Source organism: Microtus pennsylvanicus, chromosome X, assembly GCF_037038515.1.
Source record: "Microtus pennsylvanicus isolate mMicPen1 chromosome X, mMicPen1.hap1, whole genome shotgun sequence".
Taxonomy (NCBI): domain Eukaryota; kingdom Metazoa; phylum Chordata; class Mammalia; order Rodentia; family Cricetidae; genus Microtus; species Microtus pennsylvanicus.
Genome location: NC_134601.1, coordinates 109,628,679 through 109,700,767, shown reverse-complemented (window position 1 = coordinate 109,700,767; position 72,089 = coordinate 109,628,679). Strand labels below are relative to the sequence as shown.

The 72,089-nt window shown below is 40.2% G+C and overlaps 1 protein-coding gene across 2 annotated transcripts; it reads right to left on the bottom strand.

Annotated features, from left to right (window-relative positions):
• Positions 1-30,027: 30,027 nt before the first annotated feature.
• LOC142841103 (probasin-like) lies at positions 30,028-44,368 on the bottom strand. Of its 2 annotated transcripts, none has more exons than XM_075957852.1 (7): positions 44,253-44,368; positions 42,463-42,602; positions 39,659-39,726; positions 37,493-37,603; positions 35,575-35,676; positions 34,765-34,792; positions 30,028-30,389 (listed from the first exon to the last, which is right to left on the bottom strand). In XM_075957852.1, exons 1-7 carry the CDS (start codon positions 44,331-44,333, stop codon positions 30,386-30,388), a joined length of 534 nt encoding a protein of 177 aa, XP_075813967.1. In that variant the 5' UTR covers positions 44,334-44,368; the 3' UTR covers positions 30,028-30,385. The 2 variants fall into 2 exon arrangements, with proteins under 2 accessions (XP_075813967.1, XP_075813969.1); XM_075957854.1 differs by lacking the exon at positions 44,253-44,368 and adding an exon at positions 40,027-40,147 and having other exon boundaries at positions 42,463-42,598.
• Positions 44,369-72,089: the final 27,721 nt, after the last annotated feature.

Here is a 72,089-nt window from a genome sequence, read left to right as displayed (position 1 = left end):
CAATTTAGCTTTGCGGTAGAGGGGAAAGAGGGCTCAGGGGAGGGAGGGTGAGTGGGTGGCTCCTTCTTTTACAGTGGTTAGTCACAGGGCTATGGTGTGCAGGTGATGACCGAGGCCCACACTCAGGTGAGAACTAAATTCTTTCTTTATAGGTATCTGTTGTATGCACACATGTGTGCATGAATGAAAAGGCAGAGGAGGGTGTGGCATAATTCCCTTCTACCACTATCCTCCTGAACCTGAAACTCACTTTTCTGCCTAGACTGGCAGCCAGTTGTCCAACCCTACCCCCTCAGCTCCCTCTAACCTCCTCACTCCCCCTGCACCCCCCCCTCGGTTCCTGGGAACCAAATTCTCTCCTGTCAGTGCTTCTGAGAGTGTAACAGGAACTGAAATCCATTATGTAGATCAGGCCAGCCAGGAACTCACAGAAATTTCCCTGCCTCTGCTTCTTAAGTGCTGGGTGGGATGAAAGGTGTGTGCCGCGGAGCCCTGCTGCAAGCATGCCCTCATCAAGCGAGTGAGAGAGTGTGTTTCTACTGATGTAAGCTCTCCAAGGGTATTAGTTAACTTACACATCGCTGTGACAAAATCCCCACATACAGCAATTTAAAGGAAGGAAGGGTTTGTTTGAATTCGTAGTTCAAGGCTTCGGTGCATCAGCCTGGGAAAGACACGGGGCCCGGGGCATGAGGCAGAGGAAAAAAATTGCATCCAAAGTTCCATGTTGAAACACAGTCTCACGAAGTTTTATACGAATAAGTCATCCATCAAAGTTCTTTTCAAAATACATGGGTGGGAATATTAAACAGGCAGGAAGCAGCAGAGCACGAAGTGCTTGCTCTTACTAGGTCTCCGATGACTTGGCCTCTTGCTTTGATAAAAGGACAATTTGGTCAAGTTAGAAAAAAAAAGAGGGTTCTGTTAGTCACAGGATGTCAGGTCTGATACAAAGGTGGCTTAGGAACGGCTATTCAGAATGCTAAAGATGGTCCAACATAAATAATAACTAGACTCTGGACCAGCCACATTCCTACTCTGCACAGCTACAGACATTCTAAACCGTTAATCAACCTGCCAGAAAGGTTTCCTTTCTGCTAATTTTGGGAAACTTTGCTCCCGGCTACAGCAACAGCACCACCTGCTGGGGACAAATAGTTCACACCTCAGAGCACATGGAAAATCTCAAGGAAAGTGTTTTCAGAGGGCTTTTCCCAAGAGCAGGAAAGTCTGAGTGCAGGACCCTGTGGGGAAGGTACAGGAGAGATGGGGCAGAAGAATAGCAGAGAGAAGTGGGTAGAAGGACGGGAAAAAACATTAGAGGGTTCCCACCATCCTCTGCGCACACTACACTGCTCCAGTTTCCGTCTCTGTGGGTTCCTGACACTGGAATTCATTCCTTTCCTCGTCCCCATTACACTGTGGCACTATAGGTCCCCAGTCTGACATAAATACAACCGGGATTCAGACTTTAATCACGAATTGTGGATTTTATCTGTCTACCAGCTTTTTTTTTCCTTTTCTTTTCCAGGCGTGTAGAGGAAAGCAATAATAAGAAGCCCGAAGTTGCTTTTATTTCCCTTGGAGCCTTTTATGAAAGCCCTGGAGCTTGTTTTTATGCTTCTGGGGAGTAGAAAGTAAAGGCTAATTTTGGTCTGGAGACAGGGCTCTGAGAGTAAGAGGGCCTGGGTTCACTTGCTCAGCAAACACTGATGATTGCCTTTTTTAAATTATTTAGTTTTTTTTTTATTTCTTAGCATTATTTTTTTTTTTAGATTTTTACTTTTTTTTATACATGTGTGAAGAGCATTGCTTCATTTCTACCTTCATATTAACCCTCTTTATAACACTGAGTATATTCCAAGGGGACTCTTGTGACCCTTCAGCTATCAGGGCTTTGCAACAAATGGACTCAAGAAATCAGAACTTTTCCTAGGAGAAAGCATGAAAGCCCAGGGTAAGCAGCAGGAAGATATCGAAGGAAGACACTGCACACTGAATAAAATGAGAACATGATCCCTCCAAGGTATGGATGAGCGTTTTTTTTTAATTGTAGATATAAGGGAGAGAGAACAGCTAGAGGCATCTGGAAGGGTCCAGATCAGGGAGAGAAAGTAGTGGACTAAATGTGAGAAGTAGACTGATCCAGGCCCAGAGGGGGCCGGAGGGTGAGGAGAGCAAGAGAAGAAAAGAAGAGAGAAAGGGAGTAAAGAAGACCCAGAGGACCTAGAGGGCGCATGTCAGGGTTATATAGAAAAGAGAAACTAGGGGGAGGGAAGCAAAGTCCCCTGGGCTGGAGAGGTTTAAGTTGGGGGACTTGGTGAGAAGAGATGAGTCACAGGTGCTGAATCTAGAGGCCAGCATCCGCTGTGGTAGGCTAATACAGACACCTCAGTAGCCTTTGGTCCTGACTTTCCTTTAGACCTGACACTCACATACACTTCTGCTAACTTCTCAGGCATCCCTGAAGCCCAGACAGTGCAGCCTTGCCTAGGCCTGCTTCTGGTGTGCACATCTTTCATTAAACCCAACAACCCTCATCTCCCTAGAGCTCCAAAGTCTATGACCTTATTTATTTTTGCATCTCAGTGTCGCATAAAATTTGCATATAATTTGTGACTCCTCCCTGCAGTACCGACAGCGCCCAGAGGAGGGCGACTGACCTCTTGTGCTGCAAAAAAGGACTACATAATCCAGCATACTTTGCGCTTAGAAAGACACTTCCGGAAGAAGGCAACAGGGTGGAAGTCGGTCAGTCATGTAAGGGCTGCACCCCATCTTACTTTGCACCCCACTCCCACACACTTGTGACAACTTGCCCATCGCGTGAATGAACAGGGTTCCTTGTGAGGCATATCATGCCTTTCTTTACAGGATGGTCCATTGCCACCCGGAAGCCTCTCTTCGCAGTAGTGCTTAACAGGGCCGCAAGGGAACCTGGGAAGTTTCTTTTAACGGGAAACTACCAGCTGATAGATCTTTGTCACACTTGTTGCTTTAGGACTAATAGATTGCTGATTAATAATTTTTTTATTAACAATGGCTACAACTTAATAATCCATACAGAGATGCAATGCATAACGCTAAAATTAAGATAATAGGATTTCTATTGCGATGAATACTTTTTTTTTCCCCAGACAGGGTTTTTCTGTAGCCTTGGCTGTCCTAGAACTTGCTCTGTAGTCCAGGCTGGCCTCGAACTCACAGCTACCTCTGCCTCCAGAATACTGGTATCAAAGGCATGTGCTACCACTTCCCGGTTAATCCCATATAAAAAAAGATTTAGTTTATGTGTCTGTGAACAAGGGATTCCCTCCCTCACAACCTTTGCAGGTTTTCAATATTGCCTCACTTAGGTCAGTGTTCCCTTAAAAAGATAGCTTCAAAAAGTCAAAACAGAAAATCTGAAAGACTTTCATATCCCTCTAACTTTAAATCTGCGAACACCAAATCTTAATTATATTGTAATTATCCTCATCTGAATAACCTGGGACAGCTTTCCTGATTAATTCTTTTTTTTTTTGAGACAGGTTTTTGTGGGGGCCAGCCACAATAAGCTAAATATGGACAGGTCACCCAAAGAAAGTTCTTTGCCAGAGTAGAACTTGGCCGTTGATAAATTTAACAAGAGGCCGGAGTTTCAGTAGTTTACCCTGAGGCAATGCCTGGCCGCAGGAGGAACCACAAGCTGAGATTACCTGACCCCCACCCAAGAACAGACCATTCAAAGGAAATACCTGGCATTCCAACCTTTGCACATAGCACGACCTGCCGGTGCACTTTCACCAGGACACCCCTAGACAGATGTCAACCAATCAGAGGTCCTGAACCTCAGAAACCCCTCACCCCCACCTTTACTACTATAAAAACCCAATTCTAATTGAGCTTGAGGCTCTTCAGTTATTCCAATACGTTGGAAATGGAGAGACCGAGTTTGCAAACTTGTTTAAAATAAAGGCTCTTTGCTTTCACATATGGGACTCGGTCTCTTTGTTGGCTTTTGTGGGGACTCCGCGGATTTGGGCGTAACAGTTTTCTCTGAGGAGCTTTGGAGCCTGTCCTGGAACTTTCAGGCCAGCCTCAAAATCACAGAGATCCTCCTTCCTCGGCCTCTTGAGGGCTGGGATTAAAAGCATGTGCCACCACCGCCTGGCTACCAGTTAAATCTTATTTCTGAGAAATAAGTAAATTAAAGAGTTTAGGTCTGGGTTTTTTGTTTTGTTTTTGATGCTCCTTGTTAGGAATGTATAGCACAACAGCGCCCTCCAGATGTTGGAACTAAATGCCGAAAACCCTAAGTTCCATCTATCCTTAGCATCACATAAAACTTGACAAGATTTCAACTGGTAAAATTTATATTACAAAATGTCTAGACATTTTAATATATATATTTAAAGGTGTTTTGCTTAAACAAAACAAAAAACAAGTGTTTTGAGATGACTGCAGTTGCGAGGCGAGACCGATAGGTGGCGATGCTGGACTGCCTCTGCGATTGAATACTTCTGGAAAATAGTTTTGGCAAATCCTTCGACCTGGCTTGAAGGCTAACCTTCCTGAGAGGTTTTTGCCTGCCAGCCTCCTCCAGACTCAAGTATGGATAATACGTATTCACAGCTGATGTGGCAACCTGCAACATTGTCCCAGTGTTTTCTTCTAAATCCAAAGTATAGAAATACCTGTTTCACTTGCATACATTCTCTGTTTTATTAAAACAGTGATTTATGCAGTTTTTCCTTCTAGGCAGAAACTTGGTTATGAATATTTGTTGTAGATAAAAATTAAAAAAGAATGAGCTTGCCTAGTGCAGTGGTGCATTAACCCCAGCTCTCTGGAGGCAGAGACAGTCAGAATCTCTCCAAATTCAAGGCCAGTCTGTTCTACATAGTGAGTTCCAGTTCAGCCAGAGCTACTTAGTGAGACCCTGTCTCAACAACAACAACCAACAACCAACAAACAATCTCACCAAACAATAACAAAAAGAAAACACACCCAAAAATTTCAGATGCCCGACAGGGGTGACATTTTCTACTGTGTTTTCTGACTCATCCCCTGTGGTGAGGCCAGGTTTGTGGCTGATGTTGTTGCCACCGACTTCCTCCTGTCGTTTGAACATTTGACCAAAACCCAATCAACTGTATGTCTTGATGGAGGGCAGCCTTGTGAAGATGATGCTACTCATTAATATTAGTATTTACAGGCGTGAAATGGCAGGGATTGAAATTTTCTGTCTGAGAAGGCAGACACACACCCTCCTGTAAGTCAACCCAGCAAGACTCGTGTGGAATTTTCCCTTTGCCTCTCATTGGTGTCTCTCTTCTGTCAATATACATTTGTACCTGTCTTCCCAGGAAAAGTCACTCAGCAAACATCCCTTGGCAGACAGAAGAGGAAGGCATGTCTGTTTGCTGCTTGATCTACTCAGATAATCACAACTTGGGCTTCCTCATCCTTCTCAGACACCCTACCTCCACCCCTCAGGGCCAGGATCCAGGCAACCAGTGATCTGCTCCTGTGGAGTTTGAAAGAAAGCCGTCTTTAAACACTCAGTACTGGTTTCCTTGTTACCGGACCTGTTGAGTTCCTGGTTGGCATCCAGGGCCCTCAAGACTTGGCTTATTCTTTTAGTGTGTGTGTGTGTGTGTGTGTGTGTGTGTGTGAAGGACTTCCTTAGCATATGCATTCAAAGATTTAGTATTAAAAATGCATTATTGGTATTTTTAAACTGTTGTCCAACTCAATAATCTCTCTGTGACCATGTGACCGTATTTTTTGATTCTCCGAAGAATCAATTGTTCCCTGAAGGAGCAGTGTGGTGTACTTCTTAATCCCCAGCAGTCCTATCAAGCAGTCATTTTTGGATTGTCTTTGCAGGGGATTTCACTTCAGGCTTATTTTTGGTAGAGTATCCACCTGTAAATAGCAGTATTAAGAAAAAAGGATTGTTCAGGGGATAAGAGCACTGACTGCTCTTCCAGAGGTCATGAATTCAGTTCACATCACCCACATTGTGGCTCACAACCATCACTAATGGCATCTAATGCCCTCTTCTGACATGCAGGCATACATGCAGATAGAACATTCATATGTACACACACACACACACACACACACACATTTCACAAAGCATAAATGGAAAAGGCACCTTTTCCATGAGAACTGGATGATGAAAATTATGACATCATCAAGTTTTGTGAGCTTAATTACCCATTTATCATTTCCCTTACATGAAACAAATAAACGATCACATAGTGAGAGTAGATAACAAAAAGGAGAATATGTTCCAATATACTGAGCATATAAACCTGTGTGAGTTTCTTTGTGCATAAGCACAATCAAATAGAAAATGAGATAAAGCTGAGACATTATTCTGCCTGGTGTTTTAAATGTGCTGATAACAGAAATTGACTCGAATTCAGAGAGAAAGACTGTGGACAGCATGGATGAAAGAGAGGTAGCACAGTGAACTCTGGAGAGGTAGCACAGTGTTAGGAGTGTATATTACAGATAATCAATGAGACAAAGAGTTGGTTCTTTGAGAAAATCAACAAAATAGACAAACCTTTATCCAAACTAACCAAAAGGCAGAAAGAGAATATCCAAATTAACAAAATGAAAAGGGGGACATAACAATAGACACAAAGGAAATCCAGAGAATCATCAGGTCATACTTCAAACACCTGTACTCCACAAAATTGGAAAACGTAAAGGAAATGGACAATTTTCTGCTTAAATATCGCTTATCAAAATTAATTCAAGACAAATTAAACAGACCTATAACTGCTAAAGAAATAGAAATAGTCATCAAAATCTCCCAACCAAAAAAAAAAAAAGCCCTGGACCAGAAGTAGCTTTCATTTCCGAGTTTCAGGGATGGTTTAACATATGAAGATCTACCAATGTAATCCACCATATGAACAAATTGAAAAAAAAACATGAACATCTCATTAGATGAAGTAAAAGCTTTTGACAAAATTCAACAACCCTTCATGATAAAAATCTTGGTGAGAGAAGCCTAAACATAATAAAGGCAATATAGAGCAAGTCATCAGTCAACATCAAACTAAATGAAGAGAAACTCAAAGCAATCCCACTGAAATCAGGAACAAGACAAGGTTTTCCACTCTCTCCATATATATTCAATATAGTACTTGAGGTTCTAGTTAGAACGATAAGACACCAAAAGGAGATCAAGGGGACACAAATCAGAAAAGAAGAAGTCAAACTCTCCCTATTTGCTGATGATATGATAGTGTACATAAGTGACCCCAAAAATTCTACCAGAGAATTTCTACAACTCATAAATACCTTCAGTAATGTATCAGGATACAAGATTAACTAAAAAAAAATCAGTAGCCCTCCTTTATACAGATCATAAATGGGCTGAGAAAGAAGTCGGGGAAACATGACCCTTCACAATAGCCAAAAATAACATAAAGTAACTTGGGGTAACTCTAACCAAACAAGTGAAAGACTTGTATGACAAGAACTTTAAAACTTTCAAGAAAGAAATTAAAGAAGACACCAGAAAGTGAAAAGATCTCCCATGCTCTTGGGTAGATGGAATTAACATAGTAAAAATGGAAATCTTACAAAAGCAATCTATAGATTCAATGCAATCCTCATCAAACTCTCAGTAAAATTCTTCAGAGATCTTGAAAGAATGGTACTCAACTTCATATGGAAAAGCAAAATAACCCATGATAACCAAAACAATCCAGTACAAAGGAATTTCTGGAAGCATCAGCATCCTTGACTTCAAACTCTACTATAAAGCTACAGTAATGAAAACAGCCTGGTATTGACATAAATATAGACAAGCAGACCAAATGGAATCAAATTAAAGACCCGGATGTCAATCCATACAACTATGAACACCTACTTTTTGACAAAGAAGTTAAAAATATGAAATGGAAAAAAGAAAGCATATTTAACAATGGTGCTGATATAACTGGATATTGACATGTAGAAGAATGAAAATAGATCCAAATCTATCACCATGCACAAAACTTTAGCCCAAATGGATCAAAGACCTCAACATAAAACCAACCACACTGACCCTCATAGAAGAGAAATTGGGAAGTACACTTGAATGCATTAGCACTGGTGACTACTTCCTAAATTTAACCCCAGTAGCATAGACACTGAGAGAAACAAAAGGGACCTCCTGAAACTGAGAAGCTTCTGTAAGGCAAAGGACACAGTCAACAAGACAAAACAGCAGCCTATAGAATGGGAAAAGATCTTCACCAACCCCATATCAAACAGAGAGCTGATCTCCAAAATATACAAAGAACTCAACAAACTTGACATCAAAAGAACAAACAATCCAATGAAAAATAAGGTACAGACCTAAAGAGAAAACTCTCAATAGATGAATCTCAAATGGCTGAAAGACACTTAAGGAAGTGCTCAATATCCTTAGGCATCAGAGAACTGCAAATCAAAACACCTCTGAGTTTACATCTAACATCTGTCAGAATGGCCAAGATCAAAAACACTTATGCTGAAGAGGATGTGGTGTAAGGTGAACACTCCTCCATTGCTTGTGGGAGTGCAAACTGGTACATCCACTATGGAAATCAGTATGGCTATTTGTCAGAAAATTAAGAAACAATCTATCTCAAGACCCAACAACACCACTCTTTGGCATATACCCAAAGGATGCTCTATCATACCACAAGGGCATGTGCTCAACTATGTTCATAGCAACATTATTCATAATAGCCAGAACCTCGAAACAACCTAGATGTCCCTAAACATAAGAACTGATAAAGAGACAGGTGTTGGTGGTACATGCCTTTAATCCCAGGACTCTGGAGTCAGAGGCAGGTGGATCTCTGTGAGTTTAAGGCCAGTCTGTTCTGCAAGAGCTAGTTCCAGGACAGGCTCTAAATCTACAGAGAAGCACTGTCTCGAAACCCCCCCCCCCAAAAAAAATGCATAAAGAAAATGTGGTACATTTGCATAATGAAGTTCTACACAGTGGCAAAAAATGACATCTTGAAATTTGCAGGCAAATGGATGGATCTAGATAAAACCATCTTGAGTGAGGTAATCCAGACCCAGAAAGACAAATATCATATACTCACTCATAAGTGGCCTTTAGCCATAAAGCAAAGAAAAATCAGCTTACTATCCACAACCCTAGAAACCTAGACAACAAAGAGAATGCTAAGCGAGACATGCATGGTTCTAATCTACATGGGAAGTAGAAAAAGACAAGATCTCCTGAGTAAATTGGGAGCCGTGGGGGGTCACAGGGGAGAAGGAGGAAGGGTGGGGTGAGGAGGAAAATGTATAGCTCAATAAAAGAAATAAATATATAAAGAGTGTGTATTAGTCAGTTTTCTCCTGCTGGGACCAAACACCACAACAAAAACAATGTATAGGCTGCCCAACCAGCACGGAGGCCTGATCTCTCGGCCCCAGGAGAACCAGCGTTGGGCTTCCGTCCAGAGCCCTCCCCACTTGGGCCCCCGCCCTCTTTTGGCGCGAGGCATTGGGAGCTGGGTCCCAATCCTCGGGGCGCCCTGGTGGGCTCCACTGCCTTTGTTTCTGTGGCCTGCCTGCACCAAGGAGGGTAGGTGCTTTGTTTGCGAGCTGCCCAACCAGCACGGAGGCCTGATCTCTCGGCCCCAGGAGAACCAGCATTGGGGTGAGTTTCTGGCCCGCGGCGCCAGCCAGGGACGGGGATCTCGGGGGTCCCTTGGCCTCCTGTCTTTCTTGGGCTCTCTGCAGGACCTCTATTCCCTGGTTACTGCCTCTTTCTTCCTGGCCCACCCAGCTTCCGTCCAGAGCCCTCCCCACTTGGGTCCCCCACCCTCTTTTGGCGCGAGGCATTGGGAGCTGGGTCCCAATCCTCGGGGCGCCTGGGCGGGCTCCACTGCCTTTGTTTCTGTGGCCTGCCTGCACCAAGGAGGGTAGGCGCTTTGTTTGCGAGCTGCCCAACCAGCACGGATGCCTGATCTCTCGGCCCCAGGAGAACCAGCATTGGGGTGAGTTTCTGGCCCGCGGCACCAGCCAGAGACGGGGATCTCGGGGGTCCCTTGGCCTCCTGTCTTTCTTGGGCTCTCTGCAGGACCTCTATTCCCTGGTTACTGCCTCTTTCTTCCTGGCCCACCCAGCTTCCGTCCAGAGCCCTCCCCACTTGGGCCCCCCGCCCTCTTTTGGCGCGAGGCATTGGGAGCTGGGTCCCAGTCCTCGGGGCGCCCGGGCGGGCTCCACTGCCTTTGTTTCTGTGGCCTGCCTGCACCAAGGAGGGTAGGTGCTTTGTTTGTGAGCTGCCCAACCAGCACGGAGGCCTGATCTCTCGGCCCCAGGAGAATCAGCGTTGGGGAGAACCAGCATTGGGGAGAACCAGCGTTGGGACGAGCCAGGGTTGGGCACGGAGACCTGATCCCTTGGTGCCAGGAGAGCCAACATTGGGGAGGCCGCGTTGGGTAGGCAAGGAGACCTGATCTGGTAAAAGAAGACCCATAAGGGAGTATTTGGAAGAAGAGATGGGCAGACGCCAAGGCAAGAATTCGCCCAACAAACTGAAAAGCAACATGAAGCCACCAGAATCCAGCGACCTCACAACGGAAGGACATGAACACCTTAATCAAGAAGGAGAAAAGATTGACTTCATGAAAGTGATTGACACCCTTAAACAGCATGTAAAAAACGCCCTTATAGAAATGGATGAGAAATATAACAGAAAGTTTGAAGAATTGAATAAATCAGTGAATGATACCCAAGAAAACCAAGGAAAAACAATCAAACAGATAATGGAAACAGTTCAAGACTTGAAAACTGAAATAGAGGCAAAGAAGAAAACACAAACAGAGGGCCGGCTGGACATGGAAAATCTAGGTAAACGAATAGAGACTACAGAAACAAGCATAACCAGCAGAATACAAGAGATAGAAGAGAGACTTTCAGATTCTGAAGATACCATAGAGAAAATAAACACTATGATCAAAGAAAACAGCAAGTCCAACAAACTCTCATCACAAAACATTCAGGAAATATGGGACACAATAAAAAGACCAAACCTAAGAATAATAGGAGTAGAAGAAGGAGAAGAAGTGCAGCTCAATGGTCCAGAAAATATATTTAATAAAATTATAGAAGAAAACTTTCCCAACCTAAAGAAAGATATACCTATGAAGGTGCAAGAAGCATACAGAACACCTAATAGGCTGGATCAAAAAAAAACATCCCCTCGCCATATAATTATCAAAACACAAAGCATTCAGAATAAGGAAAAAATATTAAGAGTGGCAAAGGAAAAAGGCCAAATTACTTACAAAGGTAAACCTATCAGACTTACACCTGACTTTTCCATGGAAACCATGAAAGCCAGAAGGTCCTGGATAGATGTACTGCAGAAACTGAGAGACCATGGATGCAAGCCCAGATTACTATACCCAGCCAAACTTTCGTTCACTATAAATGGAGAAAATAAAATTTTCCAGGATAAAAACAAATTCAAACAATATGCAGCCACAAATCCAGCCTTACAGAAAGTAATAGAAGGAAAATCACTAACCAAGGAATCCAATAATGACCACAATAACTCAGACATCTAGAGACCCTTCATCAACACAAACCAAAGAAGGGATACACACAAACTCTACGACTAAAAAAAAATGACCGGAGTTAACAACCACTGGTCATTAATATCACTTAATGTCAATGGTCTCAACTCACCTATAAAAAGGCACAGGCTAAGAGATTGGATAAGAAAACAGGATCCAACATTCTGCTGTTTACAAGAAACACACCTCAACCACAAAGACAGGCACCTACTCAGAGTAAAGGGTTGGGAAAAGGTCTATCAAGCAAATTGACCTAAGAAACAAGCAGATGTGGCCATACTAATCTCTAACAAAGTTGACTTCAAAATTAAATCAATCAGAAGAGATGGAGAGGGGCATTTTATATTCATAACAGGAACAGTTCATCAGGATGAAGTCTCAATCCTGAACATCTATGCCCCTAATATAAAAGCACCCACGTACGTAAAAGAAACATTGCTAAAATTCAAGGCAGCCATCAAACTGCACACACTAATAGAAGGAGACTTCAACACTCCTCTCTCACCAATGGACAGGTCAATCAGACAGAAACCTAACAGAGAAATAAGACAATTAATGGAGGTAATGAAACAAATGGACTTAACAGACATCTATAGAACATTCCACCCAAATAGGAAAGAATACACCTTCTTCTCTGCAGCTCATGGAACCTTCTCGAAAATCGACCACATAGTTGGTAACAAAGCAAACATCCACAGTTACAAAAAAGTATTACTAACCACCTGTGTCTTATCAGATCACCATGGATTAAAGTTAGAATTCAACAACAATGCTACCCCCGGAAAGCCCACAAAGTCATGGAAACTGAACAGCCAACTACTGAACCATACCTGGATTAAGGAAGAAATAAAGAAAGAAATTAAAGTATTCCTGGAATTCAATGAAAATAAAGAAACAACATACTCAAACGTATGGGACACTATGAAAGCAGTCCTAAGAGGAAAGTTCATAGCACTAAGTGCCCACTTAAAGAAAACAGAGAAAGCTCACATTGGAGACTTAACAGCCCACCTGAAAGCTCTAGAAAAAAAAAGAAGCAGACTCACCTAGGAGGAGTAGGAGACTGGAAATAATCAAACTGAGGGCTGAAATCAACAAAATAGAAACACAAAAAACAATCCAAAGAATCAATGAACAAAAAGCTGGTTCCTGGAGAAAATCAACAAGATTGATAAACTGCTATCCAAACTAATCAAACGGCAGAGAGAGAATACACAAATTAATAAGATCAGAAATGAAAAGGGGGACATAACCACAGACACAGAGGAAATTCAGAGAATCATTAGATCTTACTACAAAAGCCTATATGCCACAAAACTGGAAAATGTAAAGGAAATGGATACTTTCTTAGATAAATATCATTTACCAAAGTTAAATCAGGACCATGTGAACCATCTAAATAGACCTGTTAGTCGCGAAGAATTAGAAGAGGTTATCAAAAACCTCCCTACCAAAAAAAGCCCAGGACCAGATGGTTTCAATGCGGAATTCTACCAGAACTTCCAAGAAGACCTAATACCTATACTCCTTAATGTATTTCACAATATAGAAACAGAAGGGTCATTACCAAATTCCTTTTATGAAGCTACAGTTACTCTGATACCAAAACCACACAAAGACTCAACCAGGAAAGAGAATTACAGGCCGATCTCACTCATGAATATCGATGCAAAAATACTCAACAAAATACTGGCAAACCGAATCCAAGAACACATCCGAAAAATTATCCATTATGATCAAGTAGGCTTCATTCCTGAGATGCAGGGCTGGTTCAACATACGAAAATCTATCAATGTAATCCAGCATATAAATAAACTGAAAGAAAAAAACCATATGATCATTTCATTAGATGCTGAAAAAGCATTCGACAAAATTCAACATCCATTTATGTTAAAAGTCTTGGAGAGATTAGGGATACAAGGGTCATACCTAAATATAATAAAAGCTATATACAGCAAGCCGACAGCTAACATCAAATTAAACGGAGAGAAACTCAAAGCCATCCCGCTTAACTCAGGAACACGACAAGGCTGTCCACTTTCGCCATACCTCTTCAATATAGTGCTGGAAGTTCTATCAATAGCAATAAGACAGCATAATGGGATCAAGGGGATTCGAATTGGAAAGGAAGAAGTTAAACTTTCGTTATTCGCAGATGATATGATAGTGTACATAAGCGACCCCCAAAACTCCACCAAAGAACTTTTACAGCTGATAAACAGCTTTAGTAATGTGGCAGGATACAAGATCAACTCCAAAAAATCAGTCGCCCTCTTATACACAAAGGATATGGAAGCAGAGAGGGAAATCAGAGAAGCTTCTCCATTCACGATAGCCACAAACAGCATAAAATATCTTGGGGTAAATCTAACCAAGGAAGTGAAAGATCTATTTGACAAGAACTTTAAGGCATTGAAGAAAGAAATTGATGAGGATACCAAAAAAATGGATGGACATCCCTTGCTCTTGGATTGGGAGGATCAACATAGTAAAAATGGCAATTCTACCTAAGGCAATTTATAGATTCAATGCAATCCCCATCAAGATCCCATCAAAATTCTTCACAGATCTGGAGAGGACAATAATCAACTTTATATGGAAAAACAAAAAACCCAGGATAGCCAAAACAATCCTATACAATAAAGGATCTTCTGGAGGCATTACCATCCCTGACTTCAAACTCTATTACAGAGCTACAGTAATGAAAACAGGGTGGTACTGGCATAAAAACAGAGAAGTTGACCAATGGAATCGTATAGAAGACCCGGATTTTACCCCACAAACCTATGAACACCTCATTTTTGATAAAGGAGGCAAAAGTATACAATGGAAGAAAGAAAGCATCTTCAACAAATGGTGCTGGCACAACTGGATGTCAACCTGTAGAAGAATGAAAATAGACCCATATCTATCACCGTGCACAAAACTCAAGTCCACATGGATTAAAGACCTCATTATCAGCCCGAAAACACTGAACCTGATAGAAGAGAAAGTGGGAAATACCCTACAACAGATGGGCACAGGTGATCGCTTCTTAGGTATAACCCCAGAAGCACAGGCATTAAGGGCAACATTGAATAAATGGGACCTACTAAAACTGAGAAGCTTCTGTAAAGCAAAGGACACTGTCACTAAGACACAAAGGCAACCTACTGACTGGGAGAAGATCTTCACCAACCCCGCAACAGACAAAGGTCTGATCTCCAAAATATATAGAGAACTCAAGAAACTAGACTTTAAAATGCTAATTAACCCAATTAAAAAATGGGGCACTGAACTGAACAGAGAATTCTCAACAGAAGAACTTCAAATGGCCAAAAGATACTTAAGGTCGTGCTCAACTTCCTTAGCAATCAGGGAAATGCAAATCAAAACAACTTTGAGATACCATCTTACACCTGTCAGAATGGCTAAAGTCAAAAACACCAAGGATAGCCTTTGCTGGAGAGGCTGTGGAGGAAGGGGTACCCTCATCCATTGCTGGTGGGAATGTAATCTTGTGCAATCACTGTGGAAGTCAGTGTTTCGGTTTCTCAGGAAATTCGGGATCAACCTACCCCTGGACCCAGCAATACCACTCTTGGGAATTTACCCAAGAGATGCTCTATCACATGTCAAAAGCATTTGTTCAACTATGTTCATAGCAGTATTATTTGTAATAGCCAGAACCTGGAAACAACCTAGATGCCCTTCAATGGAAGAATGGATGAAGAAAGTATGGAATATATACACACTAGAGTACTACGCTGCGGTAAAAAACAATGACTTCTCTAATTTTGCATGTAAATGGATGGAAATAGAAAACACTATCCTGAGTGAGGTATCCCAGACCCAAAAAGAAGAACATGGGATGTACTCACTCATAATTGGTTTCTAGCCATAAATAGGGGTCACAGAATCTACAATTGGCGAACCTAAAGAAGCTAAGTAAGAAGGTGAACACAAGGAAAAACATATAATTATCCTCTTGGATAAGGGAAGTAGACAAAATTGCCGGGGAGAAAAGTGGGATCTTGGGGGTGGGGTGGGAAGTGGGTAAGGGGAGATGGGGAGAGAAAAGGTAGAAGGGAAGGAGGGGGGACTTGGGGAAATAGGAGGATCGGGATAAAGGAAGGTTGGATAGGGGAGCACGGAACCACAATTCTTAGTTAAGGGACCCACTTTAGGGTGGGCAGGATAATTGACCCTAGAGGGGCTCCCAGGTGCCCAAGCTGAGGTCCCCAGTTAGTTCCTTGGGTAGCTGAGGATAGGGAACCTGAAATGACCCCATCCTAGCGCAATACTGACGAATATCTTGCATATCATCTTAGAACTTTCATCTGGCGATGGATGGAGATAGAGACAGAGACCCGCACTGGAGCACTGGACTGAGCTCCCAAGGTCCCAATGAGGAGCAGAAGGAGGGAGAACATGAGCAAAGAAGTTGGGACCACGAGGAGTGCACCCACCCACTGAGACAGTGGAGCTGATCTACTGGGAGCTCACCAAGGCCAGCTGGACTATTACCAAAAAAAGCATGGGATAAAACTGAACTCTCTGATCATGACGAACAATGAGGGCTGATGAGACTCCAAGGACAATGGCACGCAGTTTTGATCCTACGCAATCTGCTGGCTTGGTGGGAGCCTAGCCAGTTTGGATGTTCACCTTCCTAGATATGGACGGAGGGGGGAGGACCTAGGACTTACCACAGGGCAGGGAACCCTGACTGCTCTTTGGACTGGAGAGGGAGGGGGAGAGGAGTGGGGGGAAGGGGAGAGGGGTGGGAGGAGGGGGAGAAGAGTGGGAGGAGGGGGAGAAGAGTGGGAGGAGGGGGAGGGAAAGGGGAGGCTGGGAGGAGGTGGAAATTTGTTTTTTTTTCTTTATTCTTCTTTTATCAATAAAAAAATAAAAAAACAATGTATATAATAAAGTTGATTTTGATTGTATGCTCTAGAGGGGGAAATACCCATTGAGGTGGTGAAGCATAGTGGTGAGGGGTGGGCATGGAAGTGAGGGGAGGGCATGTAAGAAGCAGGTACAGCAGGACGGAGATGGCAGGGTGGTAGCACCAACAGGAAGTAGACAGCTTCCATCTCCAACCAGACAGACAGAAGGTGCTGGATGCTTTAGAATCTCAAATCTCCCATCCTCCCTGATGTGCTTCCTCTAGCAATGTGCAACTTGTACTCTGCCCCAAACAATGACAACAATCAGGTCCCAAGTGCAGCTTCCAGCATCCACGCAGGTCACTCCCAACACCCGTTGCTCCAGCTCCCAGGACTTGATGCCCACTACTGGCCTCTGATGTTTCTATGCTCACATGTGCACACCCCACTCCATCCCACATATATGCATAATTAAAATTAAAACAACTCTTTTAAAATAAAATTGTAATGCTTATATGTATGATACAATATGTAGTACATATACACACAAGTGTACACAACTAGAACCAAAATTAAAATTTAAAAATAAAACTAACAATGCATGATATGTGTGTATAATATAATATGTAATACATATATACATAAAGTTAAAATAAATCTTTTGAAATAAATGCAATATTCATGTGATTTGAGATTACAGTGGAATGCTATTCTGATATAAGTGACTTTGAAAGTGCCAAATTTTATTGTGATTTTAATTTTTCTTAATAAATCAATTGACATCAGTGAGTTGATTCTACCAAAATGTATTTTCTAGCTGTGTGCTACTATGGAAAACTCCAACCAGGAAACAATCCAGCAGGCACTGGGAGACACAAGGAATTTTGTAACTGTGAGTGGCCTGATGTTTTGGAAAGTTCCTACACACCCCATAATTTCTCACAGCTTTTATCAGTCACATGACAGGTGATCTTTGCTATCTAGCAGGCAGGTTGACAGGATCTGCAATTAAAGGAGGGTGCTTTTGTGGGCAGCAATAAAAGCATACAAATATTTGTTTTGAAGGCTTCCAGGTTTGGGTAGGAGGGGAACAATAAAGGAACAATTCTTTTCTGAACAAACAGAACCTTTCCAGGTAGCTGTGCCCATCAATCGTTTTGGAAGGTTCTGCCAGGTGTTTGCTTTGCCGAGATAAGGGCGAGGCAGAAGTCCATGTTCAAAGGTTAAACTTTAACCCATTCCGCTTTTTTTCCCCTGCAAAATCCGTGTCTAGGTCAAGATCTCTATGAAGCTACCATATAACAAATGGCACAAAGGTCAGACTTGGCAATAATGGTTAAAAAATATGTCAAGTTCAGGGTGTGTGGGGGGTGTTAGCAGTCATCCAAGCACATGAGTGGTGGAGGCAGGAGGATCAGGAATTTAAGGTCATATTCAGCTTCATAATGGAGGCCACGGGGAACTACAGGAGGCTCAGGCAATAAATAAAAATACAAGAATAGTTATTGCACTCTTCCAGATGTTTGGGTTTTTAATTGGGTCCCAAGGACGAGTAAAACAAATTTTAAAGAATTTTAAAGGGATTGTTGGTAAGATTGTAGGTTTGTGTGTGTGAAGGGTGGAGAAGAGAGGAGAGAGGGTGGAAAGAGGGAGGGAGGCGAGATAATGAAATAATACTGGGGTCCTAGAAACCCCTTCAAGAACTCCTGCTTAGTGTACTGACTTATTCCCACTATGGATCTCTTGCAGTGAGACTGCTGCCCAAAGCAAAGGTTGTGGTAATTTTGGACTGTGGTAACATTTAGTTTTGTTTGAACAAGTGAGATGGATGCAGACCAGCCCAATAACAACTCATTCATGTTCATTTATCTCCCAGGAACTTTTTTTTCTGGGACTTGCAATTTTTTTCTCCTGAAACATCTACTTTGATCTTTCATTTTGTTTTGCTTTCTAGAGATATAAGTAAGCATCAGGGTATTTCCTCATTTTATGACATTGATAAAATTTTTATTGATGCAGGTCTTTATTGATGAAAGTTCTTCAGTAAAACCACATAAAAACAGAGTGATTCCAGGAAAAATGTGTGTTTAAAAATTTGTAATGTGGGATTACTTTTTAAAAGATATATTAGTTTTATGTGTGGATGTGTGGACTACATGCTTGCAGATGCATGGGGAGGCCTAAAGAGTGTATAGAATCCATAGGTCCAGGAATTACAGGCACTGCTCAACAGGGTGCTAGGGACTGAGCAAGGGTTCTTTGGCTCTGCGTTGTGTCTCCACCCCCTAATACTGTACTTTTGTTTTTTGAAATTATTATGTAATCACATCATTTTTCCTTTTACTTTCTTCTTCCAAACCCCTCCTTGCTCTCTTTTTGAATTCATACCCTTTTAAAAATTGTTATTGCATGCATATATGTATGTACATGTATATTCCTAAACATAAAATGTAAAACCATCCCACAAAACCATTATGTTTTCCTCTATTGTCTTTTGAAGCACTAAAATACATTTTGTATGTATATATTGAATAAAAAAAAATGAAGAGGGAGAACATGACTGCTCCAAGGTATGGTGGAGGAGAAGGTTTACTGAGGGATAACATAGTCTGAGGCAGAGACATCTACGACAGTCCAGAGTGACCATGACCATGTGGGAATTGAGAGCCATGAGTTGAAAGGGTAGACAAAAAGACCCAGTAAACAAAATGGCTGTTATGTAGGGAAGGGCAGCCGGGGGAGGGCAGCCCAACCCCTGGGCTGGAGAGTTCAGGGTAGAGGTTGGTGTACGTCAGCCATTCCCTGTAACAAATGGTGATTGAGGAATGCTGGGAGAACCTGGAGGCCAATTCTAACTTTGATGTATTAATAGGCACCTCAGTTAGCCATTTCTCCCCGGTTTGAGACCTAATATATTCAATAAATCCTTTTTTTTGTTGTTGTTTGCTTTTTGAGACAAGTTTTTTTTCCTGGCTATCCTGGAACTCACTCTGTAGACCAGGCTGGTCTCAAACTCATAGAGATCCACCTGCCTCTGCCTCCCAAGTGCTGGGATTAAAGGTGTTTGCCACTACCACCTGATAACAATAAATGTTAAAATAGTGTTAAAGGCCGTGTTTGCTTTATATAATCACAGCTCCATCTTTAAAATAATAATGAGAAAAATATAAATGTTGAAGTGGAAAGAATTGAACAGTAGACTGAGTTTTTGCTCCAAGTTAAGCCTCCCATGATGGCTTTCTACAGAGTGATGCCATAACCAGCTTTGGGGGTGGGGGTGGATGTGTTAACAGCTTTGCGCTTTTCCCTCTGGTTTCTAGAAGATCCAAACAATAGGCCTTAAGAGTAGGGATTTATCTGAGAAATATCATCCCGAGAGAAGAGAAACCCTGAAACCTATGTCAGCTAGAAGGTAAACTCTTCTTCTTGATAGAGACTGACAGATTCCAAGCCCACACAGTGATGGGGAGGGCCTTCACTGGGACTGCTGAGGTGACAGACCTCAGGTTGGCCTTTTACTTCAATTTTAAACTTATGTCAGGTCCCTGAAGATGGATTTGCTACCAGGGGTGTTGATGCGGTGGTGTGGTGTTGCTGTCAGGGTGGCGATAGCGGTGTTGTGGTAACGGTGGAGATGGGGGTGGGGTTGGTGTTAGTGTGGGGGGGTTGGTGTGAAAGAGTGACTGTGGATATGTTGCTGGATTTCTTTGTCCATCTTCCCCATGTGGCCACATTGAATAAATGGCCCTATCTGTGTTTTTCAGTATGAATTTGGCTGCATTAAGTGACCGAGAAATGATTACAGTGGACAGGCTAAAGTCTGTTTCTTGCATGTGTTTATTTATTCATTCACAGTTCAACAGTTCAGCACATGAGGCTTCCAAACTCCACCAGTGAATCTGTTGAGAATTTGCAGCCAAAGAGTTAAGATGAATAAACCTGGGGGAAGGATCAAAAGATTGCCACTGGACAGCTTTTCGAACTCACATAAAATATTAGAATGGGGAAAATATTCCTGACTGTTAGGAGTAGGTCATTCCATTTTTTTTTTTTTTTTGGTTTTTCGAGACAGGGTTTCTCTGCGGTTTTGGAGCCTGTCCTGGAACTAGCTCTTGTAGAACAGGCTGGTCTCGAACTCACAGAGATCCGCCTGCCTCTGCCTCCCGAGTGCTGAGATTAAAGGTGTGCGCCACCAAGGTCATTCCATTTTTATTTGGAAATAGAAGACTAGTTTTGCTTTTTTAAGTTTTTGTTTTTCCAGGAATTAAAGTTCAGCATAGGCAAAGCACCAAGTCAGAGGTCAGCATTTTCAGAATTTCACTTGCCAGTCTGTTTTCCATGCCAGACATCATTATGGTTGGTTTGTTAAAATAATGAAGGGATGATGTTCTGTTCAGCCTCTTGTATCTGCAACTGGAAGCCAGCCTGATTCTTACTCCCTATGCATTTATTACCATGATTCACCCCACAAATATGATAAACTCTCTAAAAATACCCCAGATGATAATATCTACATCACCTGATGTCTTGGCCCTACCCAGCTCTGCTATGTCCCTTTCTTCCTCCCAAGCGCCCACCCATGAATCCAAGATAAAAAAATCCACCCTCTGGGGTCCTCTAATATTCTTCTTCAAGTTCAGGAGAGAAGAATCTAAAAGGCACCAATCACGGTGGCTTTGATTGATGTCAAGTTCTGGGGACCCAAGTGGGAGAAAGTTCTGCTATTCTCAATGACACCCTCATCTCCCCATGTCATCTATCCCTTTGTTTTTTCTTCCTATTTCCCACAATAAAAGCAGGAAATGATACAAATAATGAAATGCCAGTAAATAGTGCTGCCCACATTCAGGGCGGGATTCCCACCTCAGTGAACCTCGTATTCAGGGTGGGATTCCAACCTCAATGAACCCCACATTCAGGGTGGCATTTTCTACCTCAGTGAACCCCACATTCAGAGAGGGATTTCCCACCTCATTATACCAATATAGAAGTTCTCTCATAGACATGCCCAGGAGTTTATGTCATAGGTGATTCTAGATTCTGTCAACTTGACACTCAATAGTAATTATCACAGTTGTCCTGGAGATATTTAGTGCTTGCTGACAATAGAGACTTTTAATCCAGAACTATTTTGCTTTCTTACTACAAATGATATTTCAGACAGTTGTTGATATCTTTGGTTGTCAGTGCTAAAGAAGGAATTTAGAGAACCATATAAATGTCTTTTTTGGTGCTTTGACCTAATACCTGTCAGGAGCCAACTACAGGAAGGCCTTACTTTGGTCCACAGTTAGAAAGTATGGCCCATTGATGATTGATATGGATGGCTCAACCCACTGTGGGCCACACCATTCCCTAGGCAGGATTTGTGGACTGTATTAGAAAGATGGTTAAGCATGAGCTGAAGAACAAGCCAGTAGGTAGCGTCCATGGTTTCTGCTTCAAGTTTTTGTTCTAACTTCCCTCAGTGACAGATGATGACCTGTGTAAGATGAATTAACCATTTATTTCCTCTCTTTAGTTGGGTTTTAGTCAGAGTATTTTATCATAGCAATAGAAAGCAAGCTATTTTTTTTTGTGGTTGGAAGAGATTGCAACATTTCATTCTTGATGTCTTGGTAAATCAAGTAGCAAAGAGCTTGGGCCAGATAAAGGACACAATTACAACTTAGGGTTCATTTGTCTTACATTTTCAGGTAATAGTCCATCACTGAAGGAGTTGGGGCAGAAAATCAAGACAAGATCCTGGAGGCAGGAACTGATGCAGAAGCTATGGAGGGGTGCACCTTGTTGGCTTCCTCAGGCTGCTTTCTTATAGATCCCAGGACCACCATCCCAGGGATGGCACTACTCACAGTGATCCAGGGCCTTGCACATAAGCCATCAATCAATCAAAAAAAATGTCCTGCAAGCTTTCCCACAGGCCCATCTGATGGAAGAATTTTCTCAGTTGAGATTCTAGGTGTATGTAGGTTTGTGTCAAATTGACAAACGCCAGTATAAGGACTAAATTAGAAGTCATGAATAAAAGGGAAATTTGTGAATATGAGTAAATTAAACAACATGATCAGACATAATCCATTGTAAAAGGAGAAAATAATAACATTTGATTCAATGTTATCAAGAAAATGGAACACGTCCATATGGCTTCTCACATTTTATATAGAACACACGATAGTCAATGGGCAATGTACAGTTGTCAATGTTTACATGTTAGGAGCAGAATATTGCATGGTTAGAAATCTAAGCACTCATTGCAAAATGGTCTATCATTAACAACAAATTAAGCTACATATTAGAGGAAGCAATATAGGCCATAGTACAATAAAATTAGGGGAAATAAAGAAGTAGGGAGAAAATCAACAAAGTAAAAAGCTGTTTTTAAATAAAGATCAACATGAGTGAAAATTGAGCCATATTGAAAGACTAGCTAATGAGTAAATAAATGAGAAATCTAAGTTACATTAGTTTTGACATTGCTGAAATCTAAACTATAAGAGAGGGGATGAATAATCTTATGGCAGTGTTAGGCGGCAAAGCTAAAGAGAACACACTCCTGCAAGGTATATAGATGGAAAGAAAGCAAGAAAGAAATTCAAATAAATCATGCAAGAAACCAAGTTAGAAAAAAATTTCTTAAAGCAAAGTCAGGGATCAGATAATTAGTGATAGTCAATACACTGACTTCATGACCTTTAAATTTAATTTAATTAAAAAAGATTTTACTGTGTGTACATGTATGTCCATGCCATGGAGACCAGAAGATGATTTTTGAATGCCAGTCCTCTTCTTCCATGTGGGTCCCAGTGATGTAACTCAGGTCATCAGGATTGAAAGCAAGCCTTATTACCCACTAAACCATCTTATCATCCCTGCTTCACAAACGCTATCAAAAGTTAGAGGAGAAAATAAACTTCAAATTTTCCTATTAGGGAAATACTGTCCTGACACAAAACTTAAGAAAAACACCCTTATACAATGAGAATAAATTATATTATTATTATTATAAAATTTCTATTCAAACTTGTGATCAAAATTCTCAAACAGATGCTAACAAGATTCCATTAGCGTAATATAAAAATCACTGTGTGTCATGGCTTAATTTGATGTAATCCATTGATTGCTGTACAGTGGCCAAACCATAGGAGGCTATTTTGATAAAAAATTATTGATTGGTACCATGTTTTCCTTTAGAAGTTTTCAGAAAGCAAAGAACATTCTTTGGATAGGAAAAGAAAGTACATTCAAGAATAATTTAAAAAAAATGTATCTATTGTACTCAAATGCAGAAATTCTTTGAACAGCCAGAGTGGGGAAGTTTGTTTCTGTCCAGAAAATCAAAATATCCCAAGCACAGCAAATCCCAATTTTACACTTAGTAGGATGTAGTATGAATGGACATACTCAACTATGAGGCCACAATGGAGAAGACTGGGTAGCCTCTGATGGGGTAAGAGAATAATAAAAATACAATTCACCCCAAAGGATCTGAATCTGTTAGATGTGCAATAGATGTGCAATACAAATTTGATTTTTGGTCCGTGATCGCATCTCGATGTTTGCAAAGTGAAAACCGAACAAAAAGATTTATTTTGTGTAGTAGGTGACCCATAGGCATTGTTTCAAAAGTGATGACCCTTCCTCCAGCAATGAAAGAGTGACATTTAATCAGGGGGCCTTTCCATATCCATATAAGGAAGTGGATTGAGGGCAGACACATTTCTGAAAATGCTCAGGGAAGGTGCATAATTATGAGAATGGTTAGTTTAATGTCCTTGGTTTTAGAAACAAAATGGATGATGCATGTTTGGTCATAATTCCTGTAAACTTAAACATCATTTATTCAGAAGGACAGGAACATAACTGGGCATGGTCAGTTTATGTTATAAAGATAGCAAGGAGGAATGAAATATGCCTGTGAACATGATCAAATTTCATTATAAATTCTTAGCTGAAAAAATTGGTATTTGGAAGCTATGTTAATGTAGGAGTTTGTCCCTGAAGGGTCTGAAATCACAGAGCAGCCAATGTCTCCCCACAAAAATCTATTTGGAATTATTTACATAGAATAAGAATTTTCATGAGGGTAGGACAATGAGTGCTTTTCATTGTATGTCTTTCATGTTACACTATATATGCACACTGTACATGTTAATATACACTTAAAATCACTTTATCTAATTCTAGTAGAGCTGTGGAGAGAAAGTGTTATTTTTAGGAAAATCTTGAAAAACAGAAACAGTTAATACTGCCATTTTATAAGCTAATCGGCTCTTAGGGTAGATGGATGAGTTTTGTTCAAACATTTTATTTTATTTTATTTTTTGCTTTATAAATAATACCACTCAAAATTTCCACATCCTCCCCTCCTCCCATTTCTCTCCCTCTCCCCCACTCACCCTCCCTCCTCCCCCTACAGTCCTAAGAGAGGGCAGGGTACCCTGCCCTGTGGGAAGTCCAAGGCCCTCTCCCCTACATCCAGGCCTAAAAAGGTATGCATCCAAACAGACTAGGATCCTCAAAAGCCAGTACATGTAGTAGAATCAAATCCCAGTGCCATTATCATTGGCTTCTCAGTCAGCCCCCATTGTCAGCCACATTCAGAGTCTGGTTTGATCACATGCATGTTTAGTCCCAGTCCAGCTGGCCTTGGTGAGCTCCCTTTAGATCAGTCATTCTGTCTCAGTGGGTGGACGAACCATCCTGACTTCTTTGCTCATCTTCTCCCTCTTTCTGCTCTTCATCTGGACCTTGGGAGCTCAGTCCAGTGCTCCAGTGTGGGTCTCTGTCTCTATCTCCATCCATTGCCAGATGAAAGTTCTATGGTGATATTTAAGATATTCATCAGTGTGGCTATGGGACAAAGCCAGTTCAGGCACCCTCTTCTCTACTGCCCAAGGACCTAGCTGGGGACATCCCCTTGGACACCTGGAAACCCCTCTAGAGCTAAGTCTCTTGCCAACCCTAAAATAGCTCCCTTAATTAAGATATCTTCTTCTCTGCTCCCATATCCGTTCTTCCTCCATCTCAACCATCCCACTCCCCAAGCTCTTCCCAATCCTCCCCTTCTCCCTTCTCTCTCCCCATCTCCCCCACCCCCTACCCCACCCCCATGCTCCCAACTTTTGCCCAGCGATCTTGTCTGCTGATGGATGAGTTTTATACTTCAAAATGTATTTATATTCAGAATGAATTTTTTCATATAATATATTCTGATTATGGTTATCCTCTGCAACTCCTTTGAAATCATCTGTTGAGAGACTTTTCTGGTCAGAGGTTGCCATCTACCATAGCCTGGCAGCCTTCTCTAAGCTCAGCAACATGGAGGACTCCCTCCCTCCCTGGGGGCGTCCTGTTCTTATTTTGAGGATGTCCCTAGGCTCGGATGCCTGAGTTATCTCTAGTGTGACCCTTGGCACAATTTCCTGCTAGAAGCCTTCCCCCTGCTCCACATATGGTAATTAAAGGTTGCTAAAGGTTGTACTAGGAACTTTGCTATAGGACCCTGATGCCACATATGAAACCTTATGATAGGAGTGTGCCACTTAATACAGATTAGGGTTTGTCCCCAGGCTTTATATTCTGGAATAAAGTTGAGCTGATTCACCAAAGTCTTATCTTGGAGGGCTTTCTCCATCATATCCACAGATATCGGAACTTGTTCCCCACTTCAGTTTTCTCCACCCTTGTGTACCAATGCAGCAATGATCCCAAGGAAGAAGAGCCACAATCCTTCCCACATCCTCTTCCAAATGGATGGATTTTATATTTGAGAATTAAACCAACACAGAACCATAGCAAAATACTACATTGTGAATCCCAGTGTCAGGGCTGCATAGAGAAACCATATTTTGAAAAGCCAAACCAAACCAAACCCCCAAACAACAAAAAACCCAACCCAAACCAATACAATGAAAAATCAATTATCTAACCAATTTTAGAGAATTCTATGACCATGTTAAATAAAAGATGGCAGTGAACTCTGTTGCTAAAATGACTTAGTATTACTATACACATTTCCAGGATAAAATTAAAATATACGGTGTTAAGCAACTATTGGAATGGGATAAATCATGAGAGAGTACAAAAGAAATGTTCAGAGTGATGTGGGGATACTTATACTCAGATATAAGAGTAAGACTTGATTTTAGTTGTATTTGTGTGCAATTAACTGGGGCCATAATTTCTAGATAGATAAACATATATACATATATAATATAGATAGATGATAAATAAATAGTTGATAGATGATATATAGATAGACAGCTGATAAACAGGTTAACTTGACAACTATATACACAAGGTAGACATGTATACACTTCAGATATCTAAATATTTACATACATAAATATCAATATATATATTTATAAAAGTGTATGTGTTCATATATATCAGTAGAATTATTCCAGCATAACATATACTGAAACATACTTATGGACATATCTACTTATCTACCTATCCATACATCAGTCATACATCTATTATCAAGCTGTTATCTCTATGTATGTAGCATGAGCTATATGTCATAGATATAATATGCTTGACTATCATTAAATCTATCTATCACCTAGCTCTCCACTGCCTCTGGCTTCTGAGTGCTGGGATTAAAGGCATCCACCATCATGCCCAGGGTTGCCTGCACAAGGCCTGCAAGGACCACGCCAGCCAATATGCCAACATAGATGAATGAAAATTTCATAAGGTTCAATCCATGGATGAAGAACACAAGGCAGCCAATAGTGACAGAAGGAGAACCAGTTATTTTCAGAATAACATCTGTCTTATGGCAACTATTGTTGTGTTGAAATATGATGACCAAAGCAACTTGGGGAGGAAAGGGTTTATTTGGCTTACACTTCCAGATCACTGTTCATCACCAAATGAAGTCAGGATAGCAACTCTAGCAGGGCAAGAATCTGGAGGCAGGAGCTGATGCAGAGGCCTTGGAGGGGTGCTGCTTATTGACTTGCTTCATGTGGCTTGCTTATCCTGTTTTTTTATAGACTGGGCACTCTTACATTGATCACTAATTAAGAAAATGTCCTATAGTAGGATCTTATGGAGGCATTTTCCCAGTTGATGTTTCCTCCTTTCAGAAAGCTCTAACTTACGTCAAGTTGACATAAAACTACTCAGCACAAGACCCCAATCCTAAATGATTACTACTAAACACATGCAAATAATATCAATGACCATTGGACTCAGTAGAGCTTGCATATTTTTGCACATATATACATATTTGAATTTATATACTCACGTTCACATATAGCCATATATGTTTATATTTATATTCTTATATACAATTCACATATTCTAATATATTAATATATATGTTCTTATAATATAGCCATATATTTTTATTTATCATCTTTCTACATATAATTTTCTATCATCTTTTTATCAATATATCATCTATCTATGTATCTATCATCTATTTAACATTTATATATTATCTATCTCTATCTATCTATCTATCTATCTATCTATCTATCTATCTATCTATCTATCTATCATCTACCTGATAATCTATCAATTATTTACCTATCAATCACCTATCTGTTATATATGTATCTATATAGTTAATGACTGACTAAGCACATATATATGTATCCTTCTATGTATCCATGTATATATCATATATCTAGCTAAAACAAAAGTAATTACAGAAGAAATCATGAATTTGAAGAGTTGTGGAGGGACACAAGAGTTAAAGGGTAAGAGGAAGGGTAGGAATGATGCTACTACTGAATTTACAGCTCATTTTGACACTGTTTTCATTAGAACCCATTTCCTTTCCTTTGCATTTCTTTTCTTCTTTTTCTTTTTTTGTTTTTTGTTTTTCGAGACAAGGTTTCTCTGTAGCTTTGGTAGTTGTCCTGGCACTAGCTCTTGTAGACCAGGTTGGCTTTGAACTCACAGAGATCTACCTGCCTCTGCCTCCCAAGAGCTGGGATTAAAGGAAAAATGCTATTTGAATGCACAATTTCATTTTGTAAACTCTTCAACATGTCACATGAAAATCCATAGGAAAAGGGACTTCCACTGATTCTTTGATACTGTATTTTGTTTATGAACAAGTACATATATGTTTTTATTTTAGGTATTTGATAAATGGTTTCACATGAGTAAATACAGTAATTAAGAAGGACAGTAAAAGATTTTGGAAAGATATATTTTTGACAAATTCCTGGAAATGAAGATACCAAGAGAGAAGTGATGTGATCATGGTGTATTCAATAGAAAAATAAAAATCAGATGATTATGGTGTTCTGTACTAGATTACATTTTCCATATAGTTGGGTATTTGAGCATTTGGTTTCAACTTTCTTTTAAGAAATTATTTGTGGCTGGGTGGTGGTGATGCATGCTTTTAATCCCAAAACCCGGGAAGCAGAAGCAGGTGGATCTTTGAGTTCAAGGCCAGCCTGATCTACAGAGCAAGCTACAGGACAGCCAGGGCTACATAGAGAAACCCTGTCGTGAAAAACAAACAAACAAAAAAGAAAGAAAGAAAGAAAAAAAGAAAGAAAGGAGGAAGGAAGGAAAAGAAGAAAAATGTATTTTAATTTAAGATCTCCAACATCACCGAGATCAAGAGCAAGTTGGGGAAGAATGGGTTTATTTTATCTTACAGCTTGTTGCCCATCACCTTGGAAAGTCAAGGCAGGAACTTGGAAGCAGGATCTGATTCAGAGGCCATGTAGGAGTGCTGCTTACTGGCTGGCTCAGCAGTGTTTTCCACAGTGAGCTGGGCCCTCTCATATCAACCATGTATCAAAAAAATATCCCAGAACGTTTTCAACAGTCCAACCATATGGAAACGTTTTCTCAATTGAGTATCTCCCTTCCGAAGTGACTATAGCTTGTGCCAAGTTGATATAAAACTAATAGCAAACAAACCTTTTAATGTTCATCTTTAGCAGCCAATATGATAATTTACCTTCCTTTCTAAAAGTCAAAACAATAGTAGCAGAGTCTTTAACATGCAGGAATGATGAAATTCTTGTGTGTGTGTGTGTGTGTGTGTGTGTGTGTGTGTGTGTGTATAGTTGAACACCTGTGCTTGTGGATGCACGTGTGTGCATCTGAACATCGATGGACAAAGAACAAAGTCAGATGTCATCTTTCATTCTTTAATGCACATCCATCTTATTTTTTTGTTATGGTGTCTCACTGGCCTGTGATTTTTTTAAGTAGTCTAGGCTCACTCCTGGTGACATCAGAGAATTCATCTGTTTCAACCTCCCTCCTTGGTGCTGAATTTACAGACATGGCCCACCATAGAGCTTTTCACATGTATTCTAAGAATTGAACACAGGGCTTTACCCTTGCATGGTAGACACTTTAACAAATGAGCTACACCCTGATCCCTGAAATTGTTCTTAATACAAAATTATCTGATATTATTAATCCATACTTGAATAAGATTTCTGTTCTCTCTCTGTGTCTGTCTCTCTCTCTGTCTCTCTCTGTCTCTCTCTCTCTCTCTGTGTGTGTGTGTGTGTAATCTGTGTGCAGTGCTCAAGGACTCCAGAAGAGGGTACCAGGTTCCCCGAAACTACAGTTGTGAGCTGCTCAATGTGGGCACTAATAATAGAACATATTTCCTCTGGAAGAGCAGCAAGCACTCTTAACCTTCAATCAATCTATCCAACCCTCCTCTCCTTTTAAAAAAGTCCAATAGATACTTATGTGCATTGTGCTTTAGCTTTCTTTCTTCAAAGAAGTGTATGCAAGTGAAAAAATTTATTTAAATATTCAAAGATGCACTAACCCTGATTAGAACACAGGAAAGGACAGATGAAAGAGAAAATATGAAGACAGGAATTGTAATATACAGTAAATAGGGAGATGTGATCTTCTAAGAGAAAAGAAGCTCCATCTTCATATTGATGTTTCAGGCTTCAGGAAGGATTTATTGGAAAATTCCTGATGCTGTCATCTGTAAGGTTGGAACAGAATTATTTAATATATTTAAGATAGTAATGCATGATATTTGATGAGAGTGGAAAATACAAGAAATACAAGATATTAAAGAGACAAGATGTATCATGCAAAAACATTTTACAGGACTTTGTATGTTTGATAATATACATGAATTTTTAATTGAAATGTCCTATATATGGAAAAGTTTAATATGATAAATGATCTTACATCAAGACCTAAATTGGGATTTCTTAGAACTTATATAGTTATGTACTTATTTGAGTCCATAGTTTCTATGAATCTAAACTAATATAATTGCTTGTTTCACGGTTCTTTCACATTGAGGTTTACCCCATGTACCCTACAGCAGGAATCTCACTCAAAGTCCCAGACTGACTCTCAGAGGAAGACTAGAGGTAGAACTTGCATTCCCCAACACTGGGCCCATAGACGAGAATTCCATTTCAACACTAGTAAGAATTAGTCACCTTCTGGATATTGTCAATGTCTCCACTGAAAGAAGGAAAATGACCTAAACTAAGTATATATAACTCAATAAAGAGACAGAATTGCTAAAGAATAAACAAACTGGGAAAAGTGGATCTTAAGATGTGGAGAAATGGCCCTGGAGCCTTCCCTCTCATCCTGCAAAAACCTCAACTCCAAATGAATTGAGAACTGTGATGTAAGACCTGGTAGTCTGAAACTGATAGAGGAGAAAGCAAGAAGTGTACTTTGATCATAGGCACAGATGTGAACTTTCTGAATTGGCGTGGGATAATTGTCTGTATTCTGTCAATTATATTTTAATAAATGCTGATTGGCCAGGCAGGAAGTATAGGTGGGAAAACCAGACAGGAAGTAGAGGTAGAGCAAAGAGAACAGGAGTATTCTGGGAAGAAGGGAGCTCTTCCGCCACTCCTGCCCAAATCACCAAAGAAGCAGGATGTGACCTGCCCCACTGAAAAATGTACTGAGCCATGTGGCTAACATAGATAAGGTTAATGGGTTAATATAAGTTACAAGAGCTAATAAAAATCCTGAGCCAATGGGCCAATCAGTTTATAATCTTATGAAGACCTCTGAGTGATTTTCTTTTTTTCATTTTTATTTATTTTTATATTAATTAATTAATTAAAGATTTCTGTCTCTTTCCTGCCACTGCCTCCCATTTCCCTCCCCCTCCCCAGGTCAAGTCCCCCTCCCTCGTCAGCCCAAAGAGCAATCAGGGTTCCCTGCCCTGTGGGAAGTCCAAGGACCACCCACCTCCATCCAGGTCTAGTAAGGTGAGCATCCAAACTGCCTAGGCTCCCCTAAAGCCAGTACGTGCAGTGGGATCAAAAATCTATTGCCATTGATCTTGAGTTCTCAGTAGTCCTCATTGTCTGCTATGTTCAGCAAGTCCGGTTTTATCCCAGACTTTTTCAGACCCAGGCCAGCTGGCCTTGGTGAGTTCCCAATAGAACATTCCCATTCTCTCAGTGTGTGGGTGCACCCCTTGTGGTCCCGAGTTCCTTGCTCGTGCTCTCTCTCCTTCTGCTCCTGATTTGGACCATGAGATTTTTGTCCGGTGCTCCAATGTGGGTCTCTGTCTCTGTCTACTTTCATCGCCTGATGAAGGTTAATATTCAGGAGGATGCCTATATGTTTTTCTTTGGGTTCTCCTTATTTAGCTTCTCTAGGATCACTAATTATAGGCTCAATGTCCTTTGTTTATGGCTAGAAACCAAATATGAGTGAGACCATCCCATGTTCCTCTTTTTGGGTCTGGCTTACCTCACTCAGGATAGTGTTTTCTATTTCCATCCATTTGCATGCAAAATTCACAAAGTCCTTCTTTTTTACTGCTGAGTAGTACTCTAATATGTATATATGTGATTTTCTCTGGAACTAAATGACTGGGGGACGGGGCGGTACAGAAACCCCAACAAGCACCAGGCCCTCATGTTACACTGAATAGGATTTTTGTGGCAAAGAAGTAAGAACAGAAATAGTCAAATATTGTGGAATTAAAAACTATAGCAAAGCAAGCTGTCAATTAAATGCAGAGTCATCCTAGGTAATGTAGATCTTTTCCAGCTACACATCTAATGGAGGATTAATGTCTCCAATATACAAAGAACTTAAAACAAACAAATAAAACACCGTAAACCTTAAACAAACAAAAAATTCAAAAACCTGAAACAGAATTTCCATATGACCCAGCTATACCATTTCTAGATATGTGCCCAAAGGACTTTAATATTTCTTACAGAGACCCTTGAATATCCATGCTCATTGCAGCAAAGTTCATAATAGCTAGAAATTAATCTAGATGTCCATCAACTGATGAATGTATAAGGAAAGTGTTGTAGTATATAAAATGGAATATTACTCAGCCATAGAGAAAAATGAAATTTTTAAGTAAATAGAGGAAGCTGGAAAATATTATGTTCAAGGAGATCAACCAGGCTCAGAAAGACAAACTGTGTATGTTATTTAACTTGTTGATTTTAGAATTGTACTTTTTATTTTGTATGTTTAATTTGGAGTATGTATGGAAGCCAGGTAATTAGAAACAGGTCATTAGGGACAGACCCGTCAAGGGAGGAGAGATAGTTAAATGCAATTAAAATGAAAGTATAAAGAAGAATACTGGTGCGGGAAGGTTCAATCACAAAGTAGAATGTAAAATGGCAAAATCAGGGCATGATGGAAGGTTTAATTAAAATGAAGGGTTATTAAAAATTCATATGGGGAAAAAAGGAAAAAAAATCATATGGAAACCTATGACCTTGTAACAAAAGTGTAAAGTATAATTAAAATGGAAAATGGAACACAGGTGACAGACAAGATTAGAGGTGGCATGCTGTGGGTTAAAGGAGCAGATGTAGATGTGGTTGGGCCATAGGTAAGAACAGAGGTAGGGTGGGTCAACCAAAACTACAGAAATCTACTAGTTTGTAAGCTAATTAAAATGTAGCATAAAACAAGAGAGTTTCATTAGAGGAACCCTGCAAAGACACAGTACTGTTTCCAGACGATGTGGATTTTTCAATGAAAATCTCATTTCCAGTTATGGGGTACCACCTTATCATTTATAAGTAAAGGGAGGTCCTAGAGTCACCAAAACAACTTGATTATTGCTGTATCTCTTGGTTGTTTACCATAACTAAATGGTAAGACACCATTGCTGAAGACACTACATGCTGTGGTTGTAGGGCATCAAGAAACCAATCTCAAATAAACTAGAAAACTCTCTCCATGCTGGCTGGCTTCTACAGTACTTGGAGGTACTCTGTAGGGTGTGTATATGGCAGTAAGACATTGATGATGTCACCATGATGACCCTGCATGCTATAAAAGCAGCTTTATGCTCACTGGTGCAATAAAAGACATCCTAGGGGAACCAACCACTTTCTGATTGGATTTGATGCCAACTCCATGGGAGAGCTCTCATGTCTAGAGAAGAATAGGAGTAGGTGTGGGTTTCTATTGTAATTTTTGTCAAAAGCCCAAGACAATGGAGATCATGGAGCCTAAGGGGAAGATCAGTGGTGATAAACTGTCCTGTTTCCAAGCTATCATCTTAAAAAATACTCATAGATTTATGCTGCCTTAAACTTTGGTCAAGTCCATTTTTTACTTTGTTTTTATTTTTTATTTTTAGACAGAGACTCTAGCTGTCTTGGAGCTCACTATATAGAACAGGCTAACCTCAAACTCACAGAGATTAATCTCCCACGTATTGGAATTAAAGGTGTATGACTCCAAAACTGGCCTCACATCGACTTTTTACAATGAGGAGTGGTTCATTCATAGCTGGTCAAAATGCCGAGGATAAGTGACAGTGGATGCTCAGCCATCAGTGGTCACCCGGGTTGGAAGGAGAGCTGTGAAATTCTGTTTTCTGAACACAACATGGCTGTTACAATCATGAGAGCTCACAGCAACCATGATCATCTGCACAAGGCCCAGGTAAGATAAAGCCAGTCAATAGTCTAGAATGGAGTGGAGTGGGGAGGGGCTCAGGAGTATCCACCCCTAACTAGAGGCTATTGACATTTGATGGCTTCAGGGGAGGAAGGATCTTTTTTTTCTCTAAGGGTGTGGCCCCTGGTACATTACACTGCCCATGCCTCCTGGGATGGCCTCATCCCCATTCATAAATAGCACTAATTGGACTTATGTAGAGAATAATAATAATGATAATAATAGTAATAATTTTAAAAGCCACAAAGTATAGAAGAACATATATTGGTGGGTCTTGAGGATAGTTGGAGGGATTGTGTGTGTGGGGAGTGGATAGGATCAAAATATATACATATATGAAAAGTTAAACAACAAATGAAGTATTATTAAAAAACAGAAATGAATTAGACATCAAGATATAAAATGAGCTAAACACTCACCTAGTCTTGATCTTCTTTGGACAGGTGTCTGCAAGAAAGTGAAAATGGAAAAATGATATTATTTTTACTATAATATTATTATTATCAAAGTAATATATTATTTTAATATAATAATATTTAAAGCAATACATTATTTTAACATAATATTAATAATATCATTACTATATATGTGCTATTTTTATGGAAGTGCAGAAAGAAAAGCCATGTTTTGAGTAGAATATCTGTACAGAGGATAGTAGGAGTCAAGTTTCATTACATATAGAATTTCTTAAAGATTTAGTTATCATGTATACAACATTTGGCCTCCATGTATGCCTGCAGGCCAGAAGAGGGTACCAGATCTCATTACAGATGGTTGTGAGCCACCATGTGGTTGAACTCAGGACCTCTGGAAGAGCAGTTAGTGATCTTAACCTCTGAGCCATCTCTCCAGCCCCCTCATATAGAATTTTTTATGTTCATGGTTCATTGTTGTGTCCATGGTCATGTGAGTTCACCTGTGTGCAGTCCATGCATATATAGGCAAGAGGCTGACTTTTAAACATCTTCCTTATTCATCCTACATATTTTTAGTTTTAAAACAAGATCTTTCAGTTATATTTGTTGTTAGAAAGCTCCAGGACTCCTTCTGTCCTCACCCCTTCCTAGCTCTGGTGTTCTTGGCTTTCTACATGGGATCCAAACTCAGGTATTCATGCTTGTGTGCACTTTCCCCCAGAGCCATTTTCCAATACCCCAGATAATTAAAAAAATAACATTTATTATAAAATGTAACATGAAAAGTCACACACACTCAGGTTGCTATTTTACCTGTGTCCAGGACACGTTGTACATTCTCATCCTCAATGCCAATTTCCTCCACAAAGTCCATATACTGTGTCATCTCATCCTTAGTCAGTTGTTTGGCTTTTGCTGCATTTCATGGTGTATAAGGAAGAAGATGGCACAACATTAGCTCCAGCACATTAATAAAATACTTTTCAATGCTGAGTCTCCTGGAGGAGCCAAAGCACAATATTACTCCCATTTCTCCCATTAGATTGATAACGAGAAACTATGTCCTTCTGAGAAATGAAAATACTGTGTGGATCCCAGGATGTAACATGCCATGTTCTCTTGTTCTTGTAATATCGACAGTTTTTTTTGAGGGGGGTGTAGACTTCAATATACCAAACTCCTACACAGCCTCCAAAGCAATTGCAGAAAACAATGACTGAGTAGTAGCATTTTTACTATCATAACTATATGTCATTATATTGTTTCCATTTATATTCTAGAATCCATTCTTACTGGTTCTTGATGCTTTCTTAGATTGCTGAACCAACTGATCTGAAATCATCATAAATATTAGAGGGGTGACATTTGACTCAGTGGTTAAGAATGGGTAAGAACCTACATTCAGTTCCCAGCACACACATAGTGTTGCACGACCAGATCTAATGCCATCTTATGGCTATCATATGCACCAAGAATGCACATGGTACACCTAAATGTGGGTAAGACACTTGTACGCATAAAAAAAATAAACCTTTGCTAATGAGTAACATGCCCCCATGAAATATAATCCCTTCATAGTAACTTAAGAAATAAAGGTTCAATTCTGGTAGGAAATGAGGGTCTTATACAATATACTCCAGTGCCTTTGATGGCAGGATTAGGAATTTGTCAGCTCAAGAGGGTTTGCATCTATGAGAAACTGACAGAATCCAGTACAATCAGATTTCAGGCTACGTGATAATTAAGATTTGCGAGTCAGGATTTGTAAAGTAGAAACAATAATGCTGAAAGCCAGGATTTTCAGTTGACATGAATTCAAACAACAAACCCACTTAATGTGGTCAAGCAATATTTCAATTCCTGCTTTGTTAGAAAATGGAAATCCCAGACTACACTGACATGAGACTTGGCATGATGATTGGTTGATGTGTAATTCAGAAATGCTGGAAAAAAATGTGTGGAAATTTTATTAAAATCTTCTATGTCTCAACAGAAGAAGCATGTATTTATTTTTTAACAGATAAACTTTTAATATTTCAATTTCATTGTTCAATATTCTCACCGAATGCTTTTACAAAAATAATTTACGGCAGAGAAGGGTTTATTTCTGCAGTAAATTTCCTGGTTATAGCCCATTCCAGTGGGAAAAATTTGGGGGAGCTGACACACTACATCCATAGTCAGAGAGCAAAGAATGCAAGAATATGTGCTTGTGTCTGTCCAGATCTTTCTAGCCTGATATATTTTAGGATGGTCTGTCTAGGAAATGATGCTGACTACAGTGAGAAAAGCCCTGCTTGTGTCAATCATTATTCAAGACACTCACACAGACATGCCTACAGGCTGGTCTGATTAAGAAATCTCTCACTAAGACCCTTTCTGGAGGATTCTGGGTTGTGTCAGTTGATAGTTGAAGCTCACAGAACATCATCTCCCTGCCAGGATATGGTGCTGTCCACAGTGGGTGGAGCCTTCTTATGTCAATAATCAATAAAGACACCCCCATAGGCCAGTCGGCTGTGGGAAATCCCCCACTCAGACCCTTTCCAGGGGATTTTGGGTTGTGCTAAGTTTTTTCGTTAAAGCTGTCCATCACCGTTTCAGCGGTTTATCAACATGAAGAACAGAGTCAGATGTACAAACATACTTTGAATTTTGTACACAGCAATGTGCACTCACCCAAGTCCTTGAACAACATACTTGGATGATGAGTTCCATGTGTGAGACTCACCCAGAATTCCAGCTACTCGTGTGACTTTCCCTGTACGGTCCTTGTTAAAATAATGAAACAACAATATCTTCTCATTCACCATCTTTACCATGAATGTTGTTTTTCCTTCATCTGAGATAGATAAGAAATATACATATAAATAATATAATGATTACAAGATGAATGTCCAGGCTCATTCACAATGCATCTTTATCAATGTATACATGGATTATAGGTCTCTGGCCCATAATATTCTGCTCCATGTGTTGCAACCAGTCAAGACAGACAGGGAATTAAGAAAACAAATTTATACTTCTGCTTTAAGATATGAAACATAAGCCGGGCGGTGGTGGCGCACGCCTTTAATCCCAGCACTCGGGAGGCAGAGGCAGGCAGATCTCTGTGAGTTCGAGGCCAGCCTTGGTCCAGGACAGGAACCAAAAAAGCTACGGAGAAACCCTGTCTCGAAAATTCAAAAAAAAAAAGATATGAAACATATCTCATATCTCATAGTTACCTAGAAATATTTAGAACCTATATTGATTTGGGATAGCAATATTCCTGATACCAGGATGTGTAGGTGCACAGAAGGTATCATTACTGCAATCCTTTTACTTTCTGAGGATATCTGTATGATTATATGCATATACATACATGTGCATGCTTTTTCATGAATCCTATTAAATTTAATTGTAGAATAATCTACATATATATACATATTGAGAAAAGCTGTATGATTATATAATATATAATATTATATAATATATAGTAACACACACACACATATATATATATGCATTTTCATTGATCCTATTATATTTAGTGGTACAGTTATTTAACTTTACCTATTCTTTAGACACATGACAGAGAAACAAGAGAGATGCCACAGCAATTTCCTCCAAACCAGAACATTCTGTATTGGGAGCTCATGAGATTCAAGAAGTAAATAACCCAAGAAACTCAGGAAGTTTTTTTGAAAAGAACAACTTTCAGTAGGCCACTCCACAAAGTTATGGAAAACAGCAAACAGCTGTTGACAGAGGAGTCTTTGACTAGCCCAGCTGCCTGTTAGCTTTACACACAGCTCCAGAGATGCAGCTTCTAGGAGAGTCACCCACTCTTCAGGGGTGGGCTCCTTAGGAATGCAGCCATATTTGAGTCACACATACTCTTGTAAGTGACTTCAGTACACCCACTGGTTTACTAACATTTCTTGTTAAAGAGGGGAAGGGACAGACATAAGACCCTCCCGAGTGATATGATGACTGTTCCTTCTCATGTCAGTGGTAAGTCATTTTCGTTCCGAGACCCTGGTTGGTTTGAAACTTGCTATGTAGACCGGGCTGGCCTCAAACTCACAGAATGTCTCCTGAAATTACATAATACACAAAAGGGGGTGAGATTTTTGGTGAGGTATCTGCATGTGAGTTGAGTCTGCTCCTGTATTTAAGTCCAATAAACTCACTGATAAACTGAGCTAAAGTCGGTGGCATGTGTGGTCTGTCTGTTTTATTGAATTGGGCTAAATCGACTATTTATGGTGGAATACAAAATAATAAAAGGATTCTTAACACCTGTTTTAGGACAAATTAAACTGATTCATTATTTATAAGTGGATCTCTGCATATTTTAGGTCATACTCCTGAATTAAAAAGATAGGACTATTCATGACGATTACACTTATATACTGTAAATAATTTTTTATCCCCAATAAAATTGTTAAATTTAGTTAGTTCATAATTATGCATTACAAGATTCATTTTTGAAAATTTCTGGGAGTCATTTTAATCAATGATAAAATCCTAGTTTTTATTTCGCATCATTTTTTTAAGTGCTCAAATCACTTTTTGATTCTTTTAACCATTCTTAGATTCATGTCTGTGATTTAGTTTAGGCCTAAAGCTACAGGAGGGAAGTGTGCCTGGTACAAACACAGTTTAATGTTTTAAAATGTCACCTAAGAACAAAACCAAAACCAAATAGCAACAACCATAACAGCAAAACAAAGTCTGCTATTAGATCCAAAACGACAAGGAAGAAATTGAAGGGGCTTTCTCCAAAATTGCATTTTTAATTTGTAGAGATGTTTGCACTGGAATGTAGATATCCAGATATGCAAAATACAACTAAGATTGTGAATTAAAAAAAAATTAGGGTCATGCGTTTGCCCTGGAATCATCTACTCACACTGTGCCTGGTAAAATTCTTGCCTTTTCTTTCCTATGATTTCATACTTCTGGCAGTCGTTCCCTCTCCTGAAAAACAAATGCATGGATGTTGTCTTATTTTGGATTGCTCCAGAGTCCTGATTTTGGATTCTACATGAATGACAGGACAGTTTAATGCTAACCACATTTTCATCTGTAGATCTGTCATAAGCACACGTTGTTGTATGACATCATCTCTAAATATAATCAATAGCATACTTAAATGTCATCAATAACCCTGTTTGGGGTTTGCAGGTATCTTTGATGGTACAGAATCAGTTCCTCTATTTGACACTTGTCACCTGTCCTGACCCCTGACCAATGAATGACCTTGGAACTTGATCTCACCTCCACTCACCAAGCCCTGGGATGTTGGCCATATAGGGCCACACCTGTGTGCTGAGGATGGAGTCCTGGGATCTGTGGTACATGCTGGGCCACAGTTGAATCCCCAATACCCAAAGAACAACTATTGATAAAAGAAAAAAAAACAAAATAGTGACCAAAGGTTCCACCCCAATTTGAAATGAGAAATGTTTGTAGACATTGGATTAATAGGGTATGAGGTCACCTGGTACAGAGTACAATGCAGCATCCTCCATACACTATAGTCTAATTTCCATATTTACACTGCAATCACGTTTTAAAATTTTCCTTTCATAAATATCACTGATCTTATAGATTCTGTAGCAGCAATTGCCTTGTGAATTTAAATAGCCTCAAAATCAGCCTTCAGTTGTTTTCTGAGATTTAGATTGGGATGTCCATTGACTTATTAGGAGATCCGTAGAGTCACAAGAATGGCCATGTATTTGCATCTACATTCACTTACCAGAGGTCCATGTGATGATTAGCTGACAGCCACAGTTTAGATTTGTCTTTATCTTATAAAAATGGGAATAATTGGGCAGAAGAGATGGCTCAGCCATTAAAGGCTAGGCTCACAAACAAAAAGATAAAAGATAGAACTAACAGTTTAGATTGGGGATGTAGTTCCATAATGCCTGTTGAAAGTCTTGGGGTCCATTTTCAGTGCTTTAAGAAATATCGTTTGTATCTGGAATGGTGACCCCTTCAGCACTGTTATTTTTGATCAGTATTGTTTTAGCTAGCCTGGGTCTTTTCTGGTTCCATATGAATTTTAGGATATTTTATAGTCTTTCCTGAGGAAAAGCCCTCCCTCCCCCAAAACCACTTGGTTTTTAAATACCAAGTGATTGCCCTGAGATCATATTTATACAATAGCAGTATATGAAATGAACATGTTATATTTGTATATGTAAGACCATATGTGTATATGAACAATTGAAGAAAAGGGAACATAAGATTTGAGAGAAACCAAGGGAGGAGAGTATATCAGAAGCTTTGGAGGGAGAAAAGGGAAGGAGGAAATAAGTATGTTTTAGTTAAAAAAGTATTTAAAAAATAAAAATTTTATCTCTCTTTCAACATGTTAATGTGTTCACCTAATTGATTTTGAACTGTTGCTCTTTTAAATTATTTCAGGTGTGTTAAATTTAAATATCAAGCCAAGTATTTTGTATTGCTTGTCATCCTAACACTTGGGACACTGATGCAGGAGAGGAGGTTCAATGCCATTCTCAAAAGTAATAATAATAAAAAAGAAACTTAAAAAATTAGGCTGCATGTGGTGGTACATAATTTTGATCTCAGCAATCAGGAGGTAGGGTCAGGCACATCTCTGAGCTTGAGGCCAGCCTGGTCTACAGAGCAAGTTCCAGGATAGTCAGAAAAATTTTGTCTTGAAAAACCAACATACATAATAAATAAAAAGTTAAAAAGTTTGTTTTCTATTCTGTGTTGAGTTCAAAGCCAGCATGATATACAGAGACTCTGTATCAGAAAACTGATATTATAAATAAATCATTAATGAATGAAAAGTTTCAAATATAAACTACATTTGATAAAAACTTCCACGATCACAGATCGATGTATATCCTCAATGGATAATTTCACGTATATCCAGATAGTTTAAAAGCACTGAAATTATTATTTGAAACAATTTACCTTCTTCCCAACAGTGTTTTTGAGCACTGATAAATAGAAAATTAAACAATCGTAATGTATATTTTTTGATATTGTGTTATGCTGTTTAACTTCCCCTAGGAGCTGGTTTTGAACATAGGGATTCCCACATGCATTTTACAACTTAATGTGTTTTTCTTTGATCACCCCAGATAGATGGGTCTGTTATCTATTTATGTATTATTTATATCTACCTACCTACCTACCTATGTATGTATGTATGTATGTATGTATTTATCTGCCTATCTATCTATTATCTATACACTTATATATCTGCTATCTATCTATCTATCTATCTATCTATCTATCTATCTATCTATCATCTATCTATCTATCTATCTATCTATCTATCTATCTATCTATCCATCTATCTGTCTATCTATCTGTATGTCTGTATATATATCATGTATCTAATTATTATCTATCTACTTCCATATGCATGTATCACCTATGTACTGATATATCTATTATCTATGTATTTATATGCCATCTATATGTAATTATCATCTACCTTTTGATATTTATTATTTTACTTTGGCTTGTCACACACTCAATAAACTCATTCTAAATTAAAGTATGGCTGTCATATGTGATTTTTTGGCTCATACAGAGCAACATGATTTAAGAATCCTTATTTGGTGCTGTTGGTGTTCACTGACATGAATGTTGACTGAGAACATCATGTTTCTCTGCTGACATCCCACAACCTGGATAGTTCTATTTTGTTTTATATCTTACTTGACATAAAAATAGAGGTAGATTTGCTTGCATTTCTTCCCACATTCAATGCGACGAAAGTAGGTTCTCAAGGGTGAGCCTTCTTTTATCTTCTCGACAGAACTAGAAGCTAAGTAAACAGTTTGCCAATTCCCTTCAATCTGGAAAAAAAAGTGGCTTTGAAAACAAGCAGTTGAGAGTAGGGGATAGTTTAGTAACCTGGGACTCGGCTTGAACGGGGTAAACCATGACTTGGCCTTGTAATAATGCATTAGGTGGCTTAGCTTCTTTATGTTTGTACATATTCTGAGCAATGAACCTAATAATGATTTTATCCCCTCCCACTTGTTTCAGGCTACTCACAAACCCCTCTTTGAATAATGGTATAGAGTTCCGCATATATCAATCTTTTCTCTTCCCTACTCATCTGGGTCAGGCTACTCTCATACCCATCTGTGAACAATTGTGTAGTAATCTTCACATAAGAACCCATGAATAACTCCCTTCCCACCTGCATTTGGCTACTCATACATCTCTCTCTGAAGATGGTGTAGGATTTCCCAAAGCCCTAGCAATGATCAAGTCTGAACAGTTTTCATTCAAGTATATTCTCAATGTATTCAGGTAGGAAGAATAGACACACTGATCTGGTTTTGAGTGTATGTCCAGTAAGACAAAAACATGCTTTTCAAATAACTTTACCCTACTTGTCACTTAATGCTTCTGTGTAATATTGGGCATATGTATGATTGTGGTAAAGGGCAAATGCTGTTGGAGAAATAAATGATTTAATCTGTTAATCAAAATAAAAAAGGACCTTTAGTAACCAGCTTGTTTGCCTTTGGGATCCCTGGATGAGATGCACATAATAACTTGGGGCCCTTGAGTCCTGTCAGTCATGTGGCCTACTGTCAATCTTGGAAATGTGTTTGTCTGTAATCTGAACTCTTGCTTGAATTAAGTCATCTTGATTTTTCTGCAGATCTGTGTGAGTCCTACTTTTAAATTTTGGATAACAGGCCAAAGTAAATAGTGGCCACTGCAAACAGAAACATTAGTACAATTCAGCCTCTTTCAATTATTTTATTATATCCATCACCATGGTTTCCATTTGTTCATGGGAAGAGGGACAGGAGTAGAAATGTCAAAGAGATGAAGGTGTACATATTTTAGTAGAAAGTTGAACTCACCCTTGGTGCAAGACTGATGGACATTCTCTCTTTGTCTCTCTTTCCATGTCTCTCTCAGTGTCTCTTTTGGTTTCTGTCTCTAGCTCTCTGAAAAACCACTCTTTATTCCATTCTCTCTCTCTGCCACTCTCCACAGAGACATAAAGAATACTTACTTCCAAAACATTCTTCCCTCTCTCCCATCTCTCTCCACACAAACACACACTGAAAACTTACCTTTAGAAGCATTAATCTGTGTCTTTCTCTCTTTATCTCTTAGCCTCTTTATTTCTCTAGGTCTCTATCCCCAAAAACCATCTTTAAGACTATTTTCTCTCTTTCTTTCTTTCTACTCTCACAAGTATAGAATGCTAACTTCCAGAGCATTCTACTTTCTGTTTCTGTCCCTCTGTTTTTTTTTTCTTTCAGAAAACCAGCCATTAGACTACTCCTATGTCACTCTCCACTCCCAGACATAGAAAATACCAACTTTCCCCTCTTTGTCTTTCTGCCTCTTTCTCTCTGTCTGTCTTGCCCCACGGTCCCCCATGCCTCTCTCTGTGTCTTCTTGTCTCTCTGCCCGTGTCTGTCTCTGACAAGAACACCCGCCCCCCACAGCCCCATCCCATGCACGCCTACTACCTTCTTTTTGAGATTTTTATTCATCATCACACTGGAGACACCGAGCAGATTGAGCATAAGCAGGAGGATGGCGACCTTCATTGTGTGTGAGTGACTGTGTCTGCCCTGCAGGTGCCCAGAGCACACTGATTGATAAGGCTCAGAGTCACCTCCTTGCCTTTTATAGCAGCCTTTCAGAATGATTGGCTGGAGCAGTGTCCAGCATCCTAGTTGGCAGTTGTGTGCTGGTGTTGACATTGGGTCATTTACTATGCAAATTGGTTCCTGGAGAACTTCACTAGGGATGGATAATTAATTTTTATTATCAGTTTCTGATGCTTGATTGCTGTCCCATGTTTCAGATAGATTTTTATTCATTGACTTTATGTGCCTATTAAGAAAACGGAAGACAAAACCCAAGATGATATCATGTTATTTTAACTGGAAGGGGCACTGTTAAAACTTGATTTTGAAACTTAAAACTTACATGTAGCTGATAGTTACACAAAAATACAATTTCTCATCTCTACTTGGACTTTATTTTCTGGGCACAACCAGTTCCTATATTTTTGTAAACCTATGTGTGGATTTCTCCAAACTGAACCTTTTTATGTGTTGTGCCAATCAACATTTTAGAATCTATTCCCTATTATCTTTTTCGCCAATCAGATATTGGGGGAAGAATACTGAGTCTTACCATTTTTCAATCATGTTTTCAACACCCATGAACTTGAACCATGAATGAAATATTGGTAATACTACGGAGGCTCGAATGCACTTGTGGATACACCACTAATGTAGGCTCAAATCACATTGTTGACATGACCAATGACATGGCGTTTAACCAACAGAAAGAGAACTCACATTTGTTTGTGGAACTCGAGGTTCTAGCCCTTGTCTATTTACACATGGAGCACACAGTCTTGATTCCCAGAATAAGATTTTGCTTTTGTAGATATAATTTAATGTTCTTTTTTTACATACCATCACTTAAATTTAAAAGCCTTTCAATCATGAAAAAATCTAGAAAGCTTATTATATAGTCAGGGTATATGTGGTTAATAATTTTATACTTTCTTCTTTGTTTTGAGTGCATGTGTGTATAACTTGGGTGTTTAGGCTCAGGTTTCCAGACCTGGCAGCAATCACCTCTACTTGAAGGGTCATTTCACGAGCCCCAGGATTCAGGAGCCTGTGCTCATGAAACTTTTGGGCAATGCAATCCTTTCACATATTAGAATCTATCAGTCTGAAGGTTGAGATTCAATATTAAACTTGTGACTTCTTAATAGTGTTTAATATAAAATAATAGAAGCATGTGTAATTTAAAGCAGCTAGATAAGGAGATGTCTGGTTTTGACTTCTGCATCCATTTGCACTTGAAAAAAATCATGAAAATATTGACTGCAATTAATTTGATTTTTAGTCATATATGCAATCAAATGTCCTTACTAGTTTACTTGTACAATGTGTTTTAAAATTTTAATTTATTATTTATTTTGTACATGGGACTGGATAAGTTCATACACTGGCATGTGTGTGGATGCCAGAATATTAACTGGTTGGAACTGATTCTCACTTTCTACTAAGTGGGTCATAAAGATTGTACTTAGTTATCATTACCTAGCTGCATCACATCTCAAGAATAAAGTTCTTAAATACAATTTGGAAATCATCAAGATGTATACTACAGTGCAAAAATTATCCAAGTCAATATGTCTTTTCCTTTTTTAATTTTGATGTCTCTGGTGCTCATTGGAGCACTACAAAAATAAAGTTGTGAAAATAGAAAGAGCAACCTACAGAAGGAAAGTTTATTGGAGATCACTGTGTCAGAGGTATGAGGTTCCATCACCATCATGGCAGTAGCTGGAGCCAAAAACTGAGGGTTCATATCTTGATGCATAAGTGAAAAACAGAGCAAATAAAAATGATGCAAGACTTTGAAACCTCAAATCCCTTCACCCAGTGACATATTTCCTCTAGCAAGGCCAAGCTGCATCAACTACTGGAGATCAAGAATTAAAAGGGGTGGGGATGGTATTGATCAAAATATATTATGTGCCCTACTTGCTCTTTTTATAACCAAACACTGCTACCTGCAGGGACTAACCCAAAGGGTACACAAAGAAATAGAATCTGGAAGATGGATGTGTTCCACTTTGCAGAATTTGGAAAATTAAAATATGTACATTACACCATTGACACTTATTCAGGCTTTCAATGGGCAACTGCTTTAAGCTCAGAAAAGGCTGATTCAGTAATCATACATTTATTAGAAGTTATGGCTGTCATGAGTATACCTGCACAAATAAAGACAGATAGTGGTCCAGCTTATGTCTCTAGGAAAATGAAATGGTTTTTAGCTTATTATAATATTAAGCATGGGGCAGGAGCCCGGAAACAGAGGACAGACATTTCCCGACCCCCTTCACTCCCCGGTCATTTGGCAGGGGCTGCTCCCCTCTGGTAAGGCCTCTGTCTCGCTAACCCATCACAGTTTGCACCCAGGAACCTCCTCCCTTCTTCCTCCCTTCCACAGGGCCACAAGATCTGCCAGCTCAGCCTGTTTGGGCACTGGGATGGAGTGCTGAGGGCATCGGGGCAGGTGGGAGTTCCTTTGCTTCAATAGCCCGCCTGCAACAAGGTAGGCCTTTTGTCAGGAGGTCCCTGGCGAGCAAGGGAACCTGATACTGTTCCAGAAGACCCATCAGAGGGGTGAGTGTGTTCTTGACCCGTGGCAGGAGCCTGGAAATGGAGCATGGACATTCCCTGACCCCCTTCACTCCCTGGTCATTCGGCAGAAGCTGCTCCCCTCTGCTAAGGCCTCTCTCTCCCTAACCCATCCCAGCTTGTACCCAGAAACCTCCTCCCTTCTTCCTCCCTTCCGTGAGGCCACAAGATCTGCCAGTTCAGCCTGTTTGGGCACTGGGATGGGGTGCTGAGGGCAAGGGGGCAGGTGGGAGTTCCTTTGCTTCAATAGCCTGCCTGCAACAAGGTAGGCCTTTTGTCAGAAAGGTCCCTGGCCAGCAAGGGAACCTGATCCTGTTCCATAAGATCCATTGGATAGCATTTGAAGGAAGAGATGGGCAGGTGCCAAGGCAAGAATTCCTCCACCAATCTGAAAAACAACATGAAAACATCAGAACCCAGTGATCTTACAACAGAAGGTCTTGAACACCCTAATCCAGAAGAAGGGGAAAAATGACATAATGAAAGTGATAGAGTTCATTAAACAACATGTAAAAAATGCCGTTATAGAAATGGATGAGAAGTATAACAAAAAGTTTGAAGAAATGAATAAATACATAAATGATACCCTGGGAAACCAAGAAAAAAACAATCAAACAGGTAATGGAAACAGTTCAAGAACTGAAAACCGAAATGGAGGCAAGGAAGAAAACACAAACCGAGGGCCGACTGGATATGGAAAATCTAGGTCAACAAACAGAGACTACAGAAACAAGCATAATCAATAGAATACAAGAGATAGAAGAAAGAATCTCAGACTCTGAAGACACCATAGAGAAAATAAATGCACGGATCAAAGAAAACAGCAAATCCAACAAATTCTCATCAAAAACATTCAGGAAATATGGGACACAATAAAAAGACCAAACCTTGCGGGCCCATATTTCGATATGGCACAAAAGCCATTAGCCCTGTCCGAGCTGACCACGTACCTCTGCAGACAAGCTGTCTCTGCCCTTAACAAAGGCCAGGATGCCTGCTCCTAGCTTCTTTTGTTAAAATGTGGATTACCTGAGAAGAGATGTTTGACTGAAGCTGATGACTTAAGAGTTCAGATATTTGGTGCTTCCTTCCTTTTGTAATTTGGAAGGATGCCTTATAGAGATGCTAATTCAGGGCCTACCTGACTGCTAGATGTGGATGTGACTTGAGCCAGGCACCTGGTTGCCTAGGTAATGGCGTAATGTGTTTTCCCCCTTCCCCGCTCAATTTGGTGTGGGTATATAAAATGTTTGGAGAATAAACGGCGATCTGGCCATTTCCATGATGATGGTGTAAGCTGTCGGTTCTTTTCCTCGCGACTCCGTTCCAGCCAGTTGAAGGAATTAGGGAATGTATGTTGGACCCTCACGGGCCACGACAAAACCTAAGAATAATAGGGATAGAAGAAGAAGAATTACAGCTCAAAGGCCCAGAAAATATATTTAACAAAATTATGGAAGAAAACTTTCCCAACATAAAGAAAGATATTCCTATAAATATTCAAGAAGCATACAGAACACCATATATAGACTGGATCAAAAAAACATCCCCTCGCCATATAATAATCAAAACACAAAACATACAGACTAAAAAAAGAATATTAAGAGCTGCAAACGAAAAAGAACAAGTAACTTATAAAGGTAAACCTATCAGAGTTACGCCGGACTTCTCTATGGAAACCATGAAAGCCAGAAGGTCCTGGATAGAGGTACTTCAGAAACTAAGAGACCATAGATGCAAGCCCAGACTACTATACCCAGCCAAGCTATCGTTCACTATCAATGGAGAAAACAAAATATTCCAGGATAAGAACAAATTTAAACAATACATAGGCACAAATCCAGCCTTACAGAAAGTAATAGAAGAAAAATCACAACCCAAGGAATCCAACATTGCCAACACTGCCTATAATAACTCAGACATCTAGCGATGTCTTCACCAGCACAACTCAAAGAAGGGAAACACACAAACTCTACTACCAAAATAATAATAATAACCAGAGTCAACAACCACTGGTCATTAATATCACTTAATATCAATGGACTCAATTCACCTATAAAAAGGCACAGGCTAAGAGATTGGATACAAAAACAAGATCCAATATTTTGCTGTTGACAAGAAACATACCTCAACCACAAAGACAGACATCTACTCAGAGTAAAGGGTTGGGAAAAGGTTTTTCAAGCAAATGGACCTAAGAAACAAGCAGGTGTGGCCATACTAATTTCTAACAAATCTGACTTCAAACTAAAATCAATCATAAGAGATTGAGATGGCCATTTTATACTCATAACAGGGACAATTCATCAGGATGAAGTCTCAATCCTGAATATCTACGCCCCTAATATAAAAGCACCCACTTATGTAAAAGAAATATTACTAGAACTCAAGGCAGACATCAAACCACACACACTAATATTAGGAGACTTCAACACACCTCTCTCACCAATGGACAGGTCAATCAGACAGAAACCTAATAGAGAAATAAGAGAATTAATGGAGGTAATGAATCAAATGGACTTAACAGACATCTATAGAACATTCCACCCAAATAGGAAAGAATATACCTTCTTCTCTGCAGCTCATGGAACCTTCTCGAAAATTGACCACATACTTGGTAACAAAGCAAACCTCTACAGATACAAAAAATTTTAGTGACCACCTGTGTCTTATCGGATCACCACAGATTAAGGTTAGAATTCAACAACAATGCTACCCCCAGAAAGGGTACAAATTCATGGAAACTGAACAGCCAACTACTGAACCACACCTGGATTAAGGAAGAAATCAAGAAAGAAATTAAAGTCTTCCTTGAATTTAATGAAAATAAAGAGACAACATACTCAAACCAATGGGACACTATGAAAGCAGTGCTAAGAGGAAAGTTCATAGCACTAAGTGCCCACATAAAGAAAATGGAGAAAGAACACATTGGAGACCTAACAGCACACCTGAAAGCTCTAGAAAAAAAGAAGCAGACTCACCTAAGAGGAGTAGAAGACTGGAAATAATCAAACTGAGGACTGAAATCAACAAAATACAAACACAGAAAACAATCCAAAGAATCAATGAAACAAAAAGTTGGCTTTTGGAGAAAATCAACAAGATCGACAAACCCCTATCCAAACTAATCAAACGACAGAGAGAGAACATGCAAATTAATAAGACCAGAAATGAAAAGGGGGACATAACCACAGACACAGAGGAAATTCAGAGAATTATTAGATCTTACTACAAAAGCCTGTATGCCACAAAACCCTGATTGCTCTTCGGGCTGACGAGGGAGGGGGACTTGTTTGGCGGAAGGGGAGGGAAATGGGAGGCGGTGGTGGGAAGGAGGCAGAAATCTTTAATAAATACATAAATAAAAAGAAAATGCAAAAGAAATGGACATTTTTTAGATAAGTACTATATACCAAAGTTAAACCAAGACCAGGTGAACAATCTAAATAGACCTGTCAGTTGCGAAGAACTACAAACTGTTATCAAAAACATCCCTTCTAAAAAAATCCCAGGACCAGATGGTTTCAATGCAGAATACTACCAGAACTTCCAAGAAGAGCTAATACCTATACTCCTTAATGTATTTCACAATATAGAAACAGAAGAGTCATTGCCAAATTCCTTTTATGAAGCTACAGATACCCTGATACCAAAACCACACAAAGACCCAACCAAGAAAGAGAATTACAGGCCTATCTCACTCATGAACATTGACGCAAAAATACGAAAACAGGATCCAACATTCTGCTGTTTACAAGAAACACACCTTAACCACAAAGACGGGCACCTACTCAGAGTAAAGGGATGGGAAAAGGTTTATCAAGCAAATGGACCTAAGAAACAAGCAGGTGTGGCCATACTGATTTCTAACAAAGTTGACTTCAAAATTAAATCAATCAGAAGAGACAGAGAGGGACATTTTATACTCATAACAGGAACAATTCATCAGGATGATGTCTCAATCCTGAATACCTATGCCCCTAATATAAAAGCACCCATGTACGTAAAAGAAACATTACTAAAATTCAAGGTTGCCATCAAACCGCACACACTAATAGTAGGAGACTTCAACACTCCTCTCTCACCAATGGACAGGTCAATCAGACAGAAACCTAACAGAGAAATAAGAGAACTACTGGAGGTAATGAATCAAATGGACTTAACAGACATCTATAGAACATTCCACCCAAATAGGAAAGAATATACCTTCTTCTCTGCAGCTCATGGAACCTTCTTGAAAATTGATCACATACTTGGTAACAAAGCAAACTTCCACAGTTGCAAAAAAATATTCATAACCTCCTGTGTCTTATCAGATCACCATAAATTAAAGTTAGAATTCAACAACAATACTACCCCCAGAAAGGGTACAAACTCATGTAAACTGAACAGTCAACTACTGAACCACACCTGGATCAAGGAAGAAATAAAGAAAGAAATTAAAATCTTCCTTGAATTCAATGAAAATAAAGAAACAACCTACTCAAACTTATGGGACACTATGAAAGCAGTCCTAAAAGGAAAGTTCATAGCACTAAGTGCCCACTTAAAGAAAACAGATAAAGCTCACATTGGAGACTTAACAGCCCACCTGAAAGCTCTAGAAAAAAAAGAAGCAGACTCACCTAGGAGGAGTAGGAGACTGGAAATAATCAAACTGAGGGCTGAAATCAATAAAATAGAAACACAGAGAACAATCCAAAGAATCAATGAAACAAAAAGCTGGTTCCTGGAGAAAATCAACAAGATTGACAAACCCCTATCCAAACTAATCAAACGGCAGAGAGAGAATTTGCAAATTAATAAGATCAGAAATGAAAAGGGGGACATAAACCACAGACACAGAGGAAATTCAGAAAATCATTAGATCTTACTACAAAAGCCTATATGCCACAAAACTGGAAAATGTAAAGGAAATGGATACTTTCTTAGATAAATATCATTTACCAAAGTTAAATCAGGACCAGGTGAACAATCTAAATAGACCTGTCAGTCGCGAAGAATTGGAAGCTGTTATCAAAAACCTCCCTACCAAAAAAAGCCCAGGACCAGATGGTTTCAATGCGGAATTCTACCAGAACTTCCAAGAAGACCTAATACCTATACTCCTTAATGTATTTCACAATATAGAAACAGAAGGGTCATTACCAAATTCCTTTTATGAAGCTACAGTTACTCTGATACCAAAACCACACAAAGACTCAACCAGGAAACAGAATTACAGGCCGATCTCACTCATGAATATCGATGCAAAAATCCTCAACAAAATACTGGCAAACCGAATCCAAGAACACATCCAAAAAATTATCCACTATGATCAAGTAGGCTTCATTCCTGAGATGCAGGGCTGGTTCAACATACGAAAATCTATCAATGTAATCCAGCATATAAATAAACTGAAAGAAAAAAACCATATGATCATTTCATTAGATGCTGAAAAAGCATTCGACAAAATTCAACATCCATTTATGTTAAAAGTCTTGGAGAGATTAGGGATACAAGGGTCATACCTAAATATAATAAAAGCTATATACAGCAAGCCGACAGCTAACATCAAATTAAACGGAGAGAAACACAAAGCATTCCCGCTTAACTCAGGAAGACGACAAGGCTGTCCACTTTCGCCATACCTCTTCAATATAGTGCTGGAAGTTCTAGCAATAGCAATAAGACAACATAATGGGATCAAGGGGATTCGAATTGAAAGGAAGAAGTTAAACTTTCGTTATTCGCAGATGATATGATAGTGTACATAAGCGACCCCCAAAACTCCACCAAAGAACTTTTACAGCTGATAAACAGCTTTAGTAATGTGGCAGGATACAAGATCAACTCAAAAAAATCAGTCACCCTCCTATACACAAAGGATATAGAAGCAGAGAGGGAAATCAGAGAAGCATCACCTTTCACGATAGCCACAAATAGCATAAAATATCTTGGGGTAACTCTAACCAAGGAAGTGAAAGTTCTTTTTGACAAGAACTTGAAGGCATTGAAGAAAGAAATTGAAGAGGATACCAAAAAATGGAAGGACCTCCTTTGCTCTTGGATTGGGAGGATCAACATGGTAAAAATGGCAATTCTACCAAAGGCAATTTATAGATTCAATGCAATCCCCATCAAGGTCCCATAAAAATTCTTCACAGATCTTGAGAGGACAATAATCAACTTTATATGGAAAAACAAAAAAACCCAGGATAGCAAAAACAATCCTATACAATATAAAGGATCTTCTGGAGGCATTACCATCCCTGACTTCAAACTCTATTACAGAGCTACAGTAATGAAAACAGGGTGGTACTGGCAAAAAAACAGAGAAGTCGACCAATAGAATCATATAGAAGACCAGTATTTTAACCCACAAACCTATGAACACCCCATTTTCGATAAAGGAGCTAAAAGTATACAATGGAAGAAAGAAAGCATCTTCAACAAATGGTTCTGGCACAACTGGATGTCAACCTGTAGAAGAATGATAATAGACCCATATCTATCACCGTGCACAAAACTCAAATCCAAATGGATCAAAGACCTCAATATCAATCTGAACACACTGAACCTGATAGAAGAGAAAGTGGGAAGTACCCTACAACATATGGGCACAGGCGATCACTTCCTAGGTATAACCCCAGCAGCACAGACATTAAGGGTAACATTGAATAAATGGGACTTACTAAAACTGAGAAGCTTCTGTAAAGCAAAGGACACTGTCACTAAGACAAAAAGGCTTACTTTTTTTTACTGGGAGAAGATCTTCACCAACCCCGCAACAGACAAAGGTCTGATCTCCAAAATATATAAAGAACACAAGAAACTAGACTTTAAAATGCTAATTAACCCAATTAAAAATGGGGTACTGATCTGAACAGAGAATTCTCAACAGAAGAAGTTCAAATGGCCAAAAGACACTTAAGGTCATACTAAACCTCCTTAGCAATCAGGGAAATGCAAATCAAGACAACTTTGAGATATCATCTTACACCTGTCAGAATGGCTAAAATCAAAAATACCAATGATAGCCTTTGCTGGAGAGGCTGTGGAGGAAGGGGTACCCTCATCCATTGCTGGTGGGAATGCAAACTTGTGCAACCACTTTGGAAAGCAGTGTGGCGGTTTCTCAGGAAATTTGGGATCAACATACCCCTGGACCCAGCAATGCCACTCTTGGGAATATACCCAAAAGAGGCCCGATCATATGACAAGGGCATTTGTTCAACTATGTTCATAGCAGCATTATTTGTAATAGCCAGAACCTGGAAACAACCTAGATGTCCTTCAATGGAAGAATGGATGTAGCCCTCCCTTCCTTGGTGGCAGAGGCCTCCCTGCTCTGCCAGCCTGGGCGTTGGGTCCTAACCCAAAGCCGAGGGTAAAGGGGAGCTCGGTAGCTCTTTTGTCCCCATAGCCTGCCTGCAGCAAGCATGGTGGGCCCTTTGTCTGCGAGAGAACCAAACAGCAAGAAGTTTCAATCAGGGCACCTAGTGAAACATCATTGTGGTGAGTGAGTGCTGCGGCACACGGGAACTGCCCACCTACACTTCCTGATCAACCTACAGGGCTTCACCACCCGGTACCTCCTCTCTCTTCCTATCCCACCCAGCTTACATCCAGATCCCCCCACCCCCTGTCTCCCTCCATCCCTCCCTTCCTTGGTGGCAGAGCACCTCCCTGCTCTGCCAGCCTGGGCGTTGGGTCCTAACCCAAAGCCGAGGGTTAAGGGGAGCTCGGTAGCTCTTTTGTCCCCATAGCCTGCCTGCAGCAAGCAGGGTGGGCCCTTTGTCTGCGAGCGAACCAAGCAGCAAGGAGTTTCGATCAGGGCACCTAGTGAAACATCATTGTGTGAGTGAGTGCTGCAGCACACGGGAACTGCCCACCTACACTTCCTGATCAACCTACGGGGGCTGTACTGCCTGGTACCTCCTCTCTCTTCCTATCCCATCCAGCTTACATCCAGATCCCCCCACCCCCTGTCTCCCTCTCCCCCTACCTTCCTTGGTGGCAGAGGCCTCCCTGCTCTGCCTGCCTGGGCATTGGGCCCTAACCCAAAGCGGAGGGTAAAGGGGAGCTTGGAAGCTCCTTTGCCCCCATAGCCTGCCTGCAGCAAGCAGGGTGGGCCTGTTGTTTGTGAGCGAACAAAGCAGCAAGGAGTTTCGACCAGGGCACCTAGTGAAACATCATTGTGGTGAGTGAGTGCTGCGACACCCGGGAACAGCCCGCCTACACTTCCTGATCAACCTACAGGGCTACACCGCCCTCTCTTCCTCCTCTCTCTTCCCATCCCATCCAGCTTACATCCAGATCCCCCCACCCCCTGTCTCCCTCCATCCCTCCCTTCTTGGGTGGCAGAGCGCCACCCTGCTCAGCCTGCTTGGGCGCTGGGACTGAACCCGAAGGTGAGTGCAAAGGGGAAGGCGGTAGCTCCTTTGTCTCCATAGCCTGCCTGCAGCAAGCAGGGTAGGCCTGTTGTTTGCGAGCTAACCAAGCAGCAAGGAGATCCGAACTGGACTCCAGGAGAAACATCACTGGGGAGTGACATCACTGGGAAGGTACATCAGTCGGCAAGAGGACCTGATCCTGTAAAAGAAGATCCATAGCAGAATATTGGGAGGAAGAGATGGGGAGACGCCAATGCAAGAATTCACCCAACAATCTGAAAAACAACACGAAACCACCAGAAGCCAGCGACCTCACAACGGAAGGACATGAACACATTAATCAAGAAGAAGCAGAAAAAACTGACTTCATGAAAGTGATTGACGCCCTTAAACAGCATGTAAAAAACGCCCTTATAGAAATGGATGAGAAATATAACAGAAAGTTTGAAGAATTGAATAAATCAGTGATTGATACCCTAGAAAACCAAGGAAAAACAATCAAACAGATAATGGAAACAGTTCAAGACTTGAAAACTGAAATGGAGGCAAAGAAGAAAACACAAACAGAGGACCGGCTGGACATGGAAAATCTAGGTAAACGAATAGAGACTACAGAAACAAGCATAACCAGCAGAATACAAGAGATAGAAGAAAGACTCTCAGATTCTGAAGATACCATAGAGAAAATAAACACTATGATCAAAGAAAACAGCAAGTCCAACAAACTCTTATTACAAAACATACAGGAAATATGGGACACAATAAAAAGACCAAACCTAAGAATAATAGGAGTAGAAGAAGGAGAAGAAGTGCAGCTCAATGGTCCAGAAAATATATTTAATAAAATTATAGAAGAAAACTTTCCCAACCTAAAGAAAGATATACCTATGAAGGTGCAAGAAGCATACAGAACACCGAATAGGCTGGATCAAAAAAAAAAACCGTCCCCTCGCCATATAATTATCAAAACACAAAGCATACAGAATAAGGAAAAAATATTAAGAGCGGCAAAGGAAAAAGGCCAAATTACTTACAAAGGTAAACCTATCAGACTTACACCTGACTTTTCCATGGAAACCATGAAAGCCAGAAGGTCCTGGATAGATGGACTGCAGAAACTGAAAGACCATGAATGCAAGCCCAGATTACTATACCCAGCCAAACTTTCGTTCACTATAAATGGAGAAAATAAAATTTTCCAGGATAAAAACAAATTCAAACAATATGCAGCCACAAATCCAGCCTTACAGAAAGTAATAGAAGGAAAATCACTAACCAAGGAGTCCAACAATGACCACAATAACTCAGACATCTAGAGACCCTTCATCAACACAAACCAAAGAAGGGAAACACACAAACTCTACGACTAAAAAAAAATGACCGGAGTTAACAACCACTGGTCATTAATATCACTTAATGTCAATGGACTCAACTCACCTATAAAAAGGCACAGGCTAAGAGATTGGATAAGAAAACAGGATCCAACATTCTGCTGTATACAAGAAACACACCTCAACCACAAAGACAGGCACCTACTCAGAGTAAAGGGTTCGGAAAAGGCCTATCAAGCAAATGGACCTAAGAAACAAGCAGGTGTGGCCATACTAATCTCTAACAAAGTTGACTTCAAAATTAAATCAATCAGAAGAGATGGAGAGGGGCATTTTATATTCATAACAGGAACAGTTCATCAGGAGGAAGTCTCAATCCTGAACATCTATGCCCCTAATATAAAAGCACCCACGTACATAAAAGAAACATTGCTAAAATTCAAGGCAGCCATCAAACCGCACACACTAATAGTAGGAGACTTCAACACTCCTCTCTCACCAATGGACAGGTCAATCAGACAGAAACCTAACAGAGAAATAAGAGAATTAATGGAGGTAATGAAGCAAATGGACTTAACAGACATCTATAGAACATTTCACCCAAAGAGGAAAGAATATACCTTCTTCTCTGCAGCTCATGGAACCTTCTCGAAAATCGACCACATAGTCGGTAACAAAGCAAACATTCACAGTTACAAAAAAATAATACTAATCACCTGTGTCTTATCAGATCACCATGGATTAAAGTTAGAATTCAACAACAATGCTACCCCCGGAAAGCCCACAAAGTCATGGAAACTGAACAGCCAACTACTGAACCATACCTGGATTAAGGAAGAAATCAAGAAAGAAATTAAAGTCTTCCTGGAATTCAATGAAAATAAAGAAACAACATACTCAAACTTATGGGACACTATGAAAGCAGTCCTAAGAGGAAAGTTCATAGCACTAAGTGCCCACTTAAAGAAAACAGAGAAAGCACATATTGGAGGCTTAACAGCCCACCTGAAAGCTCTAGAAAAAAAGAAGCAGACTCACCTAGGAGGAGTAGGAGACTGGAAATAATCAAACTAAGGGCTGAAATCAACAAAATAGAAACACAGAAAACAATCCAAAGAATCAATGAATCAAGAAGCTGGTTCCTGGAGAAAATCAACAAGATTGACAAACCCCTATCCAAACTAGTCAAACGGCAGAGAGAAAATTTGCAAATTAATAAGATCAGAAACAAACACAGAGGAAATTCAGAGAGTCATTAGATCTTACTACAAAAGCCTGTATGCCACTAAACTGGAAAATGTAAAAGAAATGGACACTTTTTTAGATAAATACCATTTACCAAAATTAAACCAGGGCCAGGTGAACAATCTAAACAGACCTGTCAGTCGCGAAGAATTGGAAGCTGTTATCAAAAACTTCCCTACCAAAAAAAGCCCAGGGCCAGATGGTTTCAATGCGGAATTCTACCAGAACTTCCAAGAAGACCTAATACCTATACTCCTCAATGTATTCCACAATATAGAAACAGAAGGGTCATTACAAAATTCCTTTTATGAAGCTACAGTTACTCTGATACCAAAACCACACAAAGACTCAACCAGGAAAGAGAATTACAGGCCGATCTCACTCATGAATATCGATGCAAAAATCCTCAACAAAATACTGGCAAACCGAATCGAATAACACATCCGAAAAATTATCCATTATGATCAATAGGCTTCATTCCTGAGATGCAGGGCTGGTTCAACATACGAAAATCTATCAATGTAATCCAGCATATAAATAAACTGAAAGAAAAAAAACCATATGATCATTTCATTAGATGCTGAAAAAGCATTTGACAAAATTCAACATCCATTTATGTTAAAAGTCTTGGAGAGATTAGGGATACAAGGGTCATACCTAAATATAATAAAAGCTATATACAGCAAGCCGACAGCTAACATCAAATTAAATGGAGAGAAACTCAAAGCCATCCCGCTTAACTCAGGAAGACGACAAGGCTGTCCACTTTTGCCATACCTCTTCAATATAGTGCTGGAAGTTCTAGCAATAGCAATAAGACAACATAATTGGATCAAGGGGATTCGAATTGGAAAGGAACAAGTTAAACTTTCGTTATTTGCAGATGATATGATAGTGTATATAAGCGACCCCCAAAACTCCACCAAAGAACTTTTACAGCTGATAAACAGCTTTAGTAATGTGGCAGGATACAAGATCAACTCCAAAAAATCAGTCGCCCTCTTATACACAAAGGATAAGGAAGCAGAGAGGGAAATCAGAGAAGCTTCTCCATTCACGATAGCCACAAACAGCATAAAATATCTTGGGGTAAATCTAACCAAGGAAGTGAAAGATCTATATGACAAGAACTTTAAGGCATTGAAGAAAGAAATTGAAGAGGATACCAAAAAAATGGATGGACATCCCTTGCTCTTGGATTGGGAGGATCAACATAGTAAAAATGGCAATTCTACCAAAGGCAATTTATAGATTCAATGCAATCCCCATCAAGATCCCATCAAAATTCTTCACAGATCTTGAGAGGACAATAATCAACCTTATATGGAAAAACAAAAAACCCAGGATAGCCAAAACAATCCTATACAATAAAGGATCTTCTGGAGGTATTACCATCCCTGACTTCAAACTCTATTACAGAGCTACAGTAATGAAAACAGGGTGGTACTGGCATAAAAACAGAGAATTCGACCAATGGAATCATATAGAAGACCTGGATTTTACCCCACAAACCTACGAACACCTCATTTTCGATAAAGGTGCTAAAAGTATACAATGGAAGAAAGAAAGCATCTTCAACAAATGGTGCTGGCACAACTGGATGTCAACCTGTAGAAGAATGAAAATAGACCCATATCTATCACCGTGCACAAAACTCAAGTCCAAATGGATTAAATACCTCAATATCAGCCCGAAAACACTGAACCTGATAGAAGAGAAAGTGGGAAGTACCCTACAACATATGGGCACAGGTGATCGCTTCTTAGGTATAACCCCAGAAGCACAGACATTAAGGGCAACATTGAATAAATGGGACCTACTAAAACTGAGAAGCTTCTGTAAAGCAAAGGACACTGTCACTAAGACACAAAGGCAACCTACTGACTGGGAAAACATCTTCACCAACCCCGCAACAGACAAAGGTCTGATCTCCAAAATATATAGAGAACTCAAGAAACTAGACTTTAAAATGCTAATTAACCCAATTAAAAAATGGGGCACTGAACTGAACAGAGAATTCTCAACAGAAGAAGTTCAAATGGCCAAAAGACACTTAAGGTCCTGCTCAATTTCCTTAGCAATCAGGGAAATGCAAATCAAAACAACTTTGAGATATCATCTTACACCTGTCAGAATGGCTAAAATAAAAAACTCCAACGATAGCCTTTGCTGGAGAGGCTGTGGAGGAAGGGGTACCCTCATCCATTGCTGGTGGGAATGCAAACTTGTGCAACCACTGTGGAAGTCAGTGTTTCGGTTTCTCAGGAAATTTGGGATCAACCTACCCCTAGACCCAGCAATACCACTCTTGGGAATTTACCCAAGAGATGCTTTATCACATGTCAAAAGCATTTGTTCAACTATGTTCATAGCAGTATTATTTGTGATAGCCGGAACCTGGAAACAACCTAGATGCCCTTCAATGGAAGAATGGATGAAGAAAGTATGGAATATATACACACTAGAGTACTACGCTGCGGTAAAAAACAATGACTTCTCTAATTTTGCATGTAAATGGATGGAAATAGAAAACACTATCCTGAGTGAGTTATCCCAGACACAAAAAGATGAACATGGGATGTACTCACTCATAATTGGTTTCTAGCCACAAATAGGGGTCACGGAGTCTACAATAGGCGAACCTAAAGAAGCTGAGTAAGAAGGTGAACCCAAGGAAAAACATATAGTTATCCTCTTGGGTAAGGGAAGTAGACAAAATTGCCAGGGAGAAAAGTGGGATCTTGGGGGTGGGGTGGGATGGGTGTAAGGGGAGATGGGGAGAGAAAAGGTAGAAGGGAAGGAGGGGGGACTTGGGGAAACAGGAGGATCGGGATAAAAGAAGCTTGGATAAGGGAGCACGGAACCACAATTCTTAGTTAAGGGACCCACTTTAGGGTGGGCAGGAGAATTGACATTAGAGCGGCTCCCAGGTGCCCAAGCTGAGGTCCCCAGTTAGTTCCTTGGGCAGCTGAGGATAGGGAACCTGAAATGACCCTATCCTAGAGCAATACTGATGAATATCTTGCATATCATCCTAGAACTTTCATCTGGCGACGGATGGAGATAGAGACAGGGACCCACACTGGAGCACTGGACTGAGCTCCCAAGGTCCCAATGAGGAGCAGAAGGAGGGAGAACATGAGCAAAGAAGTCGGGACCACGAGGGGTGCACCCACCCACTGAGACAGTGGAGCTGATCTACTGGGAGCTCACCAAGGCCAGCTGGACTGCTACCAAAAAAGCATGGGATAAAACTGGACTCTCTGAACATGGCGAACAATGAGGGTTGATGAGACGCCAAAGACAACGGCACGTGGTTTTGATACTATGCAATCTGCTGGCTTGGTGGGAGTCTAGCCAGTTTGGATGTTCACCTTCCTAGATATGGACGGAGGGGGGAGGACCTAGGACTTACCACAGGACAGGGAACCCTGACTGCTCTTTGGACTGGAGAGGGAGGGGGAGAGGAGTGGGGGAAAGGGGAGAGGGGTGGGAGGAGGGGGAGAAGAGTGGGAGGAGGGGGAGAAGAGTGGGAGGAGGGGGAGAAGAGTGGGAGGAGGGGGAGGGAAATGGGAGGCTGGGAGGAGGTGGAAATTTGTTTTTTTCTTTCTTTATTGTCTTTTTATCAATAAAAAAAGAAAAAAAAAGAATGGATGAAGAAAGTGTGGAATATATACACATTAGAGTACTACTCAGTGGTAAAAAACAATGACTTCTCGAATTTTGCATGCAAATGGATGGAAATAGAAAACACTATCCTGAGTGAGGTAACCCAGACCCAAAAAGATGAACATGGGATGTACTCACTCATAATTGGGTTCTAGCCATAAATAACGGTCACGGAGTCTATGGTTGGTGAACCTAAAGAACCTAAGTAAGAAGGTGAACCCAAGGAAAAAGATATAGTTATCCTCTTGGCTATGGGAAGTAGACAAAATTGCTGGGGAGAAAATTGGTATCTTGGGTGTGGGGTGGGATGGGGGTAAGGGGAGATGGGGAGAGAAAAGTGAGAAGGTAAGGAGGGAGGGAACTTGGGGAAAAAGGATGATTGGGATAAAGGAAGTTTGGATAGGGGATCACAGAAGCACAATTCTTAGTTACAGGAGCCACCTTAGATTTGGCAAGAGACTTGAACCTAGCGTGGCTCCCAGGAGACCATGGTGATTTCCCCAGTTAGTCTCTTGGGCAGCTGAGGATAGGGAACCTGAAATGACCCTATCCTATAGCAATACTGACGAATATCTTGCATATCACCATAGAACCTTCATCTGGTGATGGATGGAGATAGAGACAGAGACTCACATTGGAGTACTGGACTGAGCTCCCAAGGTCCCAATGAGGAACTCAAGGATGGAGAAGATGAGCAAGGAAGTCAGGACCACGAGGGGTGCACCCACCCACTGAGACAGTGGGGCTGATCTATTGGGAGCTCACCAAGGCCAGCTGGACTATGACTGAAAAAGCATGGGATAAAACCGGACTCTCTGAACATGGCGAGCAATGAGAGCTGATGAGAAGCCAAGGATAATGGCACGGAGTTTTGATCCTACTTACTGTTCTGTCTTTGTGGGAGCCTAGCCAGTTTGGATGCTCACTTTTCTAGACATGGACGGAGGGGTGAGGACCTTGGACTTTCCACAGGGCAGGGAACCCTGACTGTTCTTTGGACTGGAGAGGGAGGGGGAGAGAGTGGGGGGAGGGGAAGAAGGCTGGGAGGAGGCTGAAACTTTTTTTTCTTTTTCTCAATAAAAAAAAAAAGAGTCAGAGTTTGCACTGGCAGGACAGCCCAGAAAGCTGGCATTTTAAAACATCACAACTTTTTTCCTGCTACAGTTGAAAACAAACAAGCATGCAGTCAGCTTTTATCAACACCATTTAAGTGTTTCGTGGCAGGACCTCTTAAGAGAGCTGCAAGTTTTGCAGCTAAAGCTGAGTCAGGAAACCTCTCTTAGATGAGAGCACTTGCTTGCCTCTATCAAGCAGAGCAGAACCGAGAAATTGCTGCTACCAAGAAACCAGGCACAATGTTTTCATTTTGTTCTAGACTTATTTCCTAAGCTGTCTCAGGCTTTATGTGGATACAGTTGTCTACATGTTGGGGGCCATTCTGTAGTAAGAGCTGCAGGCCTCTTCCCACTCCTGGCAGCCTGGCTAGCTTATGCCCCAAAATAACAACACACAAACTGTATTCATTTAAACACTGCTTGGCCCACTAGCTCTAGTTTCTTATGGGCTAAGTCTCATATTTTGCCTAACCCATTTTTAGTATTCTGTGTCACACCAGTCTTATCGGAAAGATTCAGCATGTCTGACCTGGTGGTTTGCTTCATTGTGTCTGCCTGGGCGAGGGGAGCATGGCGTCTGAGCTCACTTCCTCTTCCTTCCATCATTCTGTCTGTTTACTCCACCCACCTACGTTCTAACCTATCAGGGCCAAGCAGTTTCTTATTACTTAACCAATGACCTTCCTCCATCAATAATCTCTGCTAATTGATAAAATCTCAATTTACTTTTTATAATTAAAACAGAGACCTTTTCTACATAAATTTTTAATTTTACTTGGGTTATGTGATAAAAAAAAGCCAAGTACTATCCTCCCTCTGCATTAAAATTCCTGTAGGAGAATTTCAGAAGGCAATATGACGAGAATACAATTAAGATTTGGATTCATCTTATCCACATGTGCTTCCTTTTATCTTTCCTCAACAATCATCGATTCCTTTTCTGATTCAGCTGTTAATTCTCTGGGACTATTCAAGTCTTTATTACCATCTAAGGTTTTGTTTAAATGAATTATTAGATTAGGTGTTATCCCAACAGCCAGTTGTAGATTGGAACTGTCTCCTAATAATCTTTGAATGTCATTAAGAGTCTGCAACTGGTCTCTCTTAATTTGTGCCTCTTGTGTTCTAATTTTATGTAAACCTATTCTGTAACCTAGGTAATTAAAAGTATTTTCTCTTTGAATCTTTTCAGGAGCATTTGTAATCTCCAATTAGGAAAGTTTTTTTTACTTCTTCAAAAATCCTTTCTGAAGTATCTGTAGTTGAATCAGATAACAAAATGTCATCCATGTAATGGTAGATTATAGACTTAGGAAATTGCTTACATATATTATTTCCAATGGCTGGCTGACAAAGTATTGGAACAGGATGATGCTACTGAGCATTCCCTATGGGAGGACAGTCTGTTGATATCTCCTAGTAGGCTGGGAATTGTTATAAGTAGGAACTGTGAAGGAAAATTTTTCTCTATCCTTTTCTTGTAATGGTACAGTGAAGAAATACCCCTTTAAATCAATGAGAGGCCATGCCTTTGGTAACAGAGAAGGTGAGGAATTTCAGATTGTAGAGGGACCATAGATTGAATAACCTTGTTGATAGCTCTAAGATCTGTCACCATTCTCCATTTTCCAGCTATCTTTTTAACAACAAAAACAGGAGAATTCCATGGGCTGGTAGATTCTTCTATATGTTGAACATCTAGTTGCTCTTGTACCAGCTGTTCTAAAGCCTGCAACTTTTCCTCAGCTAGAGGCCACTGCTTAACCCATATTGCTTTATTAGTTAAACATTTTAAAGGTAGGGCTGTTGGTACCTCTGAAGGTTTATCAACTGTTTTAGTGTTCTTGTACAGCCCAAATGACTGGTGTCTGTCCTCTATAATACCTTCTAATATTTTCACTAAAAATATAAGTTTTTGGGGCTGCAGGAATGTTAATTTGGGTATCCCATTGCTGCAATAATTCATTACCCCACAAATTCCCTGCAATATTAGTTACATATGGCCTTATTCTTCCTATTTTCCCCTCTTGCCCTATGCATTCAACCCATCTTGTGCTTTGTTTTACCCAAGATAGGGTTCCAATTCCCAGGAACTGAACATCTACCTCTTGAGGAGGCCAATTTTGATGTCAAGATTCTGGAGTAATGGTACTTATATCCACACCCAAGTCTAGCAAGTCTTCAATAAAAATGCCATTTATACACACTCTTAGCTTTGGTCTTTGATCATTTATAGAAGCCTGTCAGAATATCTGTTTCCTATGCCCTACTGGAGTTTTTAACTCATCTTCCACATTTATTCTATCATTCAGACCAGTATTTTTTTTTTACAGTGGGCATTAGATTTTTTAAATTTTCCTGGTGAGACATGTTCTCCACAGTAACTGGGAATGAGTGGATGACATTATTCATGGGGCCTGTGAGAGGTCCCCCATGGTGTTTCTTGATGATATTGGGTTGCCTTTTCTATATTTCTTTTACCTACATTTATTGGTCTAATGTCAGTCTTTGCCATACCTTCTACATATGCCTGAAGGCTGAGTCCTCCTATTTTTGTCATTCACAAAGGAGATGTTCCTAGGACTTCTTTGTCTACAATCCCTTCTTAGATGTCCTATACTACCACGATTAAAACATTTGGTATTTTGATGTCTTCTAACCATTGGAAATTGCTTCTCCTACCCAAGCTTCAGGACCATAGTCAAGTGTCTTGACATTCATTGTATGCCAGACCCATTCATCCATGGGTGCTGATCTGATCTTTAAAGGCCCAAGGATCCTTTTTCACTCTAAGTTGACATTGTCATAAGCCAAAGCTTCAGTTATCATAGTCTAGCTTCTGGGTCAGTTACCCCTATTTTTAGAGCCCTAGTTAGTCTCTGCAAAATGTCACCAGAAGGTTCTCTTTGACCCTGTCTAGCCCTAAGATATAATTCAACTCCCTTTCCTAGTTCTTGAATCCTGTCCCAAGCCTTTAAGCTGCTGTGCTACAAAGGGACAAGGTGTGGTCATCATAAAGAGTTTGATCCTGAGTGATGTGGGAGTGTCATATATCAATCTGTTGATTTCATTGTTTAAGCAATAAAGAAACTGCTAGGCCCATTTGATAGGCCCACCCTTAGGTGGGTGGAGTAAACAGAAGGGAAGGCTGGGAGGAAGAGGAAGTGAGGTCAGACTCCACAGCTCTCCTCTCCGGAGCAGACGCAAGAGAGACGCCATGCTACCTGCTCCAGGGAAGACGCACGCTATGAAGCTCCAACCCAGGATGGACTTAGGCTAGAATCTTCCCGGTAAGCGCACCTAGGGGCGCTACACAGATGATTAGAAATGGGCTAAATTAATATGTGAGAATTAGCCAGTAAGGGCTAGAGCTAAGGGCCAAAGCAGTGTTTAAATGAATACAGTGTCCGTGTAATTATTTGGGGCATAAGCTAGCCGGGCAGGCGGCTGGGGTGGTTTGGGGACGCAGCCCCGCCGCCGCCCCTTATTACTACAAATGACGCCCAGACGTGTGGCTAACTGAGTCCACAAAAAACTTGAGAAGGCTTAAAAATAAGGGAGAGAGACACAGATTTTTGCTGTTTGTTGGTGGCGTGCTGTAGAGACATTTCCTGATTCGGCAACAGCAGCAGAAAAAACGCTGTGTCACTTCAAAGCGTGGCTTCCTGGGGCTGTGCCGCCAGTGCAAACTCTGGCTTTATGTTTGTGTTCCCGCTTGGGATCGGAAGGAGAGTGCTCTGAGACCTTGACGATGACTCAGAACTCCCCGCCTGCTCCTGGGCAGAAGGCAGAATCAGGCTTAGGCAGGCGGAAGAGCATGGCGGATTCCTGCCACCATACAGGGACGTGTTTTCAGACTGCGCAGTGCTCTGCGTGTCAGATTTGGATGTTACTTGGATGAAAAGAATTTCTGTGCTGCGTGCTCAGTCTCAGAATTAAAGTGCTGAGTGCCGCTCCTACCTGGTAGCCTCAAGAGGCTTCCTGACTCAGCTTTAGCTGCAAAACCCTGCATCTCATTAAGAGGTCCTGCCACAAAACACTTAAACAGTGTTGATGAAAAGCTAAACACATGCTTTTCGGTTTTCAGCCGTAGCAGGAAAAAAGCTGTGCCGTTTAAAAATGCCGGCTTTCTGGGCTATCCTGCCAGGGCAAACTCTGACTGTTTGAGGCAGGAGGGCCGGCTACCGAGAGAGGATTTGAGTGTTGTCTGTTGTAGCTCGCTGGCTGGCAGGGACCTTGAAATGCTATAAACGTGGCTGCAGCCTGTATATCCGCCGTGAGGCTGGAAAGCTAAGGAATGGACTGGATCTAGCTGGCAAAGCCACGCCTTTAGTCCTACTGATATTGCTTGGTAAATTAAAGGCTCTTGTGGTCAGAAAAAAAGAGACATACAGTAAAGAGAGATTCAAAGACAGAAAAAATTTCTGAATGGTTTAAAGTGTGTTAAAAATATATGCAGACTAAAAGTTAAAATTCTTAAAGTAAACCTCTGTGACTTCAAGGTGTGGTAGCACACGCCTTTAATCCCAGTGCCTAGAAGACAGAGACAAACAGATCTCTGTGAGTTCAAGGTGTGTAGTAGCACATGCCTTTAATCCCAATGCCTGGGAGGCAGAGACAGGCGGATCTCTGAGAGTTCAAAGACAGCCTGGTCTACAGGGTTATTCCAGGTCAAAGATATATGCTCAAAAAGGAAAAAGTTAACCTAGGAATGTCGCAGCTTAGATTCTTAAGCGCCTAGTGATTTAAAGGCGCAAATCAAAAGTGCTCCTGGATAGTAAAAAATTGCAGATTCACAATAGGACAGATTCAGACCACTAAATGAGTCACACTGTTGGATGAATGTACCTAGGCTTGGGAGAGAGAAGAAAAAGAATATAGAGAATAAAGTTAATGGTTTAAAAAGAAAAAAGTAAAAGTAAAGTCTTTAAAGAGACAGAGTACAGATAGTTATAGATATAAATAAAAATAAGCCGCGTAAAGATGGAAAATTCACAGAGAGTCTGGATTATGTACATTGTGTTTTCTTTAAAATTTTTGACTGCGAAGGAGCTAAGTACAGAGAGACATTTCATTATATGGGCTGCCAAGTGGAACCAGAACGGATATCATGAGGGTATGACTTCAGAATTTGGGTCTAAGGATATGATGCTTTGGAGAGAGTCTTCTTTTGTTTTCACAGAGGATGAGACCCTGTTCATTTCTTCTATTCCGATTTGGTATGATGGACCACGTCCTCCTGAAGGGTTGCTGTGAACATCTTCAGAAAATTGCTTTGCTCAACTGCCAACTGAGATAAACCTGGCACACAGGTTACACCCTAAATAATCTGATTAACGACGCCCCCATTCAGCAGGAAGCAGTTTGGAGAGAAAAAACTGCGCCCATGTTCCCAAATATGGTTTATAAACGTTCTTTTACATTTAAAGGGGGAAATGATATAGGTATGAATAATTTGCATTAGTATAGATTTTGCTTTATTTATAGAGATTTAAGGTCAATTTTGTTATATGTATAAATGTTTCTGATGTAACTTTTACTTGATAACTGTTTTGTTATATGTAATTTTGCTATGTTAAGGTTAAAGCCTTCCTTTTTTTTGTTTAAACAGAAAAAGGGGAAGTGATGTGGGAGTGTCATATATCAATCTGTTGATTTCATTGTTTAAGCAATAAAGAAACTGCTAGGCCCATTTGATAGGCCCACCCTTAGGTGGGTGGAGTAAACAGAAGGGAAGGCTGGGAGGAAGAGGAAGTGAGGTCGGACTCCACAGCTCTCCTCTCCGGAGCAGACGCAAGAGAGACGCCATGCTACCTGCTCCAGGGAAGACGCACGCTATGAAGCTCCAACCCAGGATGGACTTAGGCTAGAATCTTCCCGGTAAGCGCACCTAGGGGCGCTACACAGATGATTAGAAATGGGCTAAATTAATATGTGAGAATTAGCCAGTAAGGGCTAGAGCTAAGGGCCAAAGCAGTGTTTAAATGAATACAGTGTCCATGTAATTATTTGGGGCATAAGCTAGCCGGGCAGGCGGCTGGGGTGGTTTGGGGACGCAGCCCCGCCGCCGCCCCTTATTACTACACCTGAGGATCAGAGTAAAGTCCTTTGCCTAGAATTTGATCTAGGGAAATCTCAATTCCTTTTGCTTTTTCTTGTTGCTCTAAATTTCTTGCCTCCTCTTCAAAAAGCACCTCCAAAGTAATTGTGGTCCACTTTCTAGGACTGCTGAGATTCATTGAGTCCAATCTTGAGGCATTGATTTGCTACTGGAAGCCCATGTTTTGACCATTTCCCTAACAAAGGACAAATGTAGTCCATAAGCTACAATTGCTTGTTTAATTTCCTTTAGATTGGTCATAAGTATGGTCTCCCATGTACATTCTTTGACAACCTTAGGGTACTTGGGGCCAGATACTTTTTCTGATATTATTACTGGAAAGGCAGGCAGGACTCTGGTGAGGTTATCCCAGAGATTTTTACATATCAGTGAGGTTAAATTTTGCCCTTTTACCTTTTGTTTCTGGTCATCAAATTAGATTATTTCCTCAATCTTTTCAAATCTGTTTACCACTGCCTTTTGTAACGTCTGGATCTCCTGTCCACTGTTCTGCTCTAATGCCCTCATTGAGGATTCCAAAGTATGAAGCCTGTCCAGTAGAGATAATGTCTCATCCTTGGACATAATCCTTATAGCATGCATATTACCTTCCTGGAGAGACATTCTATCAGTCAACCTGTCATACTCCTTTGATAAAGTCTGATTAATACATTCACTAGTATGAATTATCTCAAATAATGTTTCAGCACCCACTGGCATTGACTGAGTTTTATGTGCCAAATTGGTTGTTTCTTTTCCAGAGTGCGGAATCTTCCTTTTCATAAATTACTATCAGTCTGTACCATTTTCAAAAGTACCTCAGTTGATTGAGTTTTGTTAGTAAAATAGTTTGTATCCTCCTTCAGATTCCTGACCTCTTTTATAAGAAGCTTGGGACCAATCTGTACCATTTCTAAAAGTACCTCAGTTGACTGAGTTTTGTTAGGTCAGTCGTTCGTATCCTCCATCATTTTTCTGACTTCTTTTTTGAGAAGCTTGGTACAAGTCTGTATCATTTCTAAAAGTACCTGAGTTGACTGAGTTTTGTTAGTTAATGTGGTTGTATCCTTCTTCAGATGTCCAAACTCTTTCTTGAGAAGTGTGGCAACAATCTATAAAGACCGTACCATTTCTAAAATTGTCTCATTATTAGCCCTATTGTCAAACCATACTTTTAAGAAAAATATTGAGGACAAGACTTTAATCCCCAGAATTAAAATTATTGATGTAGAAGGGACATCATGTAAGTCTTGTAAAACCTCACACATGGTATAAGAGGCTATTGAAACCTTGGATATTTAGGTTGTCTGACATATTGCCCTTTTAAATTAGCAACTTATGATATATTTTGGATATTAAATCTTACCTGTGGTTTAATTAGGTGAATTTCATGCAATAACCATTACCTGCCAGTAGGTCTTGCAAGCCACCTAAAAAAACAAACCCAGTGGGGCATAGTAGTGCACTTGACTTCACATGGCTGGTCTGAATTTAGAGTGAAAAACTGAAAGATAAATCACAGACTGTGTGCTCTGTGGATGTCTCTAGTGCAGTGGAATAGGCAAATACAAACAAATTGTTAGAAAGCTGTGGAACAGCTGGCTCAGATCAGGGAAGCCTGCATCTCACCTGAATGTCTTTGGTGTGCCCTGGTGGGAGGCAAACAGTAAGGTGCTGGGGGGGGGGGCTAGAAGCCAATCTGAGGCATGTAAAGAGAAATTATAAAGAACCATAGCAAGAAAAGCTGCTGCATGAGAATTCTCTTTGAACTGCTGGCTCCATGCACAGGCCTCAGCTGGCTGAGAGAGGGCTCGAGCCATGCCGTGCGCACTCTGGGCAGCATGTAGCAGAACTGAGGAGTTCTAAAACCAAACATTTGGGTGCCAGATGATGACATAAGTCACAAAACAATCCCACACCAGTTCAGAATTATGAATAATAAAAGGGTTATTTATTTAAGGGGAAAACTTACAGATCACTGTCTTGGACATCAGTCCTCTGCGTGAACAGGAACAGAGTCTAGCAGCCAGAAGTGGGAGTCAGAAGCAAGAGAGCGGGGGCACATTTACCATTGCTTTTACAGTATAAGAGACCATGCCCAAGTAGGTTTGTATCTTATTGGCTGAATGTGCTCCCACAGCAATAATATAGAATAATTTAATAGATAAAATAGAATCATATGATACATATAACATAGAATGTTTATCTCATATGTTATAATATATGATACATGTAATAAATATTATAATTATGTATACAATCTATATAATAGATCCATATAATATGCTATAATATTTAACGTGACATATAGTAGACAATATAGAATTATATATAATCTAAGTATAAAATATGATATAGTACATACAATATATAACATAGATAATGCATATAATTGATAACACATAAATACACATATATAATATATATTCTATATATGCGTATAAAATCTGTGTTGCCTATAAAATCTGTGTTGCCTTTCTGACCATATCCCAGGATATCAAATGTGAGCATTTATGTTTTTCTTCTGTTTGATGTTTTTGGTCTTTTTCTGTATCCTAAAACTCTGCCAACTGCTTACAGCTGATCATATGCTTCTTCATCCTACTCAAGGCAGAAATAGGTCATGCTGAGTGTCAGCTACATGTGGGATAGAGCCATTTTGAGGAGGGTTAGGCCTCCAGGTGTCAGGTATATACACTGTCACTCTCAGTTTTCTTCAGTTTAGAGATTATTTGTCTACCCACCCTGTATCTAATGCAAATCTAGAAATTGTACATTACATACCTACTCTTTCCAATTTTTATTTTATTGAAAATAATTTTTTCATACTTATCTTTTAAACTTTATTTTATGTGCATTGGTGTGAAGCTGTCAGATCTCCTGGAATTGGAGTTATAGACAGCTGTGAGCTGCCATGTGGGTGGTGAAAATTGATCCCAGGTCTTCTGGAAGAGTAGCCAATGCTCTTAACAGTTGAGCCATCTCTTCAATCTCTATTTTTTTATATTTCTTAAGGTGTTACATTGCATTTATCAAGATTCAAATATAGATGGCCAAATGTTGACAGACAGTAATATAAATAAATAAAGATAAGTAGCCCAAAACTGTATGCAATGTTGCTTGGGATTTTACCTCTAGTGAATAAGACTTATACATTATGGTCACCAACGTTTTTCGTACACATGGATTATTGCATCCTATGCATGTTTGAACTCACACTAATAAACATGAATATTTTTAAAAGTTAGCAATTGGCCTTCCTCTGCCATACAAACCTTTCTTAAAAT

Coding starts and splice junctions, on each gene's coding strand:
- LOC142841103 (XM_075957852.1), bottom strand. CDS start 44,333: ATGAAGGTCGCCATCCTCCTGCTTATGCTCAATCTGCTCGGTGTCTCC. Junction 39,727..42,462: donor TACCTCTATTTTTATGTCAA/GTAAGATATAAA, acceptor TTTGTTTTTCAG/GAGAGGGAACGACTGCCAGA. Junction 37,604..39,658: donor AGAATTTTACCAGGCACAGT/GTGAGTAGATGA, acceptor TATCTATCTCAG/ATGAAGGAAAAACAACATTC.